Source organism: Meles meles, chromosome 4 (genome assembly GCF_922984935.1).
Source record: "Meles meles chromosome 4, mMelMel3.1 paternal haplotype, whole genome shotgun sequence".
NCBI classification, from domain to species: Eukaryota; Metazoa; Chordata; class Mammalia; order Carnivora; family Mustelidae; genus Meles; species Meles meles.
In genome coordinates, this window is record NC_060069.1 from 78,518,500 (window position 1) to 78,590,588 (window position 72,089).

The 72,089-nt window shown below is 39.2% G+C and overlaps 1 protein-coding gene and 1 pseudogene across 2 annotated transcripts; one reads left to right on the plus strand and one right to left on the minus strand.

Moving 5' to 3' along the window:
* The first annotated feature begins 19,040 nt into the window (after window positions 1-19,040).
* On the plus strand, window positions 19,041-20,128 carry LOC123940712 (annotated as a pseudogene).
* A 10,954-nt stretch (window positions 20,129-31,082) lies between these two features.
* On the minus strand, window positions 31,083-54,688 carry MFSD1 (major facilitator superfamily domain containing 1). Of its 2 annotated transcripts, XM_046003534.1 has the most exons (16): window positions 54,444-54,688; window positions 53,815-53,867; window positions 52,733-52,845; window positions 50,582-50,624; window positions 50,200-50,267; window positions 48,322-48,430; window positions 43,904-44,006; window positions 41,791-41,889; window positions 41,240-41,351; window positions 40,071-40,127; window positions 39,569-39,725; window positions 38,224-38,321; window positions 37,312-37,424; window positions 35,544-35,591; window positions 34,212-34,269; window positions 31,083-32,912 (listed from the first exon to the last, which is right to left on the minus strand). In XM_046003534.1, exons 1-16 carry the CDS (start codon window positions 54,613-54,615, stop codon window positions 32,909-32,911), a joined length of 1,407 nt encoding a protein of 468 aa, XP_045859490.1. In that variant the 5' UTR covers window positions 54,616-54,688; the 3' UTR covers window positions 31,083-32,908. The 2 variants fall into 2 exon arrangements, with proteins under 2 accessions (XP_045859490.1, XP_045859491.1); XM_046003535.1 differs by lacking the exon at window positions 31,083-32,912 and having other exon boundaries at window positions 34,208-34,269.
* Window positions 54,689-72,089: the final 17,401 nt, after the last annotated feature.

Here is a 72,089-nt window from a genome sequence, read left to right on the forward strand (position 1 = left end):
GAGGAGTCAAAGGGGACACGGTGGACAAATAAGTATCTCAGTAGCTGTCACAGAACAGTTCCTCTTACACAGCATTTCTCAGCCTTAGCACTGGCCACATTTATCTGCAAGGGAGGCTCAGAGATGCATCTTTTCTCTGGGTGGCCATGTGCAGCTAAAAACTAGGAACTCTGTTACTGAAAGAGAAGAGGAACATAGATGCTGGGGGACAAGTACCAGCCTCTATCATAGTAATTTATATCATCTTGCCTCTAGAACATTTTCTCTTTTATTAACATATAAGGTATTATTTGTTTCAAGGGTCTAGAACATTTTCTTTAACTCAACTAGATCACAACTTCCTTAAGAGTAAAGACTATCTTCTACTCTTTAACACATTTCATGGCATCAGTCCATACCAAGCATCCAATAAATGATGTAGGAAATAAACTGATGAATAACAAATGAAACAAGCAAATTCGTAAAACCTTGGTAGACTCTACTTTCATGGCTAAGCTACATACAAATACTGTGACCATATGATAATGAAACTGATTTCTTTTTCCAGTATGTTTCATGGGAAGATAAAGACTTTAAGAGCCATAATCATAATATCAGTAGAAACAGAATTTTTTTTAACAAACAAACCATCCCCTGTGTACCCAAAGGAGAGTCTTTATCATCAATGCAATCTTTATAGCTCCCTGCTCACTGTTTCACAATAACCGATTATGTTGAATTTTCCATCTTCCAAGGGTCTATTTGGAATTGAGAAGCATGGAAAAGTGATCCAGAACCAAGTCTGATAAATAATAAGCTAGATCATCCAGTATAATACATTTAATTACATTAATAATTATGTTATTACATTTTTAGATAATGGTAAAGTAACTGGACCAAATCTCTCATATGCTTTTAAAAATACCTGTGGGACGAAGAAAATAAAAGAGTATACTGATTTTGAAAAGCACTGAGTAATTTATAGAATTGTTTTGGTTTTTTTTAATCCATTGAATCACTATATTGTACACTTGCATCTAACATTGGATGTGAAAATAAAAGCATATTCATGATAAAAAATAATAAAATAAAATAATTTTTAAAAATAATAATTTTTAAAATGCCTGTGGGAAGTAATTTTAGGAGGGCAATTCCAAAATCTTTTCAAGAATGATGAATTACCTAAATGTCACAATTAGTAGTTACTTATCATATTTATTATTTCAGCAGAATAATAATTCAGACATAGATAAGCATAATAACATGATATACATGTATTTATTTGTTCTATTATTAATGAACAGGATTATGCACTATAGTTAATGCAAATTAGATTTTAAATTTATATATACATATGTGTTTATACATACACCACACATACATATTATATATATTCAATATATGTTATATATGATATATATTTTATATACACACACACATATATTTGCACACATATTTGCACACATACACACACATCTATATCCCCCTATTATTTGATGAATAGGATAATCCAGAATGGATAAACAAAATGTTTACCAGTCCAGACCTTCCATAATGTAAAGCATTTATTGGACTCTACTATACACGGTTACTAAAAAGCAAACCAAACCAAACAAATAAAAAGAAAATACTCTGATAGGCAAGTAAAAATACAATAACAATACATAATTAGTTTAAATCACGTAATAATGTTTTTTCAGAGAAACTGAAGGCAGTTTACAGACATCAATTTTCCTTAGGGAAAACAAAGGCCACATCTCTTCTGCCAGCAATTCTTGGCTGTTCATGCAATGCTGAGCCATTATCTGATCTGTGGAGAATTTTATATTAACCACAAGGAAAAAATTGAATCAATAATGTTGCTTAGAGTGGACACAGCACTTCTCATCTTCCTAGCACTTTACCAACATTGATGAATTAAGCCCCCCACCGTCCCAGTGAGACTAAAACAGAGAGTCCTACTCTTTCACTCGGGGAAGGAGGCAGAGAGAGGTCCAATTAGCTGTCCTCAGCAGTGTGGGGAGTTAGGGTCAGGGCCAGCACTGAGGTGAGAACTACCTTGTAGGGTAATGAACACTACACCCAGCACACTCAAGCCTTCCACCGCACTCCTCATACCATCCTCAGAGAACAGGCTTCAAGCTCAGGCGCCCCATTGTCTGAGGAAGCGTGGAGAATGTGTTTTCAAGTCAAATATCTATCAATCAACACACATTGATTTTCTTTAATTATCTCCACAGAGCAGACTTGATTCTGAGGAGCTTATGTGATTTGAAAAATGTATCACCTATTTGTCAGACATGTATAATTTATGAAGCCCTTTCACTCAAGGTCTGTAGTCCAAAGCTGGCAATTTGTGAGTTATTAACATGTTATTAGACATACCCTACTAAGATTTGCAGACTTTCAGCCCCTTACACAAAAGCAAGAGAAACGCTACATAAATTTTCACTTTCACTATTAAGCTCAGAGCATTCTGATTCTAACACCACCCTGTGAATCCTTCCCAAGCAACTACCTGATAAAAGAAAACTGTCAAAAAATGATCCTTACTTTAACAGTCAAGCTCTTTGGTTTAAAACAAGACTCCTTCACATGGACTTCTACTTTCCTAGACTGTGTTTCAGTACTTTTCCCCCACACATAGTGCTTGCCAATACTGATATTAAACTTAGAAGAAATGCTAAGGATTTTTTATTACCCATGTATGCTCCTGAATTGGAGCACAGATCATCTGTTTTATAGGCACCTGACTTAAAAACAATGATTAATACTTACTTCATGATTCCCTTTACATTAGGTGTCACTTACTAAATACTAAGTAATATTTAATTTAGGTATGTCCAAAACCCATGGTAGGAATTTCCATTAGTCTGGTAAGATAATTAACTTTATACCTATTATCGTCTTATGATAGCAGAATAAATAGACATATCACCATTCATAAAAAGGGATAAGTAGGTGTTAGGGTGCAACCTGATTCATTTAATTTCTACAATTCTAATTTCAGGTTAGCGAGAGTTAATAAATATATATTGATCACGTGTCCTAGGAACTGTGGGGATTGAGCAGAGAATGAGACCAACACAGACCCCGGAGAGGGGGTCAGGGCCAATGACTTAAAGAAGCACCTAGAGCTTAAAGCTGAAGGGAGATGAGAGATAACAGTAAACCAGGCAGAGCTGCTGATTTGTGAAGACCCTGGATGGAGAGAACAGGGAATGTGATAGGAGAAGACAGAAGTCCAACAGGCAGGGGAGAAGCCTGGGTCCGGATGCTGCAGGGCTGCAGGCTGCCCGGGGCTTCATTCTAAGGATAAAAGGAGGTGGTTAGAGAATTTTGAGCACACAGGTGGTAGAAGTGAGGGAAGAGCCTCTGGGATATGTGAAACAAATCACTGTGAACAAAAAGTCCCTGGTTGTCCAACTCTTTTTCAAAGCCAATCTTGAATCTGAGTTTGAGGCGATGTTTTTAAATTTAATAGAAAGAAGAGGTCACCTTCTCCAAACGACATGAAGTAAACCCAGACTTCTAGAAGTTGTTTTTCACATGCAATGCTATTACATCGCTTGGAGGTCAGTGAGAAGAAAAGGGAGCTAATAGGGAAGGCGGATGAACTGTTGTATTATTAAATATTTCCCATTTGCGAAAAAGCATAAAGAAACAATAATGAATACCCTCATGCTCACCAGCAAGATTTAGCCACAGTTAACAGCCTACAATACTGGGGTTTTTTTTAAGAAATCATACATTATAGATGTAAACTATTCCCCCTACGTATAACTTCCCTTCCTTCCCCAGAGGTAACCATTATTCCAAAATTCTCGTGTACCTTTATTCTACATTTTATTTTTAGTATTATTATAAATGTGTATATCTATATATAATATGTAGTTTTTTTTCACCCAACATGTTTTTGAGATATAGTCATATTGATACACGTAGTTCTAGCTCACTCAATTTAACTGCTGCATGAATATTGCATAATTGTAGTACAATATATTCATCAATTCTCCTATTGATATTTGGGCATTCTTTTTTTTCTTCTGATCACAAACAATACTGCAGTAAATATCCTTGTCTTTATCTATCTCCTGATGCACACGTAGGAGAGTATCCCCAAGGGGCAGTATCTTTGTAAAAATGTTTTAACACATTAGAGAAAAGTAGCCCACTAAATTGAACCAATATCCTAATTGCTATAATGACAACAATGACAGTGATATGTTTAGGTTAGTGGGAATAGTTCAAAGTCACCATTTTCAGCAAACATATGGGAAAATATATAAAATCACTATATGGAGATGAATGGGCATGTAGAGGTCAACCAGAACTTGGTCAAGTGTTTAATTCAGTGGCTGAAGCTCTTGCAGGGTCTGATCTAAGCTGAAAATCTGTTTTAAAAGAGCTGAATGTTTCTAATTTAAGACACATGCCAACTAGACCTAAATAGCAAGGAAAACGGGAATAGATATACCGAGAGAGAAAAAAAAATCTTGACAGGTTCAGGTTAGCTTCTCACTGAACAAGTTTCCCATAACCCCTGAGGCTCATCCAACATGAAGAGTTATACAGAATTAGTTGCAAATGGATAACATTTTCAAAGTCTGATTTCATTTCTCTTAATTTTTTTCTTTCCAAAAACTAACAGTTTAGGACCAGGCTGGAGTCAGGATTTCCATTCACATCTTACTGCTTGCTACTTTTTTTCATCATCACTCATCAACAATACTCAAACAGCACCTTGTCAGAACTTGCCCTCTGGCTAAGTGAACTGAGAATGAAAAATCCTTTTAAACTGAACAGTAGGCTCAATGTGGGCAAGTGGCAAGGCTTCAGTTTGGAAGAAATTAAGTACAGGATCCATCCCCTCGAAGTTGGCTGAGGGTGAATGTCTTTGATCTTCCCACGTGCCTACAGAGTGCAGAGTAATGCTTTCAAACAGCCCTAAGATGCTCCACAAATCGAGCCCTCAATTCTGCCACCACTCAGACCACCACTCATCATGTACTTACTATCAGAGGAGTACAGACATTTTTCATTTATAATGAACTTAGAGATAATCTCATTTGAACCCCTTATTTTGCTGAAATGGGAGCCCAGCAGTATTAAATGGGTTGTCCAAGCTCACACAGTAAACTGCTGGCATACAAAGACTCCAGATCCTCCATTTCATGCTCTTTTGTCCTACATTATTTGACTTGAACATAATGCTAATACATCGTAACAGTTAAAAATACTCATTCTTTTTAAAATTTTCATTCATCACATATTGCCATAACTTTTCAGCAAGAGTATTTTAGGTCTTCAGTAGAAAATTCCTGTGGAAGATTATATTAACATTCTCAATCATTTGCTCTGCCTTTCTGCGAGAGGATTAAACCACCTTATTGGGATCAGGTTTGACTGGGTGATTTACTCTGACCAATGACATGTGACTAGAAGTGAAGCACGCTATTTCTAAGCAGAAGCTTTAAAAGCTATTTCATGTTTCCTGTACCTCTCTTTTTCTCTCTGCTATAAGATGAGCATGTCCCAGATGGGGACTACTCCTTCAGCCTGGATCCCAGGATGAAGAAGAGTCACAAAGAAGACCTGAATCTGACTCACAATTAGCACACTGTGAGTGAAAAACAAGATTTGCTATTGTAAACCAGTAAGATTTTAGAGTTCTTTGTTATTGCAGCATAATCTGGTAAAAGCTGGCTCTTACAGTTACCAACAAAAGGCAAAAACAACAGGGGTGCTTGGGTGGCTCAGCAGGTTGAACATCTGACTTTTGGTTTCAGCTCAGGTCATGATCTCAGGGTCTTGAGACCAAGCCCCACATTGGGCTCCATGCTCAGAGGGTACTCTGCTTGAGATTCTCTCCCTCTGCCTCTGCCCTTCCCCCTGCTTATGCACACACACTCTCTCTCTCTCTCTCTAAAACAAAAAAAATAAATACTTTTTTTTTAAGAAGCAAGACTAAAAACAAAATGTTTGGTCAGTTACCATAAACAATTCAAAAAATTGTGACTAGAGAGACTAACACAATACACTATTTTTAAAGATGAGAACAAGCCAAAATTCATGTTTTTTCTTTTATGTATTCACTTCCATATTGCACAGAACTTCCTTTCCAAGAGCAGTGTGAAAAGTTGGTGGTGGGATTACTCCCCGTGCTTTTTACTTATCCTTCTCAAGAATGCACATCTCATATCAAAGGTAACAAGATCTTTGCATGACATTAAGATTACTCTAAATTGCCCTAAATTGGTTTAGAGCTCTAAATTGGAGGTTAAAGAGAAGGAGCCAGACAGAAGCCTAGCACTCCCAGAATCAAGGCCTTGGAGGATGAAGGCTCAAGCTACTTCTCTTCATGTCCATCCATGATTGTAGTCATCCAACAACCACTGTTTCAGAAACTAGCCCGTTATTGTCTGTATGAATCCAGCAATAAAGTCCATCCTGCTGGGATGGGAGAGGTGACATGACCCTCAGCAGAGCAAGCCACTTGTCTCCTTCCCCTCTAAGAAAGTAAACAGGACAATCCCTCATTCAGCTAAGATCCACTGAGTGTCTATTATGTGCAAGGCACTGCTAGGCCCAAGGATACAAACAACAAGACAGACAAGGTCCCTGACCTCAATTAATTTACATTTTAGTAAGAGACACACAAAAACAAGCAAAAGAATAAACAAACACAGATTTCATAAAAAAACAAACGTATGTATGTAATATACATACACACACAACACACACACACACACACACACACACATAAAGTAAACAAGGAACAAGGTCCTATAGTAAGGGATTACAGCACAAATTGTTTCAGATAGTAAAAAGCCCTCTCAGAACATAACATTTCAGCTAAAATCTGAAGGATAAAATGAATTCAGTCATGCAGAGAAAAAAGCTATGGTAAGTTTGTTTCAAGCAGTGGGGGCAGGAATTGCAGAGACTCTGGGACAAGAACAAGCATGATATGTTCAAAGAACAGACAGGCTTCCAGGAAAATGGCCTTGTGATTTGAGTCCTAGGACCAAACGCAACATCAGAACAATCTGGACTAAGGGAATGTCAGGGAGTGGACTAGGGGAAATGGTCCCATTTACAGAAATTATGAAGAATGTTAAGCAGAGAGACAGATTTGGTGGCAGGGTGGGGCATGGAGGAGGAAATCAAGAGCTCACTCTTGGCCACACTAAGTTGATGAAATCTGTAAATATCCAGATAGTGCCAAATGGGCAGTTGGATACACAAGTCTGGAGTTCAGGGGACAGAACTGGGCTGTGGGTATCTATTAGGCAGTTATCAAGATATATTTAAGTGGCATGAAAAAAATGGGTTTCACATACTGGTTGGATATTATTCTTATAGAATCACAGATTTATTTTTCTCAAATAAACCTATAACAAGAAAGCCAAGAAAGGGTTCTAATGGCTTCTGACTAGAAATTGGATTTATGAATTTATGTAGAAATAGAGTTATGGAATAAAGTTAGTGAGGTCATCAACAGAGCAGGTCGGCATGCAACAACTTAGCTACATAAATCCAATCTTCCACCCTGACATATTCTAATACATACAATTTCTTATAATAGACATATAGTGAATAAATGCAATTCCCCACAACAAATATGTAAAACAAGCTTTGCAGTAACCATAGCCTCAGGGTTAAAGATTATATTCCACAGATGATCACAATAAACCTCTGTAATAAAGAAAGAAAATATCCCAGGAGATTTCTTTACCTTCCCAGCAAATAAACCAGCTAGAAATTCAATTTCACATGGAGAAGAGCACGTGTATAGAGATATAACCTTAAGAGGAGTTTCAACCCACCTGACTAATACAGTTTATTCTTTGTGCATTTACGTAAGTAATTGTAAATATTTTCCAATCTTGTCCCTTGTCTTTGGAGCAAAGGATAAGGAGAAGCTTGGTCCTCTGCATTCTCAGATACATTTATGTCAACAATTATCCTTCCTATCAAGAATTCTGATGCAACACTCTTATTAAATTCCATGCCTACAATTTCAACTACCATGTTAGTCAAGGTTGACTCAAAATGTCCTGGGCTATGCCAATTTGCTTTCACAATGGACTGAATAAAATCACCTTGAGAGTAAATATAGACATGGAAAGGGACAAGGTCTGGAACCGGGCCCTGAGCATCAAGTTGAGGAGGGCAATACAGTGAGTAAGACTGAAAAGAGTGAAGTAGGAGACATACTAGGGCATTATCACACCAGAGATTGTTCTAGGCATTTGTTGTTTTTGCTGCCTGGTATTCATTCCCTTTCCTGTAAGAAGACCCCAAATGTGTTTTAGGAGAGCCACCGCTCCCTCGCTCTAAATATACGGAATTTGGATGAAGCCAATTCTCTCCACTGGGTCAGAGGGTTGGAACATTTAACCAAAGCCTCCACCAATCAATGCGGTCACAATGGTTGGTTCAGAGATAAACAAAGAACTTAAAACAAGACAAGAGGAGCAATCAGTGCTAATCCCAGGAACTCCGGGCTGAGGCATAATTTTTCCTGCTGGATTTGCACATCATTAAATGAAAGAGTGGTCTGTGAGAGCCATCCTGTCACTAAAACCGGAGAGTACATATGAAAATGAAGCCAATTTGGAAAAAGTGGGGCCAGGAAATATAGAGAGAAAGCCGTCTAGGTAGCACCATCTATAAAAGCCAGCCTTATGAGGTCAGTGATTCTATGAGCAATAAATTATTGTTTTGCTTGGTCACCTTTGGCATGGGTTTCCCTCACCAGTAATGAAATCCTAACTAGTGGAGAAAACTGTTCCAGTGACTGCAGTATATGCCGGTTAGAGATTTAAATGGAGTCATAGAAGTTCCCATGGGATTTGGCAACACACAGGCTAGTGAGAGCCTTGACAAGATCAGCTGCAGTACAGTGGCGGGTTGGAAACCAGATTCGAGTGGTCCTGTGGAATGTCCTCCCTGCACATGCATTATTAGTCATGGCTCCCAGCTGGAATAACAGAGCAGAAAGGGCCCTGGGCAGAGAATCAGGACGTCTGGAATCAGACACAGCTCAGCCATTAACCATCTACCTGAGCTTGGACAAATTGCTCATTTGAGAGTTTCCTCATCTATCAAGTGATTACACTTGCCTGGCACCCAGGGGCCCCTATAGCTCTAAAAATCTTGGTATATTCTTATTTTCAGCAAATTTATTCTGTTCTGGAACGTAGGGGAAGAAGTAGTCATCCAAATCCACTTGGGTCTTATTAGCATACTCTCCTATGCTGCTAAATTAAACTCTCCTTGGCTCAATCTTCATTTTGTAGAATCATTTCATTGAAGGCCTTATCATCATTGTGGTTGGCTTGTGTAGACCACAAGGGTGTGCCCCTGCTTCTGGCATTCCAGACTGAGTCTCTCCTCTGTGGTCACCCCTGGCTGACACATCCCCAGTATCCTCTTTGTCTTAGGGTCTCATGCTGGTCTCGGAGTTTACTGAAGATACTAGTTATGAGCTCCGCAGCATCTCACCCAGAGACTTTTACAGGTCTTTTGAGCCTCTAAAAGGCAAAGATTTTTGCTGAATAAATCAGCTTTCATTCTTGTCAAAGTCTTTTCTGAAGAATGTTGAATGTGCGTTGCTCTTTACTTCACACCGCACACTGGTCCCATCGCAAACTCAGCTTTGGCCATGAAGCAAAACATACACAAAAGGTCAGCAGTGTTGAAATGCATCTTCCTTATTTAGCACAATCGGGAGCAGAAGAGGAGAGGTTAATTTTTCAACATGGTAACATACCATATATATCAGCACTAACAATCAGGTTTTATTTCCCTGAGTCAGCTTTAAAAATAATGTTGACTTTTATGGTCGATACATTATAGATCACCATATTTATGTCAGAACATATTGGCATGAAAATAAATCAATGAAAATATTAATACAGGAGCCTCATGTTTAAATGAAACCCCTTGCCACTCTAACACCTTCCCCTCGTATTTCACTGTAGTACTTTCTGAGACCTCACCTCTAACATGTTTTACTGAACATGACATCAAGGCCTGTTTTCATTCTCTATGACTACTGTTTTTAATCTGTCTTGCATATAATAAGGTTCAAAAAATATCCACTTTGTTTTTTTACCATATATATACACATAACTGCATTCCATCATTAGTAGGACTGTCAACTTAAATTTATGGTTTACGCATGAACGAAATATCTCAGAGTCAAAGCTCTGACAGGCATACTATTAATAATTGAAACTCTCTGTGTTGGAGACCAGCTTCAAATATTATATTTGCTATCCACAATTGTTTTAGAGTCATGAGAAGTTTCTATTATAAGTATGTGTTCTAGAAAGCAAGTTCATAATTTAGACCTTATTAAAGAATGCTTGGTGAAAAAGAAAATGCATCCTCATAAGTGGGTCTTCTCTTTCTGAGTAACGGTGAATACCTGGGTCAGTCAGAGTCTCTCGGAACATTTCTTTGGCTCTGTGCACAGAGTCAGCCATCTGCAATAGTGGTAGAAGCCAAAGGATGCCCAGAGGGAAAGCGGAATCAGAAGAAGCAAGGAAGAAGCAGAAACTGACTAGAGAGAAGCAATAAAATAGAGAAATAATAAACAAAGGATGAAAGCATTGGTTGGTAGCAACAGAGAGTAAAGTCACTGGGGTCGTCCTTAGCTCCTCCTTCACCTCCATATTTAATCATCACCAGATCATGTTCATTTACTTCCTAAGTATCAGCTGAATCCATCATTTGTCTGTTGCCACCCTTACCATTCAAGTTAAAGCTGCCATCTTTTTCCTCTTAAACTAGAGCAAATGCCTCCAAACTACTTTACAATTCTGCCTGTTCTCCACTCTTCAAAAAGTATCTAATCTAATGTTGTGCATTTCTCATACACTTATGTGTACACACACATACAAACATTAAACCCATTAGTGGGACAAAATCACTTAGATCTAAATGGGGAAAGCTAATATGCTAATATCGGAGAGTATCTTTATGACCTCAAAACAGAGAAAGATTTTTTTTTTAAGATTTTTTTTTTTTTAAATTTTACAGACAGAGATCACAAGTAGTCAGAGAGGCAGGCAGAGAGAGAGAGAGGAGGAGGAAGCAGGCTCCCTGCTGAGCAGAGAGCCTGATGTGCAGCTCGATCCGAGGACCCTGGGATCATGACCTGAGCTGAAAGCAGAGGTTTTAACCCGCTGAGCCACCCAGGCGCCCCTGAGAAAGATTTTTTTAAGATTTTATTTATTTATTTGAAATAGAGACAGAGAGAGCACACGCTCAAGTGTACAAGCAGTGGGGAGGGGCACAGGGAGAGGGAGAAGCAGACTTCCCACTGAGCAGGGAGCCCTATGTGGGGCTCAATCCCAGGACCCTGAGATTATGACCTGAGCTAAAGGCAGTTGCTTAACTGACTGAGCCAACCGGTCACCCCAATTGAGAAAGATTTTTTTTTTTTTTTTAAGATTTTATTTCTTTGACAGAGAGAGAGATCACAAGCAGGCAGAGAGGCAGGCAGAGAGAGAGGAGGAAGCAGGCTCCCTGCTGAGCAGCGAGCCCGATGAGGGGCTCGATCCCAGGACCCTGAGATCATGACCTGAGCCGAAGGCAGCAGCTTAATCCACTGAGCCACCCAGGCGCCCCTTGAGAAAGATTTTTAAGCCAGATACAAAAGCATATGCCATAAAAGAAAAATTGATCATTTCGACTATGTTAAAATTGAGAACTTCTATTCCTTAAAAAAATACATATAATACATATATACACACACATCATTAAGCCAGCAAAGTCACAGAGTTAAAAATATATATATTTATAGTAAGAATAACTGAAAAGACTTATCCAAAATGTGTAAATAACTCCTAAGAATCAGTAACAACAGAAACAAGACAATTCAATATAGAAAAATGAATAAGAAAAAACTGGAAGAATGACTTCACACAATCAGATAGGGGGTCAGATACAGCAAGAGCCCCTCATTTCCCATGCAAAAGCAACACAGAAGTGCATGTAAAGGAAGAGATCAACACCTTATAGGGCAGAAGAAAAATGGGTTTGGAGACAATATGCATTCTCTTCAGTGTGTTTCCTCTTTCTGATGTTCTTCTCCACTCAAAGGACACACCCACCACCATGATCTGACCAGTGGGAAATAGAAACTGGTAGACAAATGCCTCCTTTCTTCTGGCCCTGGGAGAACCTTCTTCGGATGTGGTTGATTCAAGATGACAGTCTCTTGGGATTGAGCACTAAGTTGCTTTTTGTGGGGGCCAACTCAATAACCATCTTTGAGTCCTCCTATTAGTTCTCCCTTATTCACCAGGTAATTCCCCTTTGTCCCTCACTCTTGCTCCCTAGGACTGTACTTCTAATAAAATAGTTGCACACTAAACCTCCACTCTGCTTTCTGGGAGACTCAAGCTAAGACAACAGCATTCTCCCACCTCCCCCATGTGCTGAGTGTCCACAGCCATTGTGGATTCTTTCCACCACTGCCCCCCACCTTAGCAACATCATAGCAACAGGAAGGGCTCCAGTGATGGACAGCATGTCAGCATGTTACTGATTTTAAACAGCAATCTGTGAGGGGAACTTGCTGCCTGAGGGTTAAGTGTGGATGGAAGGAGGGGTCCTTGGATGCAAGCCCTCCACTCGGCAGATGCCTTGGGCAACTTTCCCACTAGTCCTAGAGCCCCAGGCTCTATTACTGATCTCCGCTCTTGCCCCAAACTAAACCAGCTTTCTACATTTCTTGACACAGAACACAGGGAAAGACAGACTCAGTTGTACTGCATTTAAAGATCTTTGTCTGATGCCAAATGAAAGGAAAAGGAAAAAGTTTCATAAAGATCCCCTTTCATGGTTGTGAGCCCAAAGGCAACAATGAACTTCTACAAGCACAGGACAATATAGCTACAGTTATTTTTAGTACAACGTTAATGTTAAAAATTTTGATTTCAAAGTTAGTTTGAGGAGATCACACAATTGCACAGATGGAGGAAAAAAATTAATTTTTTAGTAGTGACTATTTTTCTAGACAAAGTAACATCGCTTTCAGAGCAGCCACCTAGGCTGTTGTGATGTACAATGTCAGAGCAATGCTTCCCAATCACTCACCATGTTTACACTAATTTGAAGCTGCCAATTATGTCAGATCCCCGTCAACAGAAAACAAAAATGTGCAAGCTGCTATATAAATTAATTATTGAAATTAAGTACTCACTGTCTCTAGACAGTCCTCTAAATTATTTAAAGGATCCAATCTGCCTTCCTTGAAGGAAAAAAAAAAAAGCCCTTGGATTCCAATGTTTTGGGACAACTGAAATATGTAAGAGGAATCCAGGTACACAGCAGGGGAAAGCCTACAGTATAAAAATATAGTAAAAAAAAAATCATTAAATAGCTAAGGTCAATGTCTTTTATCTTAAGACTTATGTATAGTTTAAAACTGGATAGAAGGCTACTATGTACGTCTCATTCTTGATAGGTTTTTTTAAAATTCTATTTATTCTGTTCTCTCTTTGCCATTATTTCCAGATGATGCTTTTAAAACTAGGGTTCTGTCATCTGTAACAAAGGTACTACATAAAGTTACTACAGGAATGACCTGCTCTTTTACTTCCCTGTCTTCTTTGCTGTAGGACTTGGGGTGGGGTGGGGAGGGAAGAACACATTTCCTGGAAATGTGGGAATGAGCTGAGTCTCTGCTTTGTAAAAGAAGTCCAGACTTTCCCCAAATCATCACAAATAGGACTTCCATCAACCTCTCTGAACCTCAGTTCAGTCAGCTGTAAAATGGGGAGGAATAATGCCTACCACATTGCCTATCTCACGAGATTTTTTTTTTCTTAAATATTTATTTGACAGAGAGAAATCACAACTAGGCAGAGAGGCAGGCAGAGAGAGAGGAGGAAGCAGGCTCCCCGCGGAGCAGAGAGCCCGATGTGGGGCTCCATCCCAGGACCCTGGGATCATGACCCTAGTGGAAGGCAGAGAGGCTCTAACCCACTGAGCCACCCAGGCACCCCTCATGAGATCTTTTTAAAAATCAACCACAATACCAGGCTGCTTTTGACTGTCTGTATCTCCATTTCATTGTGTGAACCAAGCATAGTAACTGTAGACATAAGACAATTAAGAGGTTGTTTGGTGGGGTTTCCTATATGTCCTCAATGAATTATACCTCATCCACAGCTGCTATTCCTGGACCTGAGCCCAACCCCTGGTTCTACTTCCTTCCGCGGGAGGGGGTGGGGATTGTAACCGGTCGGTCTTCATCGCCACCCACTGGTCTGCTAGCCAAATAACACCAACTTATCTAGGGAATTTGAAACAGGAAAAGTAATTCAAAGTAAACCACCAACTATTTTCATCCACCACCTCACAGAATGTACCTGGGGCCTCATTTTTTTTTCCAAAAGAACTTGTCAAAAAATCAAATAATTACACTGTGGTATGAATAATAAATCCGTAATTCATTTCTGTAAATTAAGAAATACACATATTAATGAACAGTTTTGCAGAATAACTTGTAAAAATGAACTTTTACTGTCTGAAGGTATTTATGAGACTCCATTAAGTAGTTCCATCTGTTTAAGCAAGAAAAGTCTCCAGATATAGGTAAAATATTAAATATTAAATATAAAACCAATTCATTAAACATGTATAGTACAATAGTGGCATTTTAAAATGAAAATGAGCAATGCTCACTCCTTTGGCCTAGAATCTTTTTTTTTTTTTTTTTATTTGACAGAGAGAGATCACAAGTAGATAGAGAGGCAGGCAGAGAGAGAGAGAGGGAAGCAGGCTCCCTGCTGAGCAGAGAGCCCGATGCGGGACTCGATCCCAGGACCCCGAGATCATGACCTGAGCCGAAGGCAGCGGCCTAACCCACTGAGCCACCCAGGCGCCCCAAGAATCTTTTTTAAAGATTTTCTCATTCAACGATCATTCCTCCACAATCAAAAGGCAGTAACATAGGGGGTGCCTGGGTGGCTCAGTGGGTTGAGCCTCTGCCTTCAGCTCAGGTCATGATCTCAGGGTACTAGGATCGAGTCCTGGGATCAAGCCTCACATTGGGCGCTCTGCTCAGCAGAGAGCCTGCTTCCCCCTCTCTGCCTACTTGTGACCTCTGTCTTTCTGTCAAATAAATAAAATCTTTTTTTAAAAAAGTAACATTTTGTCGTTACTCAAATTTATTCGTCACTTTTCCTTTTTCTGAACTCTTGAAATATGTATCTTATAAACTTGTTAAAGAAGAGAGAACAGTTAGTTCTTTCATCACAGGTGTGCTTTTCCCTGGGGGATGATAGCTATTTTAGGCCATTAAGATAACGAAGACTTCCCCATCCCTTTTGAAAGATGTCCAGTGTGATACCAGAGATCACTACTGCTCTTGAGAAGGTTTACTGAGGTCCCTGTCTGTACAACAGGGGACCACAAACAGACCCAGGCTCTTGCAGACTCACAGTGGGAAGACCCTGGGCTCAAGGTCAGAAGCCGTCATACCCACTTAACTATACACTGGGGACACCTGCTTCATTCTTTCCATGAGGCCCATCTTCCCACTGAGCCCATTTAAAAGAAACAAATTCCAACCCTAAATTGTGTCAGTCTTTTTGAAAGCTCTTGGGGAAATGGTGATAAAGAGGGGAAACTGTATAATGCAGTACACACTTTCTAAAAATGTGGACTTCTCCTTAGAATCCCATTCATCATGGCAGATGCCCCCTCAGTTCTCATCTATTGTAAAACCCCAGCCTGCCTCTCCTCCACTCCTTTCCTTTATTCTATGAATAGCTACATGGCCCTTCAGTTCTGCATCCCAGTGAATGGGGAGAATTAGGAGTTCTAGGGAGGCAAAAAAAAAAAAAAAAAGGCCAGGGGTGACACAAGCCAGGGAAGAAAGCCAGGGAAGAGAGGCTTCAGGGAGGAGGGGATGGTCAACACTGTCAGGGCTTTCAGCTAGTGAATTAACCCTTTATGGCCTGACTTTTTTCTTCTTCCTCTTCCTTTCTCCATAATAGCAACCTCAATGATACACTAGTCTAAACACCATGTCGTTCTCTACACTTATCCCTTGACTAAGATGGTCATCCTCTCACCTGAAAAGCTGTCCCTCCACAATAGGTAGGCCTTGAAGTACATATATGGTATCTTAGCCTGCTAGAGCTGCTGTAACAAAATACCAGACTGGGTGGCTTAAACAGTGGAAACAGTTCTGGAAAGTGAGAAGTCCCAGATCAAGAACTGCAGGGTTTGGTTCCTGGTGAGATCTCTTTCAGGCCTGCAGGCCACCTTCTCACTAAGTCCTCACATAAAGTCAATGCTCTGCTGTCCTTCATTACAAAGACACTAATCCTACAGAATTAAGGTCTCACTCTTATGACCTCATCTAACCTTAATTACTTCCTCACTCCAACTTCAGTCACATTAGGGGTTAAGTGTTCAACACCTGAATCTGTAGGGGACATAATTCAGACCACAGCAAAAGGTAATAGCCACAAAGAAAAAAGGGACTTTCTCCAATTATGGGGTAACAAAGGCACACTTGCCCTCCCATCCTCCCACACAAACAAAAGCGCTCAGGTTTTCAGGGCACCATAGTCCCTAGCAAAAGAGGGAGGAAGGTGTGAGAAGAGAGCTAAAATATGTTGGGTTTCTCCCTTGCGGCAGGCCAGTGGGTGCTGTGTGCCTTTCTTCTAGCTAATTCTCACGGCAACCTCACCTCACAGAGAGACTGTCCCATTTTATAGCTGAAGAGACCACAGCTCCGAGAGACAAGGTGGCTTAGTTCAAACTGCGCTAGTGATCCCTGGTAGAGCTAGATCTGAGCACTTTCCACCACGCCACAAGGCGCTCTGAGGAAGCAGAAACCCACAATCCACATCAAGAACCAGCATACTAGATTAGAGGGCCTAGTGAGCCCCACAGAAGAGTCTTCTCTGACCCTCAATTTCCTCAGCAGTAACCTGGAGCTAATAATGCTTCCTCCACAAGGTTGTTCTGAGGATTAAATAAGCTCACAGTGTGAACTAACTGGCTGAGCCTGCACTAAGCCAAATTGGTTCCCCTCTTTGTCTTCCCTCTGAGAGCCCACACCAAGCTGGGAAGGCAGCTTCGCTGAAAATAACTAGGCATTTGCCAACCCCCCACAGGAAAGATTACAGGGAACACAATGAGAGAAAACTACATTCCTTTTACTCACCCCAGCCAAAAAGCTTTGCTCTCCTTAGGTAGATTGTAAAGCCAGTTAACAAGGAGGCGAGCCCTCTGGCAAGCTGCAGGCTGGAGTGCCCCTGTCCCCCAAGCTCAGAACATCAGGCCCAACCTTCAAGCTTTAGGCTTTGGCTCAGGCCCTGGCCTCACCACCTACTCACTCCGTCTCAGGGACACCCTCGACTCCTCCTCTGGTGCGTGCCCCATGTCCACGCAGTCCTGTCCTTCCTGCCTCAGCAGCATCTCCAGGGATCCACCCTCCACCCACTCCGCATGGCCTCACTTGGGGAACTGAACAACCCTCACCTGCGTACACTGTTACAGCTCCCTTACAGTCTGGCCCCTCCAGGTCTGGCTCTCAGCTGTTATTGGGGATCTTCCTCACACACAGCCTATCCCATCACCACCCTGCTGAAGAACGTCCACCCTCCTTCTGGGGGCACCCCCACGCTGGCTTCCCTGCCACCCCAGATAACGCAGAGCCCTTAAGCTCCACTGCCTTTCGTGGGATGCCTCCCCAACCCCAAGGAAGGCCCCTCACCCTTCTTTGTCTAGCAAGCTCCTCTGTTCTTTCCCCAAGCAGCTCAAACAGCATCTCAGCAGAGAACTGCTGATCCTGCCGGTCTTCACAGCATTTTTTTTTTTTCTAAAGATTTATTTATTTGACAGATAGAGATTACAAGTAGGCAGAGTGGCAGGCGGAGAGAGAGAGAGAGGAGGAAGCAGGCTCCCAGCTAAGCAGAGAGCCCGATGTGGGGCTCGATCCCAGGACCCTGGGATCATGACCTGAGCTGAAGGCAGAGGCTTTAACCCGCTGAGCCACCCAGGTGCCCCCTTCACAGCATTTTGCTGACCATTCTTCACATCATTTTGCTGACCATTCTTCACATTGTTACTATTAGCTGTATTGGTTTCTGTCTTCCCCACCAGACTGAAATCCTGGAGAGTAAGAGCTGTATTTTATTCATCTTTGTATCCCTAGTGCCAAACCCAATAGATGCTCAATAAATATTTGTTGACTGACAGAGTGAATGAGGTCTCTGTTCCTTTGGATGTGAATGAAGCTCTGAGTTACAGCTTATAGTCAGCCCTCAGGAGCGCTGTGCTATAGCTTTTGGTCAACACTCAATCTATGCCAGTTACCTATTTGAAACCTTTCTCTCTTGCCCTTTATTAGCTTGTCTTTCTAAATGTCAAACCCTAGAAATAAATTTTTCATTCCTATAGGCTCCATGGTGGTTGGCTGACCAATCCACTGACTTCCCACCATGACAGAAACGTGCAGGCTCCACACACAGTTTCCTCCGCTATCTGGATCTGCCTACTGGATGTGCTTCCTCAGCAGAGATGGCAGTATTGAAGAAGCTGCACCTGACCTCATGGCTTAGATTTGGTTTTGGATGTTCGGGATGCTGATGTGGTTAATAAGCAAATCAGCCTCAGTATTCAAATATGCAGTTAAGAAATCTCGAAAGAGATACAAATCCAAATGCCCTTGGAGATTTCCTGACTCTATGCAAAGGATTCTAAGCAGAGGAGTCACAGTGCTTGAGGTTGTATGCCCTGTTGAAATTACAGCACCTCCCTGCAGCATGTGTACTTGAGCTTCCTATCACATCCCAGCCTAGAGCAGAAAGCATACAGGATAGTGGAAGGTCAGCCCTTTGGATCTGGTAAGTCTACAAGCCCTGGTTTAAAAGACTCCTGTGCCCTTGGGTTTAATATTTTTTTTTCTTCCTGGAGCTGGCCTATCTCAAACAAGGACTCTGACCAGACTGGGAACACAGAGCTGAATGCCAGATCAAGGGAGAGGCTAAGACACACGCAGCCAAGTTCATGATACTATGCTGCCCATTTTGTTTCCTTCCAGGTAAAGCACAAGCAGGAGCAGCTGTGCTCCCAAACGGCGCATCCCAGGAAATGGAGACGCTGGATACTAATGCCTCAAGGGACCAGCAAGTCTGCAAGTTCTCGGAGGACTACAAGCAAATCTACCTGTCCCTGACCTACAGTATCATCCTCATACTAGGGCTACCCCTGAATGGCACGGTCTTGTGGCTCTCCTGGCGCCAAACCAAGCCTTGGAGCTGTGCCACCATCTACCTGGTGAACCTGATGGTAGCTGACCTGCTTTACGTGCTGACGCTGCCCTTCCTTATCATCACCTACTCCCTGGGTGACAGGTGGCCCTTCGGGGAGCTGCTGTGCAGGCTGGTGCGCTTCCTGTTCTACACCAACCTTTACGGCAGCATCCTGCTATTGACCTGCATCTCCGCGCACCGCTTCCTGGGCGTGTGCCACCCGCTGCGCTCACTGCCCTACAGGAGCCGCCGGCACGCCCTCCTGGGCACAGTCACCACCTGGGCCCTGGTGGTCCTCCAGCTACTGCCCACCCTCTTCTTCTCCCACACAGACTACATCGATGGCCAGATGGTCTGCTACGACATGACCGGCCCAGAGAATTTTGATCAGTTCTTTGCCTATGGCATGGTTCTGACACTGTCTGGCTTCGCCTTTCCTTCCTTGGTCATCTTGGTGTGCTACTCGCTGATGGTGAGGAGCCTGATCAAGCCAGGAGAGACCCTCAGGAGGACAGGCAATGCAGTCCGGGCCAAGTCCATCCGGACCATCTTGCTGGTGTGCGGCCTCTTCACCCTCTGCTTTGTCCCCTTCCACATCACACGTTCCTTCTACCTCACACTCCGCTTTCTATCTTCACAGGACTGCCAGCTCTTAATGGTGGCCAGCGTGGCCTATAAGATATGGAGACCTCTGGTGAGCATGAGCAGCTGCCTTAACCCAGTCCTGTACTTTCTATCGGTTGGGAATAATAGAGTCAGGCTCTTCCAGGAACTCAGGCATAATAAGGTGGGTGAGCAACCAGCTGGAGCCAAGGGAGAGAGACCCAGGGGTGGCCAGATCTGGGTACTGACAAGATGAAGTTTTGGGAAAATGAGCTCCAAGATGTTGATAATGACTTGTTTGAACACAGTCATGTGCTATCAGGAGAAGGGCTCAAGATCTCTGAGCAGTATCCTGCTACAAAGGATTTTATACTGTTAATAGATTTTAAAGGAACAGTATGGAGACAGCCACCAACACAAAGGAAAACTTTCTCATTTTAATCAGAGCTGGAATTTATCTCTTATCACTCAGGCCTAAGCTTGAACATCACCTCCTCAGAAGCTCCTACCCACCCTAGTTAATACTGACCACTTTTCCCATAACCCAGTCACTATTTCCCTATCTATTGTCTTTTTAGCACTTATTAGTGCCTGACCTTGTCAACTGGTTTACTCATGTACAGTCTGTTTCTTCCCCCTAGAATTAGGTTCCAACAGGACAGGGACCTCATCTGTCTGACTGCTGTACCCCTAAGGCGCCTCCGCAGCAGGGCCCAGTACACAGCGAGTGTACAATTGACAGGAGTGGAATGAATAAGTAACGAGTGGATGCATGGATAAATGAACAAAGCCCTTACCACGGAAAAGCACTTTGCATGCAATAATTCATTTCTTCCTCACAACAGCCCTTGGAGGTATGAACTACTGTTAGCCCCATTTACAGATAAGCAAAGAGCCTTAAGTAACTTGCCCAAGGTCACCCAGCTGAAGAATGGTTAGATCCTCATGCTGGATGGAAGCTTTGAACCCAGGCACCAGCCTCTGAAGCACAGGCTCCTAAGATGGACGCATGTGGCCCAATCCAAACACTGGTCAAGATCCAGCCAAGTGCGCCTCGGCAGCACCAGCTCCTCGTTCACGTCAGCTCTCACACAGCTGCCTGCAGGGGCAGACCACTGGGTATATAGCGTGCGTTCTTTCACTATACTTCTTAACCAGAGTTCTGACTAAGGTTAGAAAAAAGCTCTGCAGGGCTGTGTGGGGGAAAAAAAAAACAGGGCAAAGCAAGTTCATGAATGGTGATTCACCTTATTCTTATTTGAACATAATGTCAATTTACGACAGAAAAGTTTTACCACTGTATTTAATCATAATATGTTCATTCTTAAAATATATATATAAGGGGACACCTGGGTGGCTCAGTCAGTTAAGCTGCTAAGCATCTGCCTTTGGCTTGGGTCATGATTCCAGGGTCCTGGGGTCAAGTCCCCATTAGGCTCTCTGCTCAGTGAGGAGCCTGCTTCTCCCTCTGCCTGCCATTCCCCCTGCTTGTGTGTTCTCTGTCTCTCTCTCTCTCTCAATCTAACAAATAAATAATAAAATCTGTAAAAAAAAAAAAAAAAAAAAGACCCATGGTAATCTGAAAAGATAACCTTAAAAATCTCTCATATTTGAACAATAATGATCTCCAAGGAGTTCTCAGATCTAAACATACATTATTTAATAATTCATTATAATCTCCCTATGAAGAGGTGGATAAGCCTTTTTAATAAAAAACAAAGTATAACCCATCATTACTACCCCACTCTAATTACAGGAAGTGTCTGAGTAAGCCAAGTATACATCTACATTATAAAAGTTTATTCTAAAAGTGCAGTTTATTGCTTTCAAAGGCACACAATAATTAGAACTAGACAAAGTGTTGCCTAGCAGAATTCTTTAGGATAATTAATTTTAATGAATAGGCAAGGATGTTTTCTAATTAGCAGGTCAGCTGTTTCCACATAAGTGCCTCTATAGCAGCTAAAAGAACTCAAAACTGTTTGCTCGTTTGAATATTCTCAGCTCTCTTGCTTATATTATTCATTTTTGTCCCTTCCTTTGCATAGCACACACAGAAGAGTCAGGTATCCAAAAGTCCCAATTGTCACACCTTAAAAATTAATATAGTTTAATTACTGGAAAAATGGTCACGAGGCTCCTCAATAAAAACATAAAGCCATCCCGTGTGTCCCCTTAGCACTTACCTCGAATGCACACCAGCCTGCCACCCCTGGAGGATGGAAGAAAATTAATCTAGAATCCTCAGGTTACATCACCTTTATCTAAAAAGCATGTGCTTTAACACCCCAATCAAAGTTTTCCAGCCTTTAGTCTTTGTTAACTTAGATGCTTGCAATTATTTCTCTGATCTATATAATGTTAACTTTGCTTCTGCAGAGTCTTCTGACCTACTTAACAGCAAAGTATAAGCATCCATTTTTAACTTAGTTCTGTATAGTTGGGATTAAAAAAAAAGTTTAACTTGGTTGACATCACATCCTGGTTTTCAGGGACAATTATCTCAAGACAAAAATCAACCTAGACTACTCCCTTTGAAAAAAAGACCTATTTGTAAGGGGAGCTGGGAACCCAATTAAAGGGGATGTTCCTGACTCCTCTGTGGTCACTGAAAAAAAAACTCACCCACAGAAGGTACAATAAGACTAGAAGAAACAAAAGTTCTTCCTGGATCTAGTCATCCCATGCCCACCATCCTGGTAAAAGCTGGGATCTTCAAATATGTTATTGCCCTGGGCCTCAAGAATCTTGCAAAATCTGCCTGGCTGTTCGAAAAAAACTGAAGGTCAGCAAATACTACCATGTTCCAAACAGCATGACTGGGGCAGTAGCAGATACCAATATCTTGGCTGTAGCCACACACAAAAGTGTCAAGCATGGGGCCAGCCCTTAAGGACATTACAGACTATTGGAGAAACAAAACTGAAATGTACAACAGCAATATGAACAGTAATTCAACAGCTTCAGCAGCTACAGAAGAAATCATGCCAGCTGTTGATTAACCAAAAATAAACAGTACAAGCAGTATATATTAGGGAAGAGCAGGGGTAAGAATACTACTACTAACCGAGAGGGCCATGGAAGGCATCATGAGCATGCTGGTGAAATTTCAATTAGAACAATTTCCCAAACAGTGTTCGAGAAAAGGAAAAATCTGTGAGAGCCCATGCTGGTGCTTGAAGAGGAGGAGGAGGAGATAATGCTGGAAAGGTGGGCTGAATTGTGATTACAAAGGCCACCCCAAAGCCAGCAAAAGAACCTCTCAAGACACAGGGAATCTTTGGGGGCACTTAAGCAGGAGAGGGATATGATGAAAGCTGTGACCCAGAAACTTAACCTGGCAGCCTCCATGTTTTGAATGAATTAGAAAAAAGAAACAAAACTGTCACAGCCAACTTGTGTGAGGTCTTAATTGGCCTTCCTTTCCTTCAAAGCCAGCCTACACGCCACCTCCACATTTTCTTTAAAAGAGCATTTTTCTTATATGACACTCTCCCCAGCTCTATCCATGCCCTCCCTATATCCTCACTTCTACAGGACAAAGCCCAGACTTCTCATGCAGGCATACTACACCTATCACAGTCCAGTCCCAGCTGAACTTTTAAATTCACAGCTCTCCAGCCACACCATGTGGATTTCCACCCCTCACATGTTGACCACTCAATATCTTCCCCCAAACCTTCTCCACATGCTTAAGTACCCTTCCTCCTCCAGATGTCATCGGTCTCACTCTGCACTGCTGATTCTGCCATTGCCTTATCACTGTGGAGTTGAGGATGGTGTCCTTTCTCATTCCAGGTCTGTTTTCTCTCGCCCACTAGTCCATTTTCTAATCTATACAACATGGCATGTTAGCAACATTTTGAACATAGCAGACACTCAGTAAGCAATGGTGATGCTGATAAAGAAGAAGGCAGTCCACATTTAGAAGATCACTGCAGTGATCCAAGCATACAGATAATGGGCATGAACAGAACTAAAGACTGTAAAACATAAGATAGAATTAAGAGAAATAAAATACTCCTTTAGACGGGTGGTAAGGAGACAGAACAAAAATGACTTTGAGACTCCAAGCCTAAGGAATCAAAGGAATGATAAACTAGCACCTAGCATACAGTAGGCACTCAACAGTCAATGGGCAAAGAAAAAGGGAGGGGGCGGGGGGAATCTGCACTGCAGGGGAGAGTTCAGATTCAGAAAAATTAAATGTGAGCAGCTAGGGAGGCCTCAGTGGGAAATGCAGGATGGAGGTTCAGAGACAGCTTAGGCTCAAACTCAGTTTACAGTTAACCATCCAGGGAAATATTCAAAGCTGAAGATGTAAAGGGTACCACTGATGAAGAAGAAAGAAAGAACGAAGGACCTAGGGGATATGGGAACCATAAAAGTCTTGACAGGTAACACAGGGATAGGAGGTGGTGCTGGATTCTAGAGTGCTAGAAAATCAAATGAGGGAAGAGTTTCAAGAAAGAGAATAATTAACCAAAGATGTCACATGAAACAGACTAGTCAAAGAGAATAAACAGCTGTCTCTCAGAAAACAATTCAAATGCCACCTCTTCCAAGAAGCCTTCCCCCACCCTACGTCAGAACACCCTTTCCCTTCTCCCACCCACTATCCACACCCAAGAAACATCTCCCCTTCTACCAAGTATGAGCAGCAGTATTTAAATCCTCTTACTTCCCCTCCTACAGGATCTAGCAGACTTCAACATATGGGTACCCACTAAATCTTTGTAGAATAAATGAACACACAGCAAATGATTCTCCTGTGTATGCTTTTCTAGAATTACTGCCTAAATCTAATTTATGAATGTGGGCCTATAAAATTAAATCATAAGTTGTCTGGGATTTATTTGTTCCAACACTCACCAACTCCAATTCAAAGCAATTCCAGAATACACAATACCTGTAAGCATGCTCACTTTTTAGCCCGTATTTTAAAAACAATAAAAAAGAAGGGAAATGTTTCACAAAGTTGTTTGCAATTAAGCACAACTTAACCTAACCTTATAAAGTTATGTATTCTCTTTATCTTTTACTTTCTTGTAAACCAGTCAAATCTCTTTAGTATTTCAGTTTCTCAACTTTTTGTTTTGTTGAGATTTTTTTTTTAATGTATCAAAGCCTTAAGAAGAAATTCATGACGAGAAACAGAGCTTACGTTCTTGCAGCTAGCTATAGCTGGAAATGTTTAAAGTGGTTAAACCATGAACAAAAAGCAAAAAGAGCGACTTCAAGAAAATTAAAGAATCACAGAGTCTGAGAATGTTCCACTCTGCAAGTAGAGAATCACATTAACAACAAGACCTTTATAAAGCATTAACCTCACAATAAAACAAACAAACAAACAAAGAACAGCCACTAAAGACTCCTCCTTATGTTCTCTCTTACTTTATAGTCTACTTTCTTGCAAGAATAGGCTACACTTCTTTAGTGTAATTTCTACCATGGATTCATTACAAGCTGGCGGCTCTTTCCAGTTAAATGGCCCCACCATCTACTGAAGCTGGAAATCTGGGAGTCGTGCTCAATCCCAGCCTCTCCCTCAACACCCATAATCACGTTGTCTGTTCAACCTCCCAAGCATCACTAGAACTTGTTTTTTCCATCTCCTTGTCACTGCTTTAGTTCAAATTCCCATCACCTCTCGTGGGCGTCAATGCTCCAACCTATTAAACATCCTCCTGACTCTAGATCTGTTCCCTCAACCTCTACGTCATTTCCTTCCTTCTGCACCTAGGGTCACCTTTCTGAAATGTAAATCCTCTCTTAATCCCCAACAGAAGTATCTTCTAAAAATTCCCATTTTCTTCCAAAACTTTCCATTTGCCTTCAGGATTAAGATCATGCTGAATAAGGGGACACCTCTGTGGCTCAGTCAGTTAAGCCTCCAACTCTTGGTTTCCACCCAGGTCATGATCTCAGGGTTCTGGGATCAAGCCCCAGGTCAGGCTCTGCACTCAGTGGGAAGTCTACTTCTCTCTCTCTCCCACCCCGGCTCTCTCCGCACTTGTACACACACTCTCTCTAAAATAAATAGATAAGTCTTTAAAACAAACAAACAAACCATGCTGAACACGGAATGAAAGGGCTTCACCAATCTGCCTCATATCAAAACTTTCAAGCTAAACTCCCCCTGCATCCCCTTCATTCCATTTTCATTACCAGCAAGCTCACTCAGGATTAGCTCCATGATCTCTTGCCCTCCCCAATCTCTCCTCACTCCTTTCCTGCTTAGGTGAATCATCCTACTTACTCTTTATGATACAGTTCAAAGACTATCTCTTCTGGGAATCTTTGACGTATTCTAGGTCTTCTGAACCCCATTAGCCATCGCTCTAGGACAGTGCTCATCACATTGTAACACAATCACAGAACCACTGATCCCTTGTCCGTTCCCCCATGCATCCATGCAACTCTTTTTTTTTTAAAGATCTTATTTATTTATTTGACAGATCACAAGTAGGCAGAGAAGCAGGCAGAGAGAGAGAGGAGGAAGCAGGCTCCCTGCTGAGCAGAGAGCCCAATGCGGGGCTCGATCCCAGGACCCTGGGATCATGACTTGAGCCAAAGGCAGATGCTTTAACCCACTGAGCCACCCAGGCGCCCCCATCCATGCAACTCTTGACGAAGACAGTCTACATTTTCTACATCTCTCAACAGCCACCTCTAGGAAGGAACTTTAGGTTCAGTGATGCCAGAAACAAATGATGACACAGAAATCTATGCATATCTTATATTATCAAGCATCATCACATTGTTACAGCATCATGCTCGATTTTTCCCACAACTGGTTTCCTTTGAATTATAAGATGATGTCAAACATACATCCCAATTTCAAAGATGTTCAAGGTAAAATATTATAGTCTATGAGATACAGCATATTAAGTAACATGATCACAAAAACTTCATGAAGTCATCAGACTAGAATAGCATTTTTCAGGTTCAAGTGTAGAAAATAAATCAAACTTAATTCTTAAATGAAGATACCACATGTACATTGCCTTAAGATATTGTAATATTTTTCCTATGAAATTATCATTGAGTAACTGTTTGTTCTGTATCCTAATTGTGGTAGCCTGAACACAAATCTCTACCTATTAAAATTCACAGAACTGTAAAATAAAGTTAAAGCCATGGAAAATACTTCTAAACATCCACTAAATAAGTCTGTCCTCTTAGGCTCATTCCCCCACTTTCCATCCACCGAGTCTGGACTCCACCTCCAAAGACCCCACCAGAACCCAAAGAGGACACATTTCTCCTCTGACACTTTCTCTTCATCTAATGATCAGTGACCCTAAAATCTGTGATAACTTGTCTCCAGGCCCATCTTCCCACTTCCTCTGTGTTCCAGCCCAGGCTTCCTCTTGCTAATATAGGGCCTGTTCTCCTTCCTGTCATTTCTCTCCCAGCACAGTTGCTGCTCAAGCCCAGCCATTCTCTGCTCATCCTCCTCCTCACTCACTCCATCAACTATCCAGCTCTTGTGCACTGTACCCTGTGAAATCTGGGCTCTAATGGGGGCAGGAGGGGGGAAAAAGAAGGGTTCACCTTATGTCCTGACACTTGTATTTACCTCTTCCCCAGGGCAGGCAGGATCTCCTTTGAAAGGTTAAAAACTAACTGAACGTGCTAAGACACAGAACCCTGAAATAGTCAGATTTCCCTCAGAAAACTGAACAAGCCTCAATATTGGGGGAGGAGGGGAGGAGTTGGATAAACCTCACAAGAAGCTTAAAAGTGTCATCAGCCCACACTTTCATCTGTTCGTGAACAACGTACTGTGTCCTAGAAATTTCTCAGCATGCTCTATTTATTTGCCAGAGTGCCCAAAGGAATCTGAGCAGAATCCTAGGAGAGCCATCTTCTCCAATTCATCAACTAAATGCAAGGAATGGATGGATATTTCTCTAGACAGTGTTTCAGGTCATCATCCACCAATGAATATATATCTAATATGTGTTAATCAACCATATCCGTATGTTTCATAAATTAAGTACATGAGTGCTAGAAGAAACTCTAATGATACTCCATTTTGCTGATCAGGAAATGGAAGCACAGAAAGTTGCAACCTAGAGAAACTTAGGAGACAAGCATAGAAGATGATCTTCTTCAAAGAGACAAAAAACGACAAACTCCTACAAAGGACATACTAATTCCAAACAGAAATACCACTGATTTTCATTACACAATTAATTTGCAAAGATATGGGGGGAAAAATCATTTTAAGAAGCTGAGTGAGTTAGGCACGGTCACCGACAACATGTGGTACTGATAAAGATTCACCAAAGAGAAGACATATGTACTTGAGTACATGACCTTATATAGGAACAGCTCATGGGACTATGTGGTAATAAGTTTGTAAACAGTTTGGTTGTCTGGCCTACCTGCATGATGTCAAGGACTGTTCAGTATTTCCTACACAAGACCAAAGTTTTCCACCATACACAAAGATAAACTCGAAATGGATAAAAGACCTCAACATGAGACAGGAATCCATTAGAATCCTAGAGGAGAACATATGCAGTAACCTCTTCGCTATCAGCCACAGCAACTTCTTTCAAGATATGTCTCCAAAGGCAAAGGAAACAAAAGCGAAAATGAACTTTTGGGACTTCATCAAGATCAAAAGCTTCTGCACAGCAAAGGAAACAGTCAACAAAACAAAACGGCAACCCATGGAATGGGAGAAGATATTTGCAAATGACAGTACAGACAAAAGGTTGATATTCAGGATCTATAAAGAACTTCTCAAACTCAACACACACAAAACAGATAATCATATCAAAAAATGGGCAGAAGATATGAACAGACAATTCTCCAACGAAGACGTACAAATGGCTATCAGACACATGAAAAAATGTTCATCATCACTAGCCATCAGGGAGATTCAAATTAAAACAACATTGAGATACCACCTGACACCAGTTAGAATGGCCAAAATTAGCAAGACAGGAAACAACGTGTGTTGGAGAGGATGTGGAGAAAGGGGAACCCTCTTACACTGTTGGTGGGAATGCAAGTTAGTGCAGCCACTTTGGAGAACAGTATGGAGATTCCTCAAGAAATTAAGAATAGAGCTTCCCTATGACCCTGCAATTGCACTGCTGGGTATTTACCCCAAAGATACAGATGTAGTGAAAAGAAGGGCCATCTGTACCCCAATGTTTATTACAGCAATGGCTACGGTCGCCAAACTGTGGAAAGAACCAAGATGCCCTTCAACGGATGAATGGATAAGGAAGATGTGGTACGTATACACAATGGAGTATTATGCCTCCATCAGAAAGGATGAATACCCACCTTTTGTAGCAACATGGACGGGACTGGAAGAGATTATGCTGAGCGAAATAAGTCAAGCAGAGAGAGTCAAGTATCATATGGTCTCACTTATTTTTTTTTTTAAGATTTTTTTTTTATTTATTCATTTGACAGAGAGAGAGATCACAAGTAGGCAGAGAGGCAGGCAGAGAGAGAGGAGGAAGCAGGCTCCCTGCGGAGCAGAGAGCCCGATGCGGGGCTCGATCCCAGGACCCTGAGATCATGCCCTGAGCCGAAGGCAGCGGCTTAATCCACTGAGCCACTGGCCTCTGGTCTCACTTATTTGTGGAGCATAACAAAGAACACGGAGGACATGGGGAGATGGAGAGGAGAGGGAGTTGAGGGAAACTGGAAGGGGAGATGAACCATGAGAGACTATGGACTCTGAAAAACAACCAGAGGGTTTTGAAGGGGCGGGGGGGGGGGGAGGTTGAGGGGGGTGGTGGGTAATAGGGAGGGCACGTACTGCATGGAGCACTGGGTGTGGTGCAAAAACAATGAACACTGTTACGCTGAAAATAAACAAATAAAAAAAAATAAATTAAAAACAAAAAAAAGATCAAAGTTTTCCCCCGTTAACCTCTAAAGAGCAAATCTCTGTTCGGGGCCTGAACTCAATTTTCCCCTCATGTACTCCAAGAACAAGCAAATGGAAGAAGCCAGGGAGTATGAGGCTGAGGTTGAGGCAGTCCAGAAATCATGGACAGTCTGCAGACAACTTGAAGCTGTTTTGTGCCACCAGTTGAGATCAGAAAGTGTGTTATTAGCCCTTACCCCATTCTCTATTGTTTTGTCTCTCAAGGTTCCCTTCACATGCAATTATTTTCCAGTCAATGCAAATTCTATTTCTAACTCAGGGGCCTGTTAATTCCCACCTATATCTCCAAAGTTCTTTGAGAAACCCTATCTGTTACTTTCCTCCTTTCTGAAAACCAACTACCACTTTCCTCAAAAGTAGCAAACTTGTGTTGAATTTTCTTTGTGGGATTTTAAAAGCTTCTACTACCGTATTTACTGTTGAAAAATTAGAAAATATAAATAAGCCAAAAGAAAGTCCTCATCCAGAGGCATTTACATACATATCCTTCAGACACGTCTGTTTGTTTTTATAAAAACAGCAGCATGGGCGCCTGGGTGGCTCAGTGGGTTAAGCCGCTGCCTTCGGCTCAGGTCATGATCTCAGGGTCCTGGGATCGAGTCCCACATCGGGCTCTCTGCTCGGCAGCGAGCCTGCTTCCCTCTCTCTCTGCCTGCCTCTCTGTCTACTTGTGATCTCTCTCTGTCAAATAAATAAATAAAATCTTTAAAAAAAAAAAAAAAACAAACAAAAAAAAACAGCAGCATTCTGGGTGGCTCAGTCAGTTGAGCATCTGACTCTTGATTTTGGCTCAGGTCGTGATTTTGGGAATTATGGGATCGAGCCCCAAACTGGGCTCCACATTCAGTGCAGTCTGCTTGGGTTTCTCTCCCATGCAGGCTCTCTCTTTCCCTCATAAATAAATCTTAAAAAGAAAAAAAAAAAAAAGCAGCGCTCTGAATCTTCATATCTTCATATAATAATGCCATCATTCCATGTCAATGCTCTCTAATGAAACCATTTAATGACTGTTTCAGTATTTCACTTAAAGCATATGATATGATGTACTTAACAAATCACCTATTCTTATAAATGTGGGTGATTTCCCATTTTAGGCTATTATAAAACAATTTTGATATGAAAATACTTTCTTAAAATACATTTATGTGTATATGTGTCTGGTGGTTCCCTTGGGATAAATTATTAGAAATGAAACTGCTAAGCCAAAAGGCATGAAGCCCACCATCATCCCCTTTATAGGTCTTTTTATTCATATTGCCAAATTATCCTCCAAAAAGTTATTTCATTTTATTCTTTTTATTTATGCATCATTCAAAAAAATATTTTGTGCCTACTTTTGCTAGGAACTATCAACACAATCATAAAGAACATATTAGACATGGTCCCTGCCCTCATGGAGCTTACAATCTAAAGGAAAGAGAGATGCCCCCCCCCCACACTATCACAAATTCTTCATTATAAGCTGAGGTAAACAAAGAAGGAAAAATACGGGGCTTTTCAAAAATCACAAAAATTTTAGAAGAACTTGATATAGCCTGAGGGTCTGGAAGAGTTTCCCTGGGAAAAATGCATCTAAGCTGGGGCTAAGGTTTCTGTTGTAAATCAGGTAAAACCAGGTTGTAGAGAATCCTGGATGAAATATTCTAGGAAAAGGGAACAGCAAGGACAAAGCCCCTGAAAAGGCAAGGAAGAGGACCCATCTGAAAAAATGTAATGAAGCAGCTCATTATGGCTGACGCACGGAGGCGGTAGAAAGAGTAAGGCAGGGGCCAGACCACACAAGCCCTCCAGCAGCAGTAGCAACTGGCTTCTTCCACTCTCACCAGCTGGTAAAGCCAACATTCAATAATCTGGGCTACAAAAGTCACAGGGCAGTCAAAGCCAAAAGAATAAACAACTGAATAATGACACAATAAAACCGTAAATCAGAAAAATGGATGTGAATAAATTTGACCTGAACAAGGAATGTACTTTCAATCTGTTCCAGAACTTTCAAGCATACAATGTTATGTCCTATATTTTGAACAATACAACTAGCTAAATATGAGAGTTTAACAGTTGTCTAAAATATCTGCATACTCCTGGAGAGCAAAACACATGAAAAATTCTTTAACTTTAATATATAATATGCTAAAACTAAGTCAATTAAAACGTTTTTAAGTTTGTCAAAAGAAATTTTATAATTATATTTTATTTAACCTGGAAATCATACATGTTACTTGGGTTCTACTCTGGAGAAAAAAGTACTCCATTGATTTTCAAATGCAAATTTTCTTTACTCTGACGTTGATAATCTTACAGAAATAGTCTTCCAAATAAATAAGACTTAAAATTAGTATTTTAATATTTTTTTAAATAAAAAGTTTTAGAAGACATCAAGTATTCCTTTTGCAGTGTTTTTATTCATGTAGATATGTAGCTACCATAATTTAAAGGACACTTTTTAGTAATTAATTAGACTATAAGAAAAAACTGTACAGAAGGTTTGTACCATAAAATCACATTCCTAAGTGATCAGAGTCCTCAGTAATGGAGAGATAAAGAAGCTCAAGAGGGTCACTGCTCGGCAACCTCTTATAACTAAAGATAGCAGAATACAATCTGCTATCTGTAAAAATGAAGAGACTGCATAAAAGATATCTTTCAAATATTCCCTACAGAAACATGGAATGCCTATTAAAATGCCATTGTTTATTCTGTATAAAATATCCCTTCTACCCTCTCAAAAGCTTTTTTTTTGTTTTAAGATTTAAAAAAAAAAAAGCCATATCCTTAAGAAACATCTTCTGAAAATTATCTCAATGACAGATCCAAGTTTTCCATTATTTACTGTCCTTACCGAAGTTCATCTGCATATTCCAGAGGAACTATCTAAACTTTACTGTTGATTAGCCTAGTCTAAAGTAGAATTCATTAGCAATAAACAATACATAAGGCACAAGCTAAAATATTCCTCACAAACATACTTTGAAATAGGTGCTTTTGAAATATAAATATAAATTTCCAGACCATTATTTTTCCTGATTAAACTCTAGATTTTTCAAAAGGTTTTCAGACCAATGATGTGTGCAGCTCATTCTCATGACACAGTCATTTAAGTTTCTCATCTGCAAAACACAATGCAGTAAATTATCAGAAGGTGGGAAAAACAGCAGCCTCATCTGGTTTCCAAAATAAAAACCATTAGCATTACAAAACACATACTGCCAAATGTTAAAGGTTGCACACTTTGCTGAATAAACTCTTAAATCCTCTTGATTATAAAAGTAACATTAAGAACATAGAAAATCTGGAAAATACAGAAAAACAAAAGGAAAAAGTATGCCTGTAACCTTACCATTCAAATAGAATTGTTAGTATTGAGGGTTTTTTCTTTCAGTATTTCTTCTATTATATACAAGTAAGTAAATAAGAAATACATGCGCCTGCATACTTTTTCCTGAACAAAATTAGAATATTACATTTGCATTTTAATCTTTTGTCTACTTAACATGTTGCATGGTAAGCAACTCTGATTTGGTGCAGGGAGGGAATTACTTCTGACTTTTAAAATTCTCAAACATGATTGTAACAATATATTATATGGATGTGACATCATCTATTTAACCACTTCCCTACTTTGGGACACTTAACGTTGTTTCCAATTTTTTGACACAAAAAACAAGACTGTCATAAAGATACTTAAAACCTGTAACATTTCTGATTATCTTCTCAAGATATATTTCTAGAATTACTATGCTAAAAGGAAATTTGAAATGGCCAAGAATCACCTCCAAAAAATCCTTTGTTCTACAAGATTTTAACCTATATAAAATTCACAAAACTTATAGTTACATAGTATATGTTTACAAATAAACGCTTTAAGTCATAAAAAACTGAATTATCTGAAAAATCAGAAATCATAACAACAGGAAATAGAATCACTATTACGTTTTAGCATACACTCATGGAAAAAATAAGTTTAATTTAATGCCACACTAAACAAAAAATTGTTTAATTAATTTGTTCCGACTCAGAGAACAGAATATTAGTACCGGGAGAAGATGAAAAGTCATCTCAAATAGTTAAGAAAAAGAAAAGATCAGACAAAGGAAGGGTAAGCCCAGAACATAAGCTTAGGATAAAGGCCTTTCCTCTAATTAATTACAAATACTACAGGTCTCGCTTTCTCTCAAAAAGCAATTTAAAACCCAGTTATTTTTCCCCGCTTCGCTTTAACCCTTGATATCTACTCTACTTAAATTTTCTATAAACAAGAATTTTGTTGTAGTAGTTCCCAGATAATTGCTAGCTCTTGAATCTCAAGAAGATGAGCTTCTTAAAAGCCCAAACCTAATACTTGGAAATAAAATGCTAATATTTCAGATTTGCAAAAGGAGAGAACTTTTTTCTCTTTCAGTACTTACTCAGCATGAGAAAGTTTTATTTCTTCCCTTTGTCTTGCAGAATAATTTAGGTTCCCCCCTAAAATACAAATAAGCATAGAACTTTTTCTACACAACTATTAAAAGTAAAATTCATACACACACACACACTGGTATACCTTAAAGTAACAGAAAAGGCAATGGGAGACACAAAGAAATAGTTTATCTCCTGGGGCCTTCCCAAGGGAAAAAATGTTTTTTAAGAATCTTTATTTGAGGGCGCCTGGGTGGCTAAGTGGATTAAGCCTCTGCCTTCGGCTCAGGTCATGATCTCAGGGTCCTGGGATCGAGTCCCACCTCAGGCTCTCTGCTTGGCGGAGAGCCTGTGTCCTCCTCTCTCTCTGCCTGCCTCTCTGCCTACTTATGATTTCTCTGTGTGTCAAATAAATAAATAAAATCTTTAAAAAAATTTTAAAAATCTTTATATGATACAAATACAAATAACTACTCCTTAACTTGAGCATTTTTTTTTAAAGTTTGGACCTACATACTTCTTTATATCATGTTAACTCGGATATTGTATTAATAATCTGTAAATAGTGGAAATTAAGAGAAATGAAAGGAAATGACCTAAAATCATTTAAACAGCAGGTATACACATTTTACTAATAAGTACCTAACAACCTTTAGGGGCAACCTAGTTAGAAAAATTAATAAGAGTAACATCAAAATCTTATACAGAAGAAAGAAAGAAGTACAAATGCATTTTAAAAATACTAGCAAAAGAAAAAAATCTGTAACTCCTCATTCTGTATCAAACACTTTCAACCTTAAAATACAAACTATAACTATAAATTTGCTTACTTATTTTTCTATTACCATAAAATGTATTATTTGCTTCAGGGGTACAGGTCTGTGAATCATCAGTGTTAACGTAATTCACGGCACTCACCATAGCACATACCCTCCCCAGTGTCCATAGCCCAGCGACCCCATCCCTCCCAGCCCCTCTACCCAACCCCACCTCCACTTACTAATTTTTTTAAAGATGAGACAATAATACAGTAATGGCTTTAGGTTATTTTAAAACTGCCGTACTTCCTTATGCTAACATAAAAAGAACATCTAAAATTTTCTATTACAAAACTTAAATTGAACTTCCCAGAAAGAACATGACAATGATTTAATAAGTCTGAAGTTCCAAAATGCATAGTTGTATGTTACATAATGAAACGTGTTTCCATGAGCATATGAACAGATTGTCATTATTACATGAACTAAAGCACTAGCCTCTAAAGAGGCATGCAGACAATCCAGCAACCCCACAAGATGATCCACGATGGTTTAAGAAGAAAATGTCTGAATTCTACTTACCTCGGGCACGATTCACCACATAGAGTAAGACCACAGATAAAAGTGACACTGCAAGTGAAAAAAATCACAGGGTCCTTAAAAAACATGTACCTCTTCCCAATGATTCCTATGTAATCATAATTACAAAGTAAAACTCAGATAAATCTTCATTGATCGGCATCTAAAAATAAAAACACTATTCCCATTATTTTCCAAAAAGCACTAAAAATTATTTACACACCATTTTTTCCCCATGGGCTACATGAGCCCAGGGATAGCAGGACCAGAAAAGACAGAGCTGATCCACCCAGAGATCACCCCTGCTGCTCTTTACTCTCCAGTTTAAGTGTTAGTTTTCCTGGTACTTCCAAAAACTCCTGCCAGCCCCCTAACTGTTTATCTTTTTACAGAGAACCAAACAGAAACAATCCTTTGAGGATTTTAAGTCTGAAAACACCATGTCCATTTTACAATTTAACCAAGTGTTAGAATGTGGTCATCTGACTCCCAGAAGCCCAGAAAGCCCAGAGCCAGTGGAAACCTCAGAAAGTCATGGCTTGTTCTTTTTACCATCACAAGTAAGGCACACTAAATTTACTTTAAGTTAATATGGCAACAAAAACATTTTAAATGGCATGGTATTTGGTTTAAGAACCCAATATATAGAGAGTTGTGGACTGAAATTAAACCACATGTCACAGCATCAAACAGACATAAACGCTTCCATGACCTAAGTATTTTGAATTCTACATGACTCACTTTTTAAAAACAAATAACATATTTTTAAAATTTGATGTGCTTACTTCTAAAATTATGGGATAATAAAATGCATTCAGGCACATCATAAACCACATTTCAAGTATAAATTGTCTTTTATCCATGCAAATGTAAATGATAAAATCATTGCTGGGGTTTGCCATTTTAAACACATGTTAAAGCATAAAAGACAACTTGATATGTTTATAAGAATTTTTTTTCAGATGAACACAACTGTCTGTATGGTGAAGCCTACCACAGCAAAAATGTTAATTTATTTTTGTTGTTTTCAACAGTTTCCTAATACTTTCTATTTTTAACCAATAAATCATTACAGGTAAACATTAAATAACAAGGCCAAGAATAAAAGCAACTTAAAGTTGCCTTATGGATAAACCATGAGCACTCACACCTGAATCATATCAATGTTCACACACTCACACCAGGGACATACTCACCATCCTTTAAAATGGTTTCACTTTAAAGAGGATAATGTTTTCTAAAAACCATAAATACCTAAAATAGAATATGAAGCAGATTCTACTACTACTTTTAAAAATAAGAATCTCCTTTAAAAAATTCCTGTGAATCTTGGGGCGCCTGGGTGGCTCAGTGGGTTAAAGCCTCTGCCTTCGGCTCAGGTCACGATCCCAGGGTCCTGGGATCGAGCCCCACATCAGGCTCTCTGCTCCTCAGGGAGCCTGCTTCCTCCTCTCTCTCTGCCTGCCTCTTTGCCTAGTTGTGATTTCTCTCTGTCAAATAAATAAAATTTTAAAAAAAATCTTTAAAAAAAAGAAAAAAAAAATCTTAAAAAAAAAAAAAAATTCCTGTGAATCTTCATAGAACCAGAAAGCCACCAGCTGGGAAACTCTGATGCACAGACTAAGAAATAGGCAAATCTGAGAGATACATCTCAGGGATTTGGTTTAAAAGAGGGAAAAAGAGAATAATAACAACAAAAACCTAGAAGTATAAATGAAAACATTCTGTTATCCATTAAAAGAAACTAAATGTTGTCATATCACATACTTACAAGAAACACAGGCAATGAAGAAAACTTCTAAAAACAAATATCCCCGAGTATCCAATATCATGCCAGCAATGATGGAAATGATCGCCAGCCCAAGATTCTGAATGGACTGCATGCTACAATTCAAGAAACATAAAGACACATCTTCACACACACATAACAATTCACTTTAAATATTAGTATCTATAAATAACATACTATCAGTGTTAAGAGGTGTTTTTACCTAGGGACGACCTGATCAGGTATTTTTATCCCATGACTATTTCTGCTACTACATGTTATGCTCAGAGGTAAGGGAGCCTGTCTTATTAAATGCAATATAAGCTCAATATTTTCCTGCTGATTGAAAGTAAGAGCTATGGGGCGCCTGGGTGGCTCAGTGGGTTAAAGCCTCTGCCTTCAGCTCAGGTCATGATCTCAGGGTTCTGGGATCGAGCCCTGCGTTGGGCTCTCTGCTCAGCAGGAGCCTGCTTCCTCCTCTCTTTCTGCGCCTGCCTCTCTGCCTACTTGTGATCTCTCTCTGTCAAATAAATAAATAAAATCTTAAAAAAAAAAAAAAGAAAAAGAAAGTAAGAGCTAAGTGAGTACCAACCATAGGTGCAGTTTCCCCCTTTTGCCCTTTGAGTCAGACACACAAGAACTCAAACTTCTCACTAAGAAGCCCTCAGATAAAAAGGCAGTCAATGGCAATGTCAGAAATAACTTCTGAGTTAGCATAATACCAGCTCTCTTGCTGGAAGCCTGGGGCATTTCTGTTGCCACAATAATATCACAAGTAGGTTAACTGACTTTTCTGGTGGTTTCCAGGTTCAGAGCTGTCCCTGAAGCATGATGATGACTAGGTTCAGGAGACCTGGAGTTTCATATGATAATTAAATTGCTATAGCAGAGAGACATTTTGGTGTAAACACTTACAAGCCATATGCAGTTCCCAGCTGGTGTTCAGGAACTACAAATGCCACCATCGGCCACAATGCACAAGCAAGCAATGAATAAGAGAGTCCGAGGAGACACTGCAGAAAGTGACACAGAAAAATGTTAAATCTTTTAACATTAACCAGAAAGTGATTTTCCTTTGATGCAGATTAATCAGAGTGACATAACAGCAAATATATGAACATTCGTGCAAATTTTATTCAATTTTGCTAAAACTCACTTGATAGAAAAAAGTCTAGACCCTAACAGTATCCCTCTAGTGACAAAATACATTATCTCAACCATTTTATATTATATGCACACATAACTTACTGGTCCCAGGGTACAATCAAGGACTAAGCAAGAAAATAAAGCTAATTTGCAAAATGTTACTACCAATGTTTCAGGCAAGGTAATTTTCCAGTATTTATTAACTACAAATTAAGCAATCAAGGCAACATCACACCAACAGTCCATTATCTTACTTCAGATCATCAACACCTAACTGGAGGGCAAGGCAGAAAACTATCACCTAATGCTGACTTTTTTTTTAATTAGAAAAGAAACCTTATGATTTAAGTTTAAATAAGATCATCTACACCTATCATACTAGCAAAGATGGAAATTGGGCCAATGCCCACCATGGCTAGGATACTAAAAACACACACACATTTGTATATTATTGGTAAAACTATAAATGGGTAAGAACTTCTTAGAGAAGAAGTTTCACAATGTCTATCAAGATGTTAAATGTGCAATGCCTCTGCTACAGCATTTATACCTCCAGGAATCTGTCCCACAGAAATTTTACTAAGTGTACAACAAACATATATGCCCAAAATATTCTTTTATTAATAGGTAAGAACTGTAGCACTTGAGCCTGTGGTCTTTAAAATGATATTCTAAAGGACAGTAACAAAAACCTGATGATGAATTCATCATCACTTTTTAACCGCAGACAAAAGAATGCAAAATCATGAATCCTGGGCTGACAGACTTTTTTTTTTTTTTTTGCGTGCCACCTATGATGGAAGAATTTTTTTAAAGAAATACAGGAAAATAAATGGAACTGGTAAGCAATTTGGCTTTTAAAAGACTACTTTATTTCAAATTCTATTTCAGCATTGAGATCACTATGTTAAATAAGCCAAATAAATTAAAAAAACTTATTCATTAATAATTAACATTTATTTACTTTAAAAATAGTTATTTTGTAGAGACTGCAATCACAGCATTGTTCTTCCTACTGTCACAAGCTCTACTTTCAGAGGAGCGGAGTGTGGCTCCTGACGTGCACTTGACAGAGTCCTCCCCGAAGCCCTGTGAGCATCCGCAGTGACATTACCATAGCAATCCAAGGGTTCCACAGCGTGAAGGCCAGCATGATGTGGGCAGCGAGAGTGGTCACCACAGCACACAGAACCCAGATGATGTTCTTTCCTGTTTTATCCACCAGGAGCCCAAATATTGGGGACATGGGAGCTGATATGACATATACAATACTGCCCAGAGAATCAAAAGATATTTAATGAAATGTATCACAGCTAACAACAACAAAAAAAAATCCAAAAAGTTCCTAAAACCATTAGGCAAAACAAATCCTAGCTTGTTTAACTAAGCATTCTTCTAAAATTGTCATCAGTAAACAGAAATTTAAAGAGTGGTCCAAGATTTCTTCGATTTTCCGTTAATGCACAGATGGTCTCTCAGGATCGAGTGGAAATATGCTCTTGTTTTCACATTACAGATGTTAAGTCACATGCCTTTTTTGTTTCTTAGAACATCTGCATATAATTAAAGACCCACACTATGCACACAATAAGCACTCAAGAGAATTAATGAAATACCTGTTAATAGCACTTGCTTCCTGGGAAGAAAATCCAAATTTTTCTGTAAAGAAAACTCTAAAATACAGAGAGAGAAATAAGCACTTTAGAGAACTACTGTTTTTAATAATTAAAGGCAAAATAAAACTAAATAAAAGTAACGCTAAGTTTAGTCAACTTTTCCTTCTTGATACTGTTTTCCCACCTTATATAACATTCATCTTTAAGCAACTGGCTTTGCTAAAGCTTTAGGGTTTACATAAATATTTCACTAGCTAAACAAAATACGCTGATGTGGATTTTTTCATTTTATTATTCATTCTTAAAAGATTTTATTTATTTGAGAAAGAGAGATAGAGAGGGACACAGAGAGCACAAATGGATGGGAAGTATGGAGGGAAAGGAGAAGCAGGCTCCCACTGAGCAGGGAGCCCAATGCAGGGCTCGATCCCAGGACCCTGGGATCATGACCTGCACTGAAGGCAAATGCTTAACTGACTGAGCCACCCAGGCACCCTGATTTTTTTTTCATTTTAAATAAGCACCAAACAGTATGCATAACTTTTCAGAAAACCAAATGACTTATTACAACATAAAAATTAAGAGTGCTTCCTTTCCTTAAAGTGGGACTGGACAGTTCTTTGCAAAACAGAGTTTCAAATTATTGAAAACAGTCTGAATTTAAATGTTCCGATTATAAAGACACACCCCTATAAACACACTCACACATTGCTCTGTTCGAACAGCTGCCAGTGGAAAGGAAGAGGTTAAGTGGTAACACAAAAAAAGAATTTGATTTTGAACCCCGGCATAATTATAGTCCTAGCAAATGGAAATGTGCCCAGGCATAATGAGCCAAAGTACTGTTTCCATTCTTAAGAATAGGCTTCCAAACAAAAGAACAAAGAGGAAATAAAAAAGAATACTAATCTGATACAAAGCATTAAAATAAATCTACATTAGGCATCAAAAACTATTAAGTATTTCATCAAAAAATGATTAAAGTTATTATGCCAAATATTAAACCTTAAGATAAGAAAATCAGTTACATCCCAGGATATAAAATAATTCCTATGTAAATATAAACTATAACCAAAAAATCAAGATTTATAACTAAAAAAACTGTATTTGTGTGATTAAATTCTCATTATAATTTAGCCAACAAAAATGCAATGCTACAGAATACTCACTTCCCAAGTCCGATAAAAGGGAACACTGCCACATAATAGCAGACACAGATGATAAATATCAGCCAGAGGGGTAAGGAGAAGTCCTTCACATCAGTTAACTTAATAACTTCACCTTGAAAAGAAAAGGAAGAAACTACCAGTAAAATTTTGCACAACTAGGTCAATATTGTTTTTCTTTTATCGTGTGATTAACCTTTGCCATCCAGTTTACAAAATACTTTTCTTAGTAAATTATTGGAACATAGCTTCTGGGAAAACTTAAAAAGACATTAGAAAAAACAAAATCTAATATTAGTGTCTACTTTCCTGCTGCCTTCCAGGAACACTCATCATTTTGCAAAGTGCAATCAAGAATGTAAATTCTGCCAAAAGCACTTAAGGGAAAAAAAAAAGTACCCCAAAATTTAGATAAGTAGGAACAGATTAGAAAGTAAAACATGTATTAAGCCTCACTGGACTTATAACACCACATTACGAACTTACCTCATTATAAATTATCTTCAAAGGTCTGCAATTCCCCAAAGCCCCCCTTTTCCTGCATTTAGACCTACCTGTTTTTCCTTGTGCTTTATGAAGGATTCTCTCTGCTCTCTGATCCAAGTAAGCGAGAACCAAGGCACAGATTAGTGAAAGAATACATGTTATAGCCCCTACAATAAAAAGAGAGAGAGTTTTTTTTTTTTAAAGATTTTATTTATTTATTTTGACAGAGATCACAAGTAGGCAGAGAAGCAGGCAGAAAGAGAGGAGGAAGCGGGCTCCCTTGCCGAGCAGAGAGCCCCGGAGCCCGATGTGGGTCTCGATCCCAAGGACCCTGGGATCATGACCTGAGCCGAAGGCAGAGGCTTTAACCCACTAAGCCCCCCAGGCGCCCCAGAGAGAGAGATTTTTAAAAGAGAGCGACTGAAGGTTCCCAAGAGGCAGTACCTTAGAGTAACAGCAGAAAACTTAGCAAATGAAACAGATGGCATTTAGACACACTGAAGAAAATCCTACAATTACTAAATCAGGACAGAAGGAAAGAAACAGCATGTGATATGTACTCAACAAACAAAAGTCACTCTTATTATATTATTTCCTAGTAGAAGGTTGTAGACTAGAGGGAAAAGACTAGAACACACTAGGCTAGTCTTGTAATGCAGAGTAAGACTTTAAGAAAGTGGGTGACAGCTGGCAAATCTGTACTAATTTCTTAACTAAGTCTAAGCACTGATTATTGACAGATGCCAAAGGGAAAAAATTATGAAAGCAAAGTCTAATTCTGTGATCATCGTATCTTCCTCTTGATTCCTTCCCAAGTCTGTAACCCTTGCTCCTACCCTTTGACAACCTATAGGGTCCCACCTTCCCATAGCAGAGCTAGCCAGGCTCTCCTTCCTTTGTGTAATCAGCTCACTAATTAACCACTAATGCTGATCTCATATCATTAAAGCAAATCAGGATAAAGAGTAAATAAAGTTTATACTTCTCAAGATTTTTAAAAGAAGCTCAGTAAAATAAATGAATCTTTAATTTCATAATGCGGTCTAGCTAAAAATTGCTAAAATAAAAGTCAGGAGATGCGGGTTCTACTTCTGCCACAGGCTGAATGATACTGAACACAGAACTTAATCTCTCAGGGCTTCAACTTCTCCATTTGTAAAACCAAAGGCTTTGACTTGATGGCACAGATGTTTTCTGGTGCTAAAATTCTTTAAAATTCTCAAATTCTCCAGTGTGGAGAAGACTGGAAGGAATACTGAAGAGCACCGAGAGTAAGAAAAAGAGGTTTTAAGTAAGGCAAGGGATCCGAGAGGGCAGGAGAAGGAAAGGAGAAGCCTCTAGATTCAGGTTGCCTATTCAAGATTTCCTCTCCACTGCCCTCTTTCTACCAAGCTATTCCAAGGAATTAGAAGGAATAAAAGATGGCACAGAATATTCACCTCACCATCCACAGGTCTTTGTAGGGCTCTGCAAGTGACCCTCTTACCCACTATGGGGCACAGTTATAAAAATCCACTGCTCAGAGAAAAGCACTGGGAATTCCAGAAGGCCTCATATGTTTCTTAGTGATCCACCCAACAACAAGCACAACCAAATCTTACCTAACAGAACTTAGGGCCACAGGGGACCTATACACTTTTAGTTAAACATCTGAAATTTTACAAAAAAGAAAACAGAGACACAGAGGTTAACTTCCTTGTCCAAGACGACAGAACTAGTTACAGCCAGGACTAGAACCCAGACTCCTGACTCTCAACTTAGTGGATTTCCCACAACATCATATCCCTTCTAACTTCTCTAAAATCTTAGCTCCATAGTATTGTAATTGAACCTTGATTAAAAGGAAATAATTATCCCTCTGCTACAGGCTAGTAACACCTTACATGTATAAAGTCCCTGTTTTCAGAGTTTTCAAATACACTCTCTTATTTGCTCATCATGACAACGCTGAAGTAGAAAAGGTGGGACAAAATCCTCCATTTTAAGAAAATGGAAATAGTAACACAAACTGCGTGAATGATTCACTATTTCTAGTTAGGTCTAAGAACTCGTGAACTATTCAGACAAAACTATAACCAAAGTGGTCTAATCCCAATTCCAGTGTTCTTCCCGCTCTGCCACAATAGGAACTATGACATACTTTCAGAAGAGATAAAACAAGGGATATCAGGATCCACTAACCAATCATAAGTGTGACCCCAAGGATTGTGTGACCAGCAGAACCCAATGAAGCTTCAACTTTAGAATAAAGCCATCCCATGAGATTCATGTTTACTGTACTGCCCTGAAAGAGAAAGAAAAAACAATTCATTTACATATACTCTGCCTCGTTCAATAAAGGATATGAGGTGGCTAAGAGAAACAGGTCAAACAGGATCCAGATTAAACAAGAGATACATTTTTTTTAAAAACATGACTAGGAAAAAACTAACAAACTAAGATAAACCCACAGGTAAGATTACTGCACACCAAAAAATGCTAATATGTAGAAAATGCTAGTACCGAAAACAGCACAGTACATTTAGAATTTTCTAGCAGCAAAAGCAAAAATGAAACAATGAGTGACAAAATTCACAGGGTACCTAAGAATAAAATAAACTTTCACTCAGAAAAAGCACAGCCTTTGCTTATAGTTACATCTCAAAAAAATTAATCCTATCCATAAAAAGACAATAAAAGTTATAGACGATAATATCCTCATTCGCTCGTTCATTCAGCAGTTATTGAGCCCTGATTGAACCCGTCACTGTTCCAGGTACTGGGAATACAACAAAGGACAAAACAGAAAAACCTCCAGCTTTCATAAAGCTTACATTTCAGTGGAGTAAAAGAGGTAAAATTTTGGTATATTAAATTGTGGTAAGTATTTTTAAAAATGGGGGGGGGGGGGAAGCAGGGAAGGAGAACATAAAGGGAGATTGTGCCTTTGAGTAAAAACTTGAAGGAAACTAGCCACAAGGTGATCTGGGGGAAGGACAGAGCATTTAGGCTGAAGGAACAGCCAGTGCACAGACCTTGAGAGTGCATACGGCAGCATGTTCAAGGAACAGCACAGAGGGCAGAGACGGAAACAGTGTAAATGAAGAAGACAACATGAGATGAGATCCCTGAAGAGGAAATGGTGGGAAGGCTGGCTATAGGTAATAATATGGACTTCTGGCTTGGGGCGCCTGGGTGGCTCAGTGGGTTAGGCCACTGCCTTCGGCTCAGGTCATGATCTCAGGGTCCTGGGATCGAGTCCCGCATCAGGCTCCCTGCTCGGCGGAGAGCCTGCTTCCCTTCCTCTCTCTCTGCCTGCCTCTCTTGTGATTTCTCTCTGCCAAATAAATAAAATCTTTAAAAAAAAAAAAATGGACTTCTGGCTTTTATTCTATGTAAGATGGGAAGCCACTGGTGTTTTGATAGAGAAGTGGCAGGATTCCATGCATTTTAACAGATTTTCTCTAGCTGCTATAGTCAAAAAGAGACTACAAGTGGGAATGAAGGCAGAAGTCAGGACATAAATTAAGGGGCTACTCTAATAATCCAGAACGATGATGGGTCTTGGTCTAGGGTAGCTAGCAATGGGCATGGTGAGAAGTGGTCACAATATGGATGTATTTTGATGGTAAAGCTAATAGGACTTGCTAATGGAAAATACATGTTGTGGGGGGCAGTAATTTAAGATCACACCTAAGGTTTTGCCCAAGCAACTGGAAAGAAAGAGTTGCCCATAACTGATGATGAGAAAACTGCAGCATAAGCTGGTTTGGGGGGTAGTAGGTAGAAAATCAAGAGTTGACTTTTGGCCATGTCAGCTGTGATGTGCCTACTGGACATCTAAATGGAAATGTCAAGTAGAAAGCTGCATTATAGGGGTGTGGAATTCAGGGAAAAGGCCTGGACAAGTGATACAAATACAGGAGCAAAGACATGTTATTTAAAACTGCCAAACTAGGTAAGATCACAAAAGATGGGAAGTATCAAAAGAAAAGAGAAGATATCCAATAACCATGCCCTAGGGCACCCCCACATTTACAAGTTCAGAAAACTGAGACAGATCTAGCGAAACAGGCCAAGTAGTAAAAAGAAAAACAAGAGGGAAACTATGAGACTGTAGTGTCCTGGAACCCAAGAGAAGAAATCAAGGTAGGGGGAATGTCAACTGCGCTAAATGCTATTATTGAAAGGTCAGACACTAAAGACTGAGAAATTAATATGTCTCTCAGCAATATTCTCACAGCAAACATAGTAGCAAATTTCACACAGCTGTTACTTTAAAAATGCTAGCCTATGGCTTTACTCAAATGAGCAATATGGTATAAATGGAGACTTACTGGAAACTTTCCTCAATATCACTGAAAATAAAAGCTTCTCAAAGACAAGGATGTTGCCTTAAAAATCCTTTAATCCTAAAATGCCTAACATGACATGGCTTAGCAAGTCCTCATAAATATACTTTAAAATAATGAGCTTAAAAGTAACAAATTACAAATGAAAATCAAAAGGGTGCTGGACTCCAACCCCCAGTAAAATATAAAAAATGAAAAGTGCACTGCCTAAAGGTACAATGGTAACATAACAGATCAAGTGTCCAAAACCAGACAAACTCACAGCTCAGCCTACAGGAAAATGATGAAGAGGTAAAGCCAGAATCTCTATGATCATTCTGAATATGCACAGGGAAAAGGGAAGCACAAAAGCACTGAAATTCCATCTAACCCAGCAGCTCTGTAATGAAATCCATTGGTCCCATGCTTCTCAAAAAGACCCTAAGCACAGAAATCAGGTCAAAGCTGAAATGCCCTGGCTAAAGAGGAGGTGGCTGCTTGAGGTCTGGCTTACTCTACCTCCTCCTCAGGTCCTTCCATCACCCCAGTAACCTCTACCCTGCATATTCAAAGCCCCTAAGATTCCTTTCTAAAAACTTAGGGCTCCTCAGAATGCAGCTCAGTGGATGAGAGCTAATTTGTGACCACACAGAAAAGAATCTGAAGACCACCAGTAGCCACAATGATCTCACCAAGATTTATCTTACTTCTTTCTTCGATAAGTTACTAGACAATGAAACTCACAACTGTCGCAGACATATCTTGACCTCCACAAGATACATAATGAAGTACTCAGACACCCTTGTGGATAAAATTTAGACAATATAGAAACCACACTAGCTATGAATTAAAAATTAAGTCATATTTTGGTGTTTCCACTCAAAAATGATTTTTTAAGTAATAATAGTCTCTACTATCAAAGCTATAATAAAAAGGATCCTTTCATATATCACAGATGGGGGATGTAAACATCACTGACAGGATAATATGAAACTACTAACCTAAGAAACCCTAACAAACCCTCTTGACTCAATCCCATTCCTAGCGACCTAGCTTCAGGAAACAATCAGAGATGCAGACAAGTTTTATAGTGTCACACAACAGCATTATCTATAATGGTTGAAAAATTAGAAAGAACCTACATGTATAAAAATCACAAAAATGTTATGAAAATTACATGTATAATGAAATAGTACATTAAAAACTTTTTGTACTGGATTTCTTCCCTAAGACCATGGTGCAACCATTTTCATGCCATTAGCTAGTCTTTGGAACCTTCATTTTCCAATGGCAAGGGTTTTTTTTTTAAAGATTTTATTTACTTATTTGACAGAGACAGAGAGAGAGAGAGATCACAGCAGGTGGGCAGAGAGAGAGGGGAAAGCAGGCTCCCCGTCAAGCAGAGAGCCCAATGCCGGGTTTGATCCCAGGACCCTGACATCATGACCTGACCCGAAGGCAGGGGCTTAACCCATGAGCCACCCAGGAGGCAAGGTTTTTTTAAAAAAAACCTCTACTCATAGGAGTTTATAAGGAAAAAAACCTAACAGGGTCTCGGATGACACTTCACAGGTTACATTAATAAAAGTACAATGTTGTTCAGACCAAACCTGAAATACCATGAACATCTCCAGGTTCCAAATGCCGGGGAAAGTACTGAGTGGCTACAGTAAGCCCAGGGAGAGGGGAGCACCAGCACCACGGAGCTGAAATCCATATCATGTGGCTTAGACAACCACAGGAAATGAGCATGTCTGACGGAGAACTTAAAAGCTGCCTTTATAAGCAAAGTGCTGGTGCACTAAAGAGGAAATAAATATTAACTGGAGGGCAAAAGTGGGAGCAATGAGAAAAAGCTACTTGCAGAGGCAGATTTTATCTCTGTGTGGGGCCGAACTTTACAAAGTTAACTGAAGTACAGGAGCCACTCTATCACACAGTGAGTTTCCAATCACTAGAAATGCGCAGGTTTTATCTGGAAGCCTTTCATACCAGGGAGTCCAAAAATGGGCAAAGAAATTAGATGACAAAACCTGTAGGATCCCTCCCAGTGCTCACGTTCTTTTAACTAATGAATGCTCAAATAGTATTTTTAGACCGTTTCCTAAGTGCAATAAGGTTAGAAATGCCTTAAACTAAAGGTAAACGCTATACTATAGTCTACAGACATAAAAAATCAATACCTAATATGGCAAATGAAAACCTATTTCATCCCATTATTTTTAAGAGATAATTACAAGATTAAATCTCTTACTTCCTGTTTGGCTTCATTAGGTTTGTCATACTTACAATTCTAGCCATACTAAGTTGGAGTCCAAACACCAAGTTTAATTCTTTGCCTTTAAACCAACTCACAGCATATGTATTCTGGGCAACTGCTAAGGACTCCCCACCGATCCTAAAAATGAGAAAAGGAAGAAAAATTACTGCTTTTACAGAAACACCACAGTTAGCAATGCAAATTTAAAATTTGGACACCCCTCCTATCAAAAGGTTGGCTCTATTCCCCACCCCTGGATCTAAGTGGGCTTGAGACTGTTTCAATCAATATAGTATGGTGGAAGTGGTGCTGTGCAATCAAAGCAGACATCTGCCTTTTCATTCAAACATTCACACTTGAAGCCTTGAGCCATCTTGTAAGAAGTCCAACTACCCTCAGTACACCATGCTATGAGAAAGCCAAGCCACAGAGAGAGGCTGCATTTAGGAATGCATCCAGCAGTGCTAGTCTTCAAGCAATCCCAACTCCAGAATGAGACCCATGAGTCAACAAGCTTTCAGATGATTCCAGCACTCAACCTGCCATGAATCTTTTTTTTTTTTTAAAGATTTATTTATTTATTTGACAGCGAGAGAGAGAGATCACAAGTAGGCACAGAGGCAGGCAGAGAGAGAGAGAGAGAGAGAGAGGAGGAAGCAGGCTCTCTGCAGAGCAGAGAGCCCAATATGGGACTCGATCCCAGGACCCTGAGATCATGACCTGAGCAGAAGGCAGCGGCTTAACCCACTGAGCCACCCAGGCGCCCTTCCATGAATCTTTTGAGCGGAGGCTCTAGACATCTGATGCAGAGACAGGCCATCCATGCTGTACCCTGTTCAAATTCCTGACCCACAATGTCCACAAACACATTGTAACAGCTCTATGACACTAAGTTTTGGGGAGTGTGGTATATAATAAGCAGGGCCTGTAATAAAAGGAGTCTGGGTTACACCACCACCTATGCTATATAAAATGTTCATGGGGGAAGAGTGGTTCATATTTTGTGGAAAGACAAAAAGGCACATTTTTCAAGCCAATACCTTCCATATTTCGAATTTTCCTATTTCCTGGGTTTTAACTTTCGTTTTGTAAGACCACTCCCCCTCTAGGCCTTTAGTTAGGAGATTCTCCTCCATATCCTAACACTGAGTCCTTATCACTCTGTCCTAATCCAAAAATACTCCCATTCTCTTTTACTAATCCAAACCCTTGACTAATGTCAAGACATACTTCATCCATGAGGCCATTTCTGACTACACCTCTGTCTCTGGATCCCTTTCATATTTTTATATACAGTTTGTTTTCTTCTCTTTCATTTAGAGCACTTTGAGGGTATATCACATATGTCTACATGTCCCCAATACTTACAAAAAAGCTTAAATGAGTGATGTCATCTGAATCTCTCAGGGCAGGAAGCCCAAGGCTAGACTCAGAATGAACTTACTGAACAGACATTGAAATTCATAAAGAATAATCATTCTATTGGTTACTTTGCTCATTCAAGCCTCTTTAACAGGTTTCAAAAGAACCTGCACGTTATCCACCAAGAAACAGCAAAATGTCCATTAGCCACCAACCTAAAAATGGTTGGTCTATACTTTTCTAAATGAGGTTTAAATCAGTCTTCGGTACAACAAAACACAAAACACCCAGGAAAAATATCATTTCTGAAGAAAAACTCAATATTCAAACCCCAAACAGAGTTAACTATGACCACTCAAAATTGTTGCTCACTTTAAAGAAAAAGTAAAACAAAAAACATTCCTGTGTACATATAGCTAGATTTCAAGGATTTGAGGTAATTCTCCACAACAGACAGTAATATATTTTTGTGAATCTTTATTAAATTGAGAGGTAAACAGTGAAACAGTAATATAATAGGATGAAGGAAATTATCCATAACTTACCCAAACACAAACCTTCCAAATTCCATCAGCCAAAAAGCATTAAATATTCCACCGAGAGCAAAAATCACCTACAATGTAGAATATAAATGTAGGATCAATGAAAAAGTAAACTTAAAAGTATTTAAGAGAAATAAGTAACTTATAATGAATCACAACTTCTATAATAGTCTTAACATTCCTTCTTAGTAAATCTGTGAAATTTAAATATTAATGATCATCTATCTCAAAGCTTAAAATGGACTATACATTATTCTACACAGGCATTTGTGGTCTCTGCTTAATTAAGTCAGGCATTCAATAAACATATTTTTGCTGGTGGAATTAGACAAGAATTCAAAAGTCACTGTTACACATAATCAATGAAGGTTTTGGACCTTCTCACCTGTCCAATGCAAACAAAGCAGCTAAAAATAATGGTGCCCCATCTGTTAGAGAGAGAGAGAAAAAGAGTATGAATTAAGAGTATGACACCAAAACCCTTCAGTAATAATTCTTCAGTCTTCTTTGACCCCTATATTCCCTCCAAGGAAAGAAAAATGAAGTACTGGTCTCCCTCTAAAGTCAGCAGCTTTCCCAGGCTAAATGTTAATCTAGAGAAGTCTTGACTTCTAAGGGGATTCAGAGGCTTCAGTAATGGCATGTTTAACTTAAACCATTATCATCTCTTAAACAAACAAGATTTGTTAAATAATCTTGAAGAAGCTCCCAGGGTTCCCACTTAAAAATCAACATTCTCGGGGCATCTGGGTGACTCAGTCAGTTAAGTGTCCAACTCTTAGTTTCAGCTCATCATGATCTCAGTGTGGCATCAGGCATTAGGCTGGCATCAGTCAGGCATCAGGCTCCGCCCTCAGTGAGGAGTCTGCTTAAGATTTTCTCTCTCTCCCTTTGCCCTTCCCCTGAATGTGTACGGGCATTCTTTATAAAATTACTATTAAGAGTTTAGAATTTATTCCAAGATTAAGTAATTTTAACTGGTCATAATTCCTGGTAACTAAAAACTTTTTATTGATTTTTGGTTTTGGGTTTTTTGAGTATAGTTGATATGGTATTTTAATACTTTTGAGTACACAACACAGTGATTCGACAAGTTTATACATCATACTGTGTTCACCAGAAGTATAGTTATCTGTTATCACACAACACTATTACCATAATATTACCTATATTCCTTATGCTGTGCCTTTTATTCCTGCAATTGATTCAGTCCATAACTAGAAGCCTGTATCTCCCACTCCCTTTAACCCATTTTGGCCAACCCTCCAGGCCCTCCTTTCTGGCAACCATCAGTTTGTTTTCTGTATAGGTATGATTCTGTTTTTTGTTTATTCATTTGCTAGTTTATTTTTTTTTTTTGATTCCACATATCAGTGAAGTCATATGCTATTTGTCTTTCTCTGTCTGACTTATTCCACTTATCACAGTAACTATTGTTAAAAGGACAAATACAGGTTAATACAATTACAAATCTGCCTACGCACACATTCTATACTTCAAATGTCTGTTTCCCCAGAGTAACAAAACGCCAGTATTTTAAGAGTCCTTAAAGATTCTATGGGTAAACCATACTTCTGAAACTCAAATCCCTCTCCATATCCTTGTGAAATGGCCATCCCACATTCTACTGAATGTTCTCTAGCACTAGAAAACTTGCTGTGGTCCCAAGGCAATTCACGGCTCCTCATCAATTCTGACCAAGGAAATTCTTCATCCTACTAAGCAGAATCTGTCCCCCTGAAGTTTCCATCCCTAATTCCATCCCTTCAGACTAAGCAAAATAAATTTAATTCCTCCTTTATGCTTAACACTTCAAAATTTTTAAGCCCCCAAGTTTATACACTTTCAGTTTCTTCAATCCTTTTCCATTGGACGTGGCTGGAAGATCCTTCATCATTTTTTCCTCTGCCTTCTGAAAATATTCTGCATCTCTCATGGAAGTTTCCATTAACAATATATACACAACCATAAGGATGAAAAGTGACAAAGCTTAAAATGTTATTCCTTCTTCAGCATCTAACAGAAGTGGCCTCAAAAAGTTCAATGCCCAAGGGCAGAAAGAGAAAATCTCACTGGGACTGTGAAAGGCAAACACTATATATGTGCCAAATACTATACATCTTTCTCAGTCCTCGTAACTATCTTGTAAGGCAGGAATTATTACCATACTTTACCAATAAAGAAACTAAAACTCAGGAAGCTAGCAACAGCTCAGAACAGGAAGTTGAGCAAGTGGGAGCAATGGGATTCAGACCCTGGTTTGCCTGATCTCAAATAAGAATATAATTTGTACTTTTAGATAACTGAGTTACCATATTTTATGAGTAGCATTTACTAGTTCCAACCTTAACTGAAATACCAACCAAGTTTCAAAAGCCAATTCCAGGAATATATAAAAACCATAAAAAAAAAAAAAAACAACTAATGTAGAGTATCACAGTCAATACAGAATTTTCATCACTTCTTTATAGAAATACCTAGTTCTATGATTTTCTAATAATATTTTACGCATAGGTGAGATGTTTTTCAAGCTTACCGTATTCCAAATACTCGGTCGATCAAAAAGCCACCAAAAAAACATAAAACTACATTTGGCCAAGAATACCAGGCATAAAGCAGCATGAATTTCGTTGTATTCACCTGCATATCCTACATGGGAAGAAAATGAAACTATTTTTTTTCCAAACAGTTAAGTTTATCAACCAATCAAAACATTCTTTTTGTGTAGGACAGGCGTTTTCACAAGCATTTGTAGTTACTAACTGCTTTAAGAATCCCATGACAGCTGTGGCCCCCTCCCCCAGAAAACTGGGCACTCCTGGGATCCCTGGAAACTTGATGGATCCACATGCCTTTCAGAGGCTTCAGGGTCAATTAGATCCCCCATTACTGGACCATTTCCATCTGCATCTGCCTGTATCTTCTACATTCTTATCCCCATTATACTATACGCACTGGTGCTGTCCTACCCCAACATGGAAAAAGATAATCTTAGTACATCCCTACCCACTCCCCACTAAATCCTACCTTCTTTCCCTTTCATTCTAGAATGTGAAGGGCCAATCTATTTCTTCCTGTCCAAAGGTAAAAACCTTACAAAGGAAAAAACTATCTAAATACACAAGAAACTAGCCGGCCGGTTAGCTCCCTTGGTTAGAGCGTGGTGCTAATAAATACACAAGAAACTATAAATATTAAATGTATTTTTATAAAACCAAACTAAAAATACTGACATGGAGAATCCTCTGCAGTCAGCATCCACATTTTAAAAATGAAGGAAAAGACTTAAGAAACAAAAGCTATTCTACCGAATCATTTGTCATTCAGATGATTATGCAATTGGAAAGTGAACTGCAAACAAAAATCTGCTAATAATTTTTGGCAATTCTGTGGAAACAGGACTTAATTATTTAAAGTGTAAAACAGTATTTAGTCAGAAGTGCTATAAATAAAGTCTTTGTGGCCACTCATTCCAACTCAAGAACACTCCTTACTATATATGGATTTTACTACAGATGTTAAAATGATTCACTGAACGATGTTTCAGACTAAGCAATCTGAGAACTGGTGATGCTTCAACAGCTAACTCCACAGAAGCAAAGTGAAAAACCAACTTACCCGTTTAACCTGAGTCTGAAGGGCAGCAGGATTATCATAGCAAAAATAGCTGCCTAGAATAAGGAACAGCAAACATTTTATAAGTGATAATACTGCCCATATAGAAGTTTCAGGTTGCCAATATTATTCAATGTTTACATTTACTTTCAATGTTTATCTGAAGGGCTCCAGGACTGACACCGTGGACCATTTCCCTTCCACTAATAATTTCTGCTACCTATTAGTCATTTAAAAGGGGAGTATTACTTAGGGGTGCGTAGTTCAAGCTCTCTGAATTCCTTAACAGTGTATCGAAAGCTTTGACAAAATAGGGATTCCTTCACATCTGTGGCCCTAGGGGGCGACCTGCCAAGCCTCCGGGACTTCTTGAAGGGCAAAAGAGTGGGACAAAACTCGCCCAGCTCAGTCCCCTAACCTCTGCCTCCGAGATGCCGAAGGGCTAGCAACGTCCATAAACTTGAATGGAGTCCCGAAGGGGTGGAGGGGTGGGGGAGGAAGTTCAGGAGTTTAGGTCAGAAGCTGCACTGAGGTCGCGTGGCAGCTCTGAGCTCAGTGCGGATTTCGGAGATACCACACAACATCAGAACTTCTGGATTATCAGCCCCTCCCCACCCGGCCAGACGCCTCACCGAAGCCTAGGAAGCACATCAGCAACAGCACCAAAAGCCGGTGCGCCAGGCGACTAGGGTCACAAAGGGCTGGCAGCGCTCCGGGGACAGGAGAGATGGCAGGGGCACCTCTGCCAGCCTCACTGGGGCCGCCTTCCAGCAGCGCTCGCGCTTCCTCATCGTCCTCTTCCATTGTGCCGGGGGAGACCAGGACGCGAGATTAACTCCCAGAGAAAACCAAGCGCCTAGGACCCAGTGAAGTCTGTGGTCACGTGGCCACTGTAGCTCACGTGACGTGGAGGCGGATCACGCAGAGCCGAGATCACGTGAGTGGCCGTGATCACGTGGCGAGCAGAACCGGCCGGGGAGGTAAGGAGTAGGCGGTGTTTCCCCATTCGTTCTCCCTGGGATTCTGTTAAGGTTTCCACTTTCGGCCTTGCACCGTGGGGAGTACTGTCTCTTCTTTCCTGCCCTGCCCTCATTGCAGACTCTGCGCAGCTCCACCAGGAGAAGTGCGGGAGTTGCGTCCGCTTCGACGCCAGGCTCCTGCGTGATCCGGTGTGGGCTGGAGACCCGAAAAGACGCGCCGCCCTTCTCGCAGCGTTGCTCTCCTCGGCCTCTTTGCTCTTCATAGTAACACATTTGATTGAATACCTATTGATATGTCAAGTGACATGCCAGGTACTGGGATACAAATGAAATGAGACGAGCTCTCGGACCTCTAAGCGTTTACGGTTTAGTTGGAGACATTGACAAAAACTTCTACTTTAAAGAACTAGGAAGAATGGATGAATGTGGTGAGAACAGTGACTTAAATCAGCCCTAAATTTTATTGAAATGCCAAGGCAGGGCATTTGGGTAAAGGGAGAACAGGTGCACAGTTTAATTAGCTTTAGAGAAAGTAGCATAGAGGGGATGGGAAATGATGAAGCTACTTGACGTTGGTATCTAAGCAAGATTTAGTAAAAATGAGCCGGTCGTGCTGCCTGCTTCAGGGAATGAGTTACGGGGAGAACGGGAAGGGTGGGTAAGAGGGATCATAAAGATGCAAGCATGAAAGAGAACTGTGTGTGTGTGTGTGTGTGTTGATTTGGGATTGTGAGAGAAGGAACTCAAGAGTAGAAACACTAAAGGTATTCCATGCAAGGATTTCTAGCAGAATAGCAAAAATACAGGATTTGTGTTTTAAAAATTCAATCTGGCAGCCTCATTCGATCTCCAGCCTTTCTGCGTGTTTCCAGACTTTACAAACAAGAATTTTGAGGGTGAATCCTAGAGGTCTAATTACAGTGATGATTGCTAGGTGTAAGAATATCAGAGGTGGCAAGGGCCTACAGTGGGGAAATAGGGATGGAGCAAAAGAGACAATAAGTATTTAGGAGGTGAAATGGGTATGACTTTGTGAATAATAGCATAGAAGGTTTGAAAGAAAAGGATTCGAGAATGTCTCCCAGATATCTAGCACAGACCTCAAAAAGAGGTCAGAATATAGGAAGAGAGGAGAGTGTCAGAGGAGAAAAATTAGCCTGAAACTTTTACCTTTGAGATGTCTACACTTGAAGTATCCATTTTCCACCTTCCATTCTCTCTTCAGTTCCAGAAGAGTAGCCCCCAGTCTAATGAAATTGTTTTGCCAAGAGGACTAACAACTCCATCTTTCCAATTACAATGATGGCTTCTCTGTCTTCATCTTATTGGACTTCTCAGCATCAGTTGATGCCATTGACAGTCTCTTCCTTTATGACCCCCTTGACACTACCTTTGCCTTGCTTTCCTTCTAGTCTACTAGGCTGTCACTGTCTAGTCTACTAGTCACTCACTGTCTAATTTGTCAGCTTCTCTTCTTTGACTTGAATTCTAAACATTCCAGTGCTCCAAGACCCAGTCCTGGGCTCTCTTTCACTCATCCAGTCCCATAACTTGAAAGATCATCACTATCTCTGGGCTGTCCTTTAGGTAGCTGTCACTGTGCATGGCTCTTGAGCACTTGAAGTGTGGCTACTAATGGAGATGTACTGTATGTGTAAAATACACACCAGATTTCAAAAACTGGTATGAAAAATATGTTAATTTTTATACCAAATACATGTTAAAACGAAAACATACAGATATTGGGGCAAATAAGATGTTGCAATTAATTTTACCTGCTTTTCTAATGTAACTAGAAAATTTTAAGTTGTGTATGTAGCTTACATACATACATACATACATGTATAAATGTCTACAGAGAGAGGGGAAAATGTGGTAAAATGTTAACATTTAGGGGATTTGGGTTCCAGGTATATGGAAAATCTTTGTACTAGTTTTTCAGCTTTTCTGTGAGTCCTGTTACTGTATGACAAGCAAATTGACTTACTTTTTAATTGCCAGGTGATGGAAAAATAAGAATGAGGGCATAGGTATAGACTTTATCACCTGGGACACAAGGCCATCAGATTGACCAGCCATTTTCATTGGTGTGGGGATGGCTGCAACCTCTGAAGCAAAGTTAGCCCCACAGACAGAAAAGACGGTAGGGTTTTCTTGAAAATCTTAAGATCTAGATCACAGATCTTTACTTCCTACCACGCCACCAGAGGACTGTGTGGATCAGAATATTCCCCTTATCTCCAGTCTATGCAGAAGCCAAGCTGAAAACCTCATAGTCCTTTTCAGTCCCTTCTTTCCCTCTCTGGCCCACATCCACCCTACCTCTCCCCACCAGTAATGTGAGTTTCTAATGTGGGACAAGAGTGAGGAGTGTCTGGTTCGGCTTGGGATCCCAGAAGCAGTAATAATTGAGTTTGATCTCTAAGAATGAAGAAGATTGAGGAGGAATTGGGGGGGGGGGGGTGCAGGAAAAGAGGTAAGGTATTTAAGGCAAAAGGCAAAAACAATGCCATATGCAAAGGCTTAGAAAGAGATAAAATGAATTCTGGTACACCAAAAAGAAATTTAAAAAATAAAAAATTATTTTAAAAAAAAGATCATCTTTATATTTTAGAATTGAATTGGCACTGGGTGTTAAAAAAATGAATCATGGGGGCGCCTGGGTGGCTCGGTGGGTTAAGCCGCTGCCTTCGGCTCGGGTCATGATCTCAGGGTCCTGGGATTGAGTCCCGCATCGGGCTCTCTGCTCGGCGGTGAGCCTGCTTCCCTCTCTCTCTCTGCCTGCCTCTCTGTCTACTTGTGATCTCTCTCTGTCAAATAAATAAATTAAAAAAAAATGAATCATGGAATACCACATCAAAAACTAATGGTGTACTGTATGGTGACTAACATAATAAAAAAAATTTTTTTTTTAAGAATTGAATTGGCAAAACTGGGGTCCCAGATAATGGGAAGGCATCCACTAGACAGTCTGGGAAACCTTGGCTAATTCGTCTACTTATCATTCTTTGACTGCCTCCTTTAGTTTTTTTCCTTTTTTTTTTTTTTTTTTTTGTTGTTGGTTTGGTTTGGTTTTTGGTTTGGGGTTTTTTTGTTTGTTTGTTTGTTTGTTTTTAAGGCATTACCATCATGACCTGAGAATCTGTGCTTCCCACACATTTGCCTGGTACCTTGCCTTTGACTGTCTCCAGTTGGAGAAAGCTCTTCCCTCACCTCTCAATTCTGGGACTCAGGTAATGCTATTCTTTATTCCTTAACATTTCTCTCAGCAATATGTTTGCAAGGAAGTCCACTCCAAATATTGCTTCCTTTGACCAGAATATAAAATTCATTCCTTTATAAAGAACTATGGCATAACATAAAGTTGAAATAATGTCTTTGTTAAGCATGATTTAAAAGTTGATTGAAATAGAAGTGATTTTTCATTAAGAAAAGATACTTAGTATATGACTTGGACTCATTCCACATTTCCACACCTTAATTTTTCCATGAGTAAAAATCATACTTGTGACCTGCATATTTTATTGGGATTCCAAGGTGTTTGTGGGATTTTTAAGCATGTTAATGTTGTTTGTGTGGAAAAAATATGAATGACAGTGAGCAATAAATACTAGTCTTAATGTTTCTTAGATACAAAGTTTTGCCTCTAAAATAATTAAAGCCAAAGAGCAGTCTTTATGGATCTGACGCTCTATGGCCAAACTTTTTTAATAAAGATCTAAAAGAATGTTTGCATGCTCAATAAATAATGCTTTTTATTGTATAGAAAAATACCTAGGAAGCATTGATTTATTTTATTCACCTCCAGTGGAATAATTCTGATGTTTTCCTCATTTGTGGAAAATTGGAGTCCTGAAAGAACAGAATCAATAATTCACTGGGGTTTCAGTATAAATTAGTAAAGAAAAATTAGACCATAAATTGCTATATAACCTACTTGGAAGAACTGGTTAAAAGAAGGAAAGAGAATGCAAAATATTTTATGCTAATATATATGACTATTCCACTGAAAGAAAAAATTAAAAATACAAAAATTATATCCCTATTAGAAATATATGAGGCAATATGAAAAAACAATAATAAAGAGATACACAATAAAGAATTACAAGATGAAGAGGAAAAGATAAGAAAAAACAACACCAAAACCAGCCCCTTGGAAAAACAGCATGAATATAAACATAACAGGTAAAGGGGCTCAGGAAAGAATATGTAATACTGAATTTTCTAATTGGAAAAATTTAAAGGAAAATATGTATGTATACAGACATATACATATTAAGCAATAAAAATTGTGCACATACTTACGAATTACATGTTGAGGAAGAGAAAGACAATGAGAAAAAGATAAAAGTTAAGTTCTTGGAGGAATAGGTATGGGAAGCATATATGAACACATCTTACACAGGTTGTGGTTTTACTGTCTCAGCTCATTCTTTTCACCCAGCCTGTGATAATTTAAATGTTTCCTTTGCCCCTGGCATGAAGTGAAGCTTTGTCAGTAAAAGACACAGAAGAGATATCTCGGGCTGAAAGGATCTAGCCTGCATTTGGTGTGTGCTCGCTCCAGAGCTTGGCATGCGCAGCCTCTCCAGTGCCCAGTATTTTTACCTGGTATTTTACCCGGTATTTTCCTGCAGCGCAGGTTAAAAAAAAAAAAAAATCAAGGAACCACAGTTTAATAGAAGAAATAAATCTGTAAAGTTATTACTATAACAAAGCTATAAAACAGAGATGCCTCTGAAATTTAAAGTAAGAAGAAAAAGAAAAGGGTAAGAAAAATTCATATGACCAGCCTGTTGGAAGAACAACAACAGAAAGGGAAATGTGAGCATACTACTCCAGAAGCAGGGCAGATTTTATAATTTGGGAAGTAGTAAGTTCTCTACTCTGAGCTTGAAATTTAAGTCAATACACACCTATGTATTGTAAAATCTTGGACACTCATAGTACACTCTGGTCCACCTGTTGTCATCTATTCTAGAATAATTTGTGAATTCTGCAAAATGGCACATTTGGTGTGTGATTCAATTCATGTATCTAAACCTAAACACAATTTACTGTTTCAGATCCATATCTTTATCTATATATCTCTACCTATTTATCTACTGAGAGAAGTGACCTGCCACACACACATGTCAGGAATAGTGAATATGTCAGGAATATGTCAGGAATGTGGGCCCCGGGAAGGCAAAGACAGGTGTACCTGTCTTAAAATGCCTTCTTCATCCATCTATACCATTCCCGATTCACCACAGATTTCTAATACTAAAAATTAAAATATCTCCTGGATTAGGTCAAAAAACAGCATTGATACAGATGTCAGTTGTTAAAAGTTGTTTCTGTCTGCCTAACAACAAATCCTGGAAAATCCTCCATATCAGTTCCTACAGATCTTACTTATTCTTTTTTTTAATACTTGCATAATACTATATCATATATATGTACTGTAGTTATTCAACCACTTTCCTATAGTGGGACACTTACGAAGCTTTCAATATTTTGCAATTACAAATCAGGTCACAATGAATAATCTTTGCATATATATCTTTATATTGCTGGAAGTTTGTGTTAAGGCTAATGTGCAGTTGCTGAGTCAAAGGATAAGTGCATATATGGCTTTCTTAGATATTCCAAATTTCCCCCTTAGAGGGATCATAACATTTTGTGTTGTGAATGTACCTGTTTTCCCAGAGCCTTACGGAGAGACTGTATTGTCAAGCTTTTGAAATTTTGCCTGTTTGGGTTGGCATATGCAGCACAGATTTATAAAAATAACTTGAAGAAATGTATACAACAGTGGGTATAAATTTTTAAAGGCAGAAATCATTTGCTTTTGGATTGGCATATTCACCTATTGAGAGCATTTGTCTCCTGATGCTCTTTCTTTGTTACTCTCAGAGGTAGGCCTCTCTCACACAGCCACTAAAGCTGTTTGGCCAGTAGGTGGCACTCTAGTGCTACTTTAAAGGGTAGATTCTGGTACAGCCCTCTCCATTCACAAAGCTTAGGACAATAACTGTAAAAATCCATGGTCTATGTTCACTAGAGTTTCTAAGGGTAAGTCTTTAAAAACAAAACAAAACAAAAACAAAACCCAAGAGTAATATGCTTAGCAAGAAAGAGCTTTCCGAAGGGCTAAAGAAAAACAATTTGGCATGTTCTGACTTAAACAGCATGTGGTAGTTCTGATCCGGTAACAAAAATTAGCTAAATTAAGAACAATGGGCAGGGGCACCTGGGTGGCTCAGTGGGTTAAAGCCTCTGCCTTCGGCTCAGGTCATGATCCCAGGGTCCTGGAATCGAGCCCCGCATCAGGCTCTCTGCTCAGCGGGGAGCCTGCTTCCTCCTCTCTCTCTGCCTGCCTCTGCGTACTTGAGATCTCTACCTGTCAAATAAATAAACAAAATCTTAAAAAAAAAAAAAAAAGAACAGTGGGCAAAGAGAACTAAACCATGATCATGTGGCTCTTTAACATATGTAAGTATTAGCAGATTTGCATTTTTGTTCTTGATGAAATGACCTACATAAGTCCACAACAACTAGAGGGCGGCCTTACCTGCACTCTATAGACACCCCTCTCCCTTTCCTCAGTCTCCAAACAGGAAATGCAAATGTGTTAGCTTAGCTCTTGCAGTCCCTTTCCTAACATTACCTTTGTAAAACTGATCTTGACATGAATTCCTAAAGTATTTTTGCATAAAGAAAAATTGACAAGGATGATCTTAAGAACCAGAGAATCCTGACACTGATTACTTTGGACTAAAGGAAGACAGAAAATCATAGCAAACCTAGAGTATTAAACTATAGATCTTGAATATTCATTACTTATTTCAAAAAGCAGGTGATTTTCCTTTTTCTTAAGTTTTATTTATTTATTTATTTATTTTTTTAAGAGCCCGATGCAGGGCTCGATCCCAGGACCCTGGGATCATGACCTGAGCCGAAGGCAGAGGCTTACCCCACTGAGCCACCTAGGCGCCCCAAGATTTTTTTATTTATTTGACGGAGGTCACAAGTAGGCAGAGAGGCGGGGGGTGGGTGGGGTAGAGACAGATGGCTACCTCCAGAGAGCCTGATGGGGGGGGGGGGCTTGATCCCAGGATCCTGGGATCATGACCTGAACTGAAGGCAGAGACTTTAACCCACTGAGCCACCCAGGCGCCCAAAAAAAGCAAGTAATTTTCAAATCAAAAAGAAAGAAGGTTGAGTTCACAGATTAGAGCTCTATTGTTTATCTTCATTATCAGGCATATTCATTATTAAAATTAAATTGTCATATAGATTATATTTTGAAATATTTTATCAGTGCTCGCTTTGGCAGCACATATTCTAAAATATTTTATCAGAGTCCTAGCAGAAAAATGAAAGCATAGGAGTAGGATACATCAAAATAGGGTATAGCAAAAAGAGTTGTAATAAAGACTGCAAAAGATTAGTTGAGAATAGCCAAACTCCCGTTCTAGAATAAGCACAATATTCAGTAAACATTACCGTGATAAACTGACAACATGATACACACTGAGTTCTGATACCAACAGTTACGTCACTCCTTAAAACAACCTTTAGCCGGGGCGCCTGGCCTTCGGCTCAGGTCATGATCTCAGGGTCCTGGGATCGAGCCCCGCGTCGGGCTCTCTGCTCCGTGGGGAGCCTGCTTCTCTCTCTCTGCCTGCCTCTCTGCCTACTTGTGATCTCTCTCTCTGTCAAATAAATAAATAAATAAAAATCTTTAAAAAAAAAAAAAAAAAAAACAACCTTTGGCCAAGTGTGACTAAGAAATAATCTCCGTTCTGAATTTCTTTCTCTGCACTGTGGAAATTCTGCCACACATTTTTTTTTTAAAGATTTTATTTATTTATTTGACAGAGACAGATCAGAAGTAGACAGAGAGGAAGGCAGAGAGAGAGGAGGAAGCAGCCTCCCTGCTGAGCAGAGAGCCGTATGCGGGGCTCGATCCCAGGACCCTGAGATCATGACCTGAGCTGAAGGCAGAGGCTTTAACCCACTGAGCCACCCAGGCACCCCTCTGCCACACATTTTTACCTGCTGGCTCAGTCCTATTTGGGTCATACAGCCTTTGTACCCGTTGCCTGACAAATCCCGAGTTCTTGCTTATGCTCTTGTTCCAAGGTCAACTGAAGTGCTGTCTTCACAAAGGAATTCCCAGGAATGTCCTCTTCCTTCCACCATGCTCTCAATGTCTGTTGCTAATCATGTTTGACCACAGGACTGGCTCATCTCTTTGTGTGTATGTGTGAGGCCTGTGGCTTCTGTGTCTCTGATTTGAGCATTCTAAGTTTTCTGGCCATAGCCTCTGTTCTCCTCACAAGCAGTTATAGAAGGAGGGGTTTTCTAAACTGCTCTGTAAATATCAAGCTTTTTTTTTTTTTGGAAGATTAAACTATATGAGTAGTAGAAGATGACAGCGAGCTTATAAGAGTTACCATTTTATTACCTTCCATTTCTTGAACAAGAATTTCGCTAAGTCTACCTAGCAACCTTGAATTTAGAAGTTGAACTGGTAAATGACAACTGTTTGAGAGGAATAGTATTTTACCTAGAACTTTTGTTATTTTTCAGAAGTTGAAATTTAAAATCAGCTAAGTGTTCCTGAAGAATCTATTACCTCTCTAGTCTGCCTATGCATTTCAATGAGCAGGTTGAAGCAATCTGAACATTTCATTTTTTAATCTAATAAATACTCATCTGCCAACTATTTATACATACAAAATAATATCGACTGCTTGCTGTGTTCCAGGCAGTTTTAAGCACTTTCCTGGTATTATCTGACATAATCCTCACAACAACCCTATGAGATATTTACTCTGAATATTCCCATCTTATAAATGATGAATTTCTAGTAATCATCAGAGAAATGCAGATTAAAACACAATGAAAGGGAAAATAATAAAAATAAAACACAGTGAAGTAACATTTCACACCTGTCAGAATGCCTAAAATTAAATACACAAGAAGTAAAAAAAAAACAAAAACACAAGAAGTAACAAATGTTGGTGAAGATGTGGGTAAAAAGGAACCCTCATGCACTGTTGGTGAGAATGCAAACTTGTGCAGTCACCATGGAAAACAGCATAGAGTTGTCTCAAAAAAAAAAAAAAAGGATTATTATATGATCCAGTAATTCAACTACTGGGTATTTATCCAAAGAAATGAAAACACTAGAATTTAAATACATTTATTTAATGTTTTAAATTAAAAAATCACAATGCACCCATATGTTTATTGCAGCATTGTTTACAAGAGCCTAATTATGTAAGCAACCCAAGTGTCCATCTACAAATAAATGGAGAAAGATGTGTTATACATGTACAATAGAATATTACTTAGCCATAAAGAATGAAATCTTGCCATTTGCAACAACATAGATGGACCTAGAGAGTACAATGCTAAGTGAAATAAATCAGAAAAAGAAATACCCTATGATTTCACTTATGTGGGAATATAAGAACAAAACGAATGAACAAAATTTTTTAAAAAGAAGAAAACAGACTCTTAAATACATGGAAGAAGCTGGTGGTAACCAGAGGAGACGTAGGTGGAGGGATGGATGAAATAGACGAAGGAGTACACTTGAAATAGATTGAGAGTAGAATTATCTTGACGAACACTGAGAAATATATAGAATTGTTGAAAAATTATATTGTAGGCCTGGAACTAATATAACAGGGTTAATTATATTAAATAAATTTATGTAAATAATAAATTTATATAAATTTATATAAATAAATAAATTTAAATAATTAGTGAATTTCTAGCTATGTAAGTAGGAAAAGGCAGAATGAGGAAACCATAAGTAAGCCAGAGCAGGCAGTGTAGATCATCCCCAGTGGACCTACACAATACCCAGATCGAGTATCTCTCAGTAATATAGCCTGATGAAGGAGCCTGTGTCCTGAGCAGAGAGAGCCAGAGGCTTAGACTGGGTGCCCATTCTGTGGGAGAGGAAGCTATTCACCCTACTAATTAGACTGGGCTGGTAAAGAGGTAAAACAAAAACAGTAAATCCTGACAGGGCTTCCTGTGACCAGGACTTCCAGGACTTGAGAGCAGAGAGAGAATAAAGACCTTATTTCCATCTTATATGGACAAGGCAAACTCTCCTTTATGCTCTCGCTGCACTGGGCCAGACTGCAGCTTATAAAGGACTCTCCTGGGAGGCAAGGGCTCCCTAGTGGGAATAAGGTACAAGTAATTCATCCTAAGGAAGGCAGAGGGTAGCATGTGAAATGACTGGATGACAGTTCTATGTTCCTGTTTGATTTTATGCCTTGTAGAGGCTGTGGGAGAAGTGCTCCAACCATACCCTCCGCAAGCATTTATCATTTGCGTACAAGCAAGCCTGACTTCCAACTGCAGCTCTTTGCTCGCAGGCTGGCTGTGATCACCAGAGCCCACTGGGCCTGTGCCCACGGTGGCCTGAAAGTTCCAGGCAATTAATACCACCTCTATAGTTGGGTGATAAATATCACATTCTTCTTGCTACTTGAGTAGATAACTCTGAAGTGCATGTTCCCCATGAGAATTTTGTCTTGCTTGTCCACTCTGGTAACTTATTTAATAATATATCCTTTTAAGGGCCATCATTCCTACCCTTCTTCGTGTCTTCAGGGATCATCTCTTGTGTTGGGGATCTTCAAGACTCCCCTCCCCCAGGTTCAGTGACTCACTAGTAGGATTCACACAACTCAGTATATAGTCATACTCATGGTTATGATTTATTACATACAGCTAAAAGCAAAAAGAAAAGGTGCATGGGGTAAAGCCCAAAAGAAACCAGAAACAAGCTTCTAAAATGTCTCCTCCAGTAAATCACACAGGATGTGACTTCTTCCCACAGCAACAAGTTGTGACGGCATGTTCAAAAGCTGTCTGCTAGGAAGGCTCAATAGAGACACAGTGCCCAAAGTCTTTATTGAGAGTTGGTCATATAGACACCATCTATGTGGCATGTGCCCAAACCCCAGACTCCCAAAAGGAAAGTAGGTGCTCAGTACAAACCGCATTGTTTACATGAGGTTTAGGCACGGTGAGCCATTCATACAAGGGTTTGGGGAACCCTCTCAAAATCCAAGTTCCCTGAATCCAACCAAGGGCTGACCTTGCAGGCAGTCCCCTAAACAGCAATCTTAGGACTGGTGTATTAATGCTTTTATCCACATAAAAAATATCCCAAATAAATGTCTTTCCCTCAGATCTTTGTGTCAGGGTTCACTTAACCCAGACCAATCCTGGAGTATATGCTCTTTCTCTGAGATTACTGGCTAGTAATCATGTCAGAAACTCAGTATATTTGAGTTTGAAACTTACTAATGTCTCACCCTTTTTCAAAATGCTTTGGATTCATATACAATAATATTACACACACCAAAAAGAACTGAGAATGTGGTATAGCAGCTAGATATCTGTTCTGGGAGTTAGGGATCTTCAGTCCTTTTACACTTCACATAATGATTGGCTAACATCAGTGGATTTCAGGTTGTTGCTATCAATAATCCCTTGTAAATTACTGTTTTCATTCATTTGGGCTATTATAACAAAATGCCATAGACTGAATAGCTTAGAAATAACATCAATTTTTTTCTTAAAATTCTGGAAGCTGGGAAGTCTAAGATCAGGATACCACCAGATTCAGTCTTTGGTGGGAGTTCACTTCTTGGTTCTTTACACTGTGTCCTTAATGTGACAGAAGGGACAAGGGAGCCCTCTTGGTTATCTTTTGTAAAAGTACTTTTCCCATTATTATTTCCCATTTATGGGGATCTGCCCTCATGACCTGAGCACTTCCCGAAGACTCTACATCCTACCATCATCATGTTGGGGATTAGATTTCAACATATGAATTTTAGGGGAAAAGCAAATGTTCAATCTGTAGCGATTCCCTACCACCATAAGCCCCACATTTCTTTGATTTTTTTCTAAAAATTTTAATCAACTTTATTGAGGTATAATTTACATTCATTAAAATGTGTCCTTTGTCATTGTGCAAATCAATGATTCATAATAAATTTATATGACTATATAATCACCACCCCAATCTAGACACAGTAGATTTCACCCAAAAAGTTCCTTCATGGCCCATTACCTTCAGTCTTTTCCTCTACTCCTAGCCCAAATACTAGACACGTATTGATCTTGTTTTTCTTTCTTTGTAGTTTGCCTTTTCTAGATTTTCATGTGAGAGGAGTCATACAATATGTAGTCTTTGTTTTTTCTACCTTCTTTCACTTGGCCTAAGTCACTTGATATTCATCCATATTGTTATGAGCATCAGTAGTTCATCCTTTCTGTTGCTGAGCAGTATTCCATTGAATGAATGATCTATTTATCCACTCACTGTTCATGAACACTTGAGTTTCTTCCAGTTTGGGGTATTATGAATACAATTGCTAAGGACATTCATTGGGGGATAAAAACCTTTGTAAACATGTTTTTTTATTTTTCTTAAGTAAATACTGATGAGTAGGATTGCTGAATTGCATCGTAAGTGTACATTTAATTTTTTAAGAACTGCAGGACTACTAGGCAAACCAGCTATGCTTTTTGCATTCCCAACAGAAATGTATGAGAAATCCAGTTGTTGCAGATCCTCATGGACTGGACGTTGTCAGATGTTTTTCTTTCAGTTTTAGACATTCTAATGCATATATACTAATCGCTCATGGTGGTGTTACCTTATATCTCCCTGATGACTATCCATGTTGATTGGGCAACTTTTCATGTGTTTATTTGGCATGCATGTAATATAACTTCTTTGGTGAAGTGTCTGTTTAAATCTTTCCCCCATTTTTAAATAGCGAGTTGTGCTCCCAATATTGTAAGAGTTCTTTATTCATTTACGATACAAGTCTTTCATCAGATTATATTTTGTAAATAATGTTTCCCAATCTGTAGCTTCCGTTTTCATTTTCTTAATGAAGCCCTTTTAAAATAGCTTTATTGAAATATAACTCATATTCTACCATTCACCATTTAAAGTATGCAAGTCAGTGGATTTTAGTATATTCACAGAGTTGTGCAACCATCAGTTCAATCTACTTTTAGAACATTCAACACTCCAAAAATATACCTTATACTCATTAGCATTCACTCTCCATATCCCCTTACAGACCCTTCCTTACCCACCCAGGCTCCTGTAACCACGAAACTATTTTCTGTATCTCTGGATTTGCTTATTTGGAACATTTTATACAAATGGTATCATACAATATGAATATATTGTGGTTAGCTCCTTTCATTTTGTAAAATGTTTTCGAGTTTCATCCATGTTATAGCATGTATCAGTACTTCATTCCTTTTAATTGCCAAACAATAGTGCATCGTGTGAACATAATACATATTCTTTATCCATTCATCAGTTGATGGACATTTGGATTGTTTCCACTTTTGGGCTATTATGAATAAAGCCTGATACAAACTTTTTTTTAAAGATTTCATTTATTTGAGAGAGAGTGAGTGAGTGAGTGAGCACACAAGAGGGCAGAGGGAGAGGGAGAAGCAGACACCCCACTGAACAGGGAGTCCACTCGGGAACTCAATCTCAGGATCCTGGGATCATGACTCAAGCTGAAGGCAGATGCTTAACCAACTGAGCCACCCAGGTGCCCCCTGCTATGAACATTCTTTGTAGACATGTTTTGAGTAATCATTAGTAATGTCTAAGGGTTCTAACTTCTCCACATCCTTGCCAATACTTGTTTATTATCTTGTCTTTTTTATTTTAACCATCTTAGTGGGTGTGAAGTCCTATTTCTTTGCTTTACATTTCCTAATGGCAAATGAAATTGAGCATCTTTTCATGTGCTAATTAGACTCTAAATCTTTGGAGAAATGTTTTCTGATCTTTTCCCATTTGTTTTTGTTTTGTTTTGTTTTGTTTTGTTTTTGGAGAGGTGGGAGAGGTGGGGGAGGGGTAGAGGATGAGGAAGAGAAAGAGAATCTTAAGCAGGCTCCATGCCCAGAGCAGAGCTGACAGGGAGCTCTGTCTTAGAACCCTGAGATCATGACCTGAGCCAAAATCACGAGTTGTATGCTTAGCTGAGTCACTTAGGAGACCCTCCTTTTCCCATTTTTAATGAGATTGTCCCAATATATATTATTATATATAAAAGTTCCTTATCTATTCTGGACATAAAACCCTTATCAGGTGTATAATCTGCAAATATTTTCTCCCATTCTGTAGGTTTTACTCATACTGTTTGCAGATCAGAAGTTTCAAATTTTGATAAAATTCAATGTATAAACTTTTTCTGTTTTCACTTTAAGTTTTGTCATATCTAAGAAACCATTACCTGATGTGAGGTCACAAAGATTTACTCCTGTTTTCTTCTATGAGTTATAATTTTATTCCTTACATTTGAGTGTTTGATATATTTTGAGTTAATTTTTGCGTGTGATACAAAAAAAGGAGCATTTTTTTTTTTGCATGTGCATATGTCATTTATCTAGTACCATTTGTTGAAGGCTATTTTTCTCCCATTGAATTGTCTTGGCACCCCTCTCAGAAATCAATTGATCGTAAATATAAAGGTTTATTTTGGACTCTAAATTCTACTCCAGTGATATGCAGTTCTATCCTTATGCTAATACTATACTGTCTTTATAGTAAATTTTGAAATCAAGAAGTGTGTCTTCCAATTTGGTTCTTTTTCAAAATTGTTTTAGCTATTCTAGGTCCTTGCATTTCTTTATGAATTTTCATGTCAACTTGTCAGTTTCTCTAAAGAAAAAAAAAAATAACCAGCTGGGATTTTTAGTAGTGGCTTCATTGAATCTAAGTCAATTTGGGGAATATTGCCATCTTAACAACATTGTCTTCTTTGGGGGTGGGCGGTAGGAGATGAATTGTGTTTTATTTACATAGCATATGCCAAATAGAAACAAAGGAAGCAACTCAGAAAGGTCCAAGGTAATCAGCCATGTATTGTCTTCTGATCCATGATTATGGGATGTCTTTCTGTTTATTTAGATTGTATTAGATTTTTTCAACAATGTTTTACACTTTTTAGTATACAAATCTTTTACTCCTGCTAAATCTATTTCTTACTAGTCTATTCTTTTTGATGATTTTGTAAATGGAACTGTTTTCTTAATTTTATTTTCAGATTGCTTATTTCTAATGTATACAAGTATAATTGAGTTTTATATATGGAAATGATCCTTTATTTGCTAGTTCTAGTGTGTTTTACTGGATTCCTTAGGATTTACTATACACAAGATCATGTCATCTGCAAATAGAGATCATTTTATCATTTTACCTCTTCCTTCCTAATCTGAATGCCTTTTATTTTTCATGCCTAATTGCCCTGGCTAGAACCTCCAGTAATGTTGAATAGAAGTGGGAAGAGCAGACATCCTTGTCTTGCTTTACTATTAAGTATAATGTTAGCTTTAGGATTTTTTTTTGGTATATGTCCTTTATCATGTTAAGAAATTTCCTTCTTTTCCTAGTTGCTGAGTGTTTTTATCATGAAAAGATACTAATTTTGTCGAATTTTTCTGTGTCTGTTGAGATGATGATCATGTGATTTTTACTTTTTATCCTATTTAGTGTATATTACATTAGTCAAATTTTCTAAGTTAAATTAAACTAACCTTAAGTTCCTGGAATAAATCCCACATGTATGTGATGTATAACCATTTGCATATGTTTATGGATTCACATTACTAGCATTTTATTAAGGATTTTTGCCTCTAAATTCATAAAAGATATTGGTCTGTATTTTCCTTTCCAGTGATGTCTTTGGCTTTTTTTTTTAAATTAACATATAATGTATTATTTGCCCCAGGGGTACAGGTCTGTGAATCATTAGGCTTACACATTTCACAGCACTCAACATATCTTTGCCTGGTTTTGATATCAGGGTAATTAATCCTGGCCTCATAGAAAGAATTAGAAAATATTCCATCCTTTTTTATTTTTGAAAGTTTGTGAAGGATAGGTATTAACTTTAAATATTTAATATTTAATGTTAATGTTTTAAATGGTTTAAATATTTTCAATGTTAAATGTTTTAAATGTTTAATTCACCAGTCAAGCCATGTGGGCCTGGGCTTTCCTTTGTGGGAAGTTTTAAAATTACAAAGCTGGTATTTTAACTTGTTATAAGTCTATTCAGATTTTCTCTGTTTTGTTCAGTCAGTTTCAGTAGTTTATGCCTTTTCAGGAATTTTTCCATTTTATCTCTCAAATTTGTTGGTATACAGTTTTTTTAAGTTATCCTTTCATATTTCTTCTTATTTTTGTAAAGTTTGTAGTTGTGTCCCCTCTTTTATTCTTGATTTTTGTAACTTAGGTCCTCCTTCTTCTTTCCTTAATATTAATAGTATTTCCATTTTATTGCTCAGAAGACCAACTTTTGGGTTTGTTGATTCAATTGTTTGTAAGTATTCTATTCTTATTTCCACTCTAAACTTTACTATTTTCTTTGTTCTTCTTGCTTTGGGTTCAGTTTCTTCTTTTCTCCAGTTCCCTTGATGTAAAATTAAGTTATTGACTTGATATCTTTCTTCCTTTTTCATATCAGCCTTCAAAGCTATAAATTTCCCTCTAAACACTACTTTAGCTGTATCATATACCTTTTCTTTTTGCTTAATATTTCACAGTTTATTTTTTTATTAAGTGTTTTATTTTAATTTCAGTATAGTTAACATACAATGTTATATTAGTTTCAGGTGTACAATATGATGATTTAACAATTCTATATATTTCTCAGTGCTCATCGCGATTAGTATACTCTTTAACCCCCTTCACCTACTTAACCCATCCTCCCCTCTGGTAACCATTAGTTTGTTCTCTATAGCTAAGAATCTGTTCCTTGGTTTGTCTCTCTCTCTCTCACTTTTTCCTTTGCTCATTTGTTTCTTAAATTTCATGTATGAGTGAAATCACGTGGTATTTGTCTTTCTCTGACTGATGTATTTCACTTAGCATTATACTCTCTAGCTCCATCCATGTTGTTGCAAATGGCAAGATTCCTTTCTTTTTATGACCAAATATTCCATTTATAAATACACACACACCTCTTCTTTATATTATCATCAATCAGAGCACACATGGGCTGCTTCCATAGTTTGGCTATTGTAAATAATGCTGCAATAAACACGGGGTGCATGTGTCCCTTTGAATTAGTGTTTTTGTGTTTTGAGGGTAAATGCCAGTAGTGTGATTACTGGATCATAGATAGTTCTATTTTTAACTTTGAGGAACCTCAATACTGTTTTCCACAGTGGCTGCACCAGTTTACATTCCCACCAGGGTTCCTTTTTCTTTACATCCTC

Excerpts from the sequence above, each read along its gene's own strand:
- MFSD1 (XM_046003534.1), bottom strand. The coding sequence starts at position 54,615 with ATGGAAGAGGACGATGAGGAAGCGCGAGCGCTGCTGGAAGGCGGCCCC. Across the intron at positions 53,868-54,443 it reads GATGTGCTTCCTAGGCTTCG|GCAGCTATTTTTGCTATGAT; the intron begins GTGAGGCGTCTG and ends TCCTTATTCTAG. Across the intron at positions 40,128-41,239 it reads CCTTTTATCGGACTTGGGAA|AGTTTTCTTTACAGAAAAAT; the intron begins GTGAGTATTCTG and ends TCTGTATTTTAG.